This window comes from Lolium rigidum, chromosome 1 (assembly GCF_022539505.1).
Source record: "Lolium rigidum isolate FL_2022 chromosome 1, APGP_CSIRO_Lrig_0.1, whole genome shotgun sequence".
In the NCBI taxonomy this organism is placed as follows: domain Eukaryota; kingdom Viridiplantae; phylum Streptophyta; class Magnoliopsida; order Poales; family Poaceae; genus Lolium; species Lolium rigidum.
Genome location: NC_061508.1, coordinates 63609447 through 63678376, shown reverse-complemented (window position 1 = coordinate 63678376; position 68930 = coordinate 63609447). Strand labels below are relative to the sequence as shown.

General features: G+C 47.9%; 3 protein-coding genes and 2 pseudogenes across 3 annotated transcripts; 1 reads left to right on the top strand and 4 right to left on the bottom strand.

Moving 5' to 3' along the window:
* Positions 1-8637: 8637 nt before the first annotated feature.
* On the bottom strand, positions 8638-12827 carry LOC124708920 (annotated as a pseudogene).
* Positions 12828-15152: 2325 nt separating this feature from the next.
* Positions 15153-16219, bottom strand: LOC124708909 (annotated as a pseudogene).
* On the bottom strand, positions 16212-19291 carry LOC124685430 (uncharacterized protein At5g39570-like). Its single transcript, XM_047219781.1, has 3 exons — positions 18409-19291; positions 17276-17347; positions 16212-16480 (listed from the first exon to the last, which is right to left on the bottom strand). The coding sequence occupies exons 1-3, from the start codon at positions 19273-19275 to the stop codon at positions 16409-16411; spliced, it is 1011 nt and encodes a 336-aa protein (XP_047075737.1). The 5' UTR covers positions 19276-19291; the 3' UTR covers positions 16212-16408.
* Positions 19292-21646: 2355 nt separating this feature from the next.
* Positions 21647-39727, bottom strand: LOC124708899 (probable serine/threonine-protein kinase SIS8). Its single transcript, XM_047240541.1, has 14 exons — positions 39330-39727; positions 38350-38689; positions 37158-37595; positions 36710-36813; positions 35270-36603; positions 34956-34996; positions 33521-33589; positions 32921-33021; positions 24826-24904; positions 24627-24725; positions 24468-24536; positions 23485-23534; positions 23222-23398; positions 21647-22038 (listed from the first exon to the last, which is right to left on the bottom strand). Exons 1-14 carry the CDS (start codon positions 39725-39727, stop codon positions 21924-21926), a joined length of 3414 nt encoding a protein of 1137 aa, XP_047096497.1. The 3' UTR covers positions 21647-21923.
* Positions 39728-46754: 7027 nt separating this feature from the next.
* On the top strand, positions 46755-67364 carry LOC124685429 (probable fructokinase-6, chloroplastic). Its single transcript, XM_047219780.1, has 7 exons — positions 46755-46890; positions 47761-47975; positions 48486-48698; positions 48817-49014; positions 49100-49237; positions 49779-49895; positions 67050-67364. The coding sequence occupies exons 1-7, from the start codon at positions 46755-46757 to the stop codon at positions 67182-67184; spliced, it is 1152 nt and encodes a 383-aa protein (XP_047075736.1). The 3' UTR covers positions 67185-67364.
* Positions 67365-68930: the final 1566 nt, after the last annotated feature.

Genomic DNA, 68930 nt, shown 5'->3' with positions numbered 1-68930 from the left:
TAACGAAGAAGAAACTTCGCCATGAATACTATGAGTAGAGCCTAAGGACATATTTGTCCATATGCAACAGCGGAGCGTGTCTCTCTCCCATAAAGTGAATGCTAGGATCCATTTTATTCAAACAAAACAAAAAACAAAAACAAACCGACGCTCCAAGCAAAGTACATAAGATGTGACTGGAATAAAAATATAGTTTCAGGGGAGGAACCTCGATAATGTTGTCGATGAAGAAGGGGATGCCTTGGGCATCCCCAAGCTTAGACGCTTGAGTCTTCTTAGAATATGCAGGGGTGAACCACCGGGGCATCCCCAAGCTTAGAGCTTTCACTCTCCTTGATCATATTGCATCATACTCCTCTCTTGATCCTTGAAAACTTCCTCCACACCAAACTCGAAACAACTCATTAGAGGGTTAGTGCATAATAAAAATTCACATGTTCAGAGGTGACACAATCATTCTTAACACTTCTGGACATTGCATAAAGCTACTGGACATTAATGGATCAAAGAAATTCATCCAACATAGCAAAAGAGGCAATGCGAAATAAAAGACAGAATCTGTCAAAACAGAACAGTCCGTAAAGATGGATTTTATTAGGCCACCAGACTTGCTCAAACGAAAATTCTCAAATTGAATGAAAGTTGCGTACATATCTGAGGATCATGCTCGTAAATTGGCGTAATTTTCTGAGCTACCTACAGGGAGATAGACCCAGATTCGTGACAGCAAAGAAATCTGGAACTGCGCAGTAATCCAAATCTAGTACTTACTTTTCTATCAAAGACTTTACTTGGCACAACAAAACATAAAACTAAGATAAGGAGAGGTTGCTACAGTAGTAAACAACTTCCAAGACACAAATATAAAATAAAAATACTGGAGTAAAAACATGGGTTGTCTCCCATAAGCGCTTTTTAACGCCTTTCAGCCTAGGCGCGTAAAGTGTATCTCAAGTGTTATCGCGAGATGGTGTGTCTACAGCGGGGTTTGGAGTTTTCTCAACCATGCATAGTATATTGGATACATAAGTTTCAGCGTCTCCCTTCTCATTAGTCTTGGGCTTGCTACTCTCATCAAACAAATTTTCAGGAACAAGCTAAGCATAGTTATGTTCTAATGCATCATTCATAGCTAGGAGTTTACATGGTATGGGTGCTTTGATCTCCCCTCCATCATTAATATTATTAGTGTATCTTATTCTATCCATGTCCATCTTTTCAAGGAGACCAACAAAATTAGTATGAGAACCAAGCATATTAAATTTAGCAAAGACCTTTCTAGCTTCTCTTGCTAGACCACCAAATTCTCTAAGAAGGGTTTCTAAAACAAAATCTTTCTTTTCCCCTTCTTCCATATCACCAAGTGTAAGAAACATGTGTTGGATTATAGGATTTAGATTAACAAATTTAGTTTCCAACGAGCGAACTAAAGCAAGCAGCAACAATTTCATAAGTAGGAGCAAGCTCTACCAAGTGTCTATCTTCAAAATCTTCAACGGTACTAACATGGGTGAAAAATTCTTCTATATTGTTCCTCCCAATTATAGACCCTTGTCCTACCGGTATGTTCTTTGCGGTAAAATTAAAAGGAAACATGATGAAATAAGTAAAGTAAATGCAAGTAAACTAATTTTTTTGTGTTTTTGATATAGAGTGCAAGACAAGTAAATAAAGTAAAACTAGCAACTAATTTTTTTAGTGTTTTGATATAATGCAGCAAACAAAGTAGTAAATAAAATAAAGCAAGACAAAAAACAAAGTAAAGAGATTGAGAAGTGGAGACTCCCTTGCAGCGTGTCTTGATCTCCCCGGCAACGGCGCCGTAAAAAGAGCTTGATGGCGTGTATTTCACACGTTCGTTGGGCAACCCCAAGAGGAAGGTATGATGCGCACAGCAGCAAGTTTTCCCTCGTAAAGAAACCAAGGTTTATCGAACCAGGAGGAGCCAAGAAGCACGTTGAAGGTTGATGGCGGCGGGATGTAGTGCGGCGCAACACCGGAGATTCCGGCGCCAACGTGGAACCCGCACAACACAACCAAAATACTTTGCCCCAACGAAACAAGTGAGGTTGTCAATCTCACCGGCTTGCTCGTAACAAAGGATTAACCGTATTGTGTGGAAGATGATTGTTTGCAGAGAAAATAGTAAAACAAGTATTGCAACAGATTTGTATTTCAGTATTAAAGAATGGACCGGGGTCCACAGCTCACTAGAGGTGTCTCTCCCATAAGATAAAAGCATGTTGGGTGAACAAATTACAGTCGGGCAATTGACAAATAGAGAGAGCATAACAATGCACATACATGACATGATAAGTATAGTGAGATTTAATTGGGCATTACGACAAAGTACATAGACCGCCATCCAACCGCATCTATGCCTAAAAAGTCCACCTTCAGAGTTATCATCCGAACCCCTCCAGTATTAAGTTGCTAAACAACAGACAATTGCATTAAGTATGGTGCGTAATGTAATCAACAACTACATCCTCTGGACATAGCGCCAATGTTTTATCCCTAGTGGCAACAAGCACAACACAACCTTAGAACTTTCGTCACATCGTCCCGTGTGTCAATGCGCATGAACCCACTATCGAGCATAAATACTCCCTCTTGGAGTTAAAAGTAAAAACTTGGCCAGAGCCTCTACTAGAAACGGAGAGCATGCAAGATCATAAACAACACATATGTAATAACTTGATAATTAACATGACATGGTATTCTCTATCCATCGGATCCCGACAAACACAACATATAGAATTACAGATAGATGATCTTGATCATGTTAGGCAGCTCACAAGATCCAACAATGAAGCACAATGAGGAGGAGACAACCATCTAGCTACTGCTATGGACCCATAGTCCAGGGGTGAACTACTCACTCATCACTCCGGAGGCGACCATGGCGGTGTAGAGTCCTCCGGGAGATGAATCCCCTCTCCGGCAGGGTGCCGGAGGAGATCTCCGAATCCCCCGAGATGGGATCGGCGGCGGCGGCGTCTCGCAAGGTTTTCCGTATCGTGGTTTTTCGCATCGTGGGTTTCGCGACGGAGGCTTTAAGTAGGCGGAAGGGCAGTAGTCGGGGCCGACGAGGGGCCACACCATAGGCGGCGCGGGCCCCCCTGGGCCGCGCCGCCACGTGGTGTCGCCACCTCGTGGCCCCACTTCGTATGTTCTTCGGTCTTCTCGGAAGCTCCGTGGAAAAATAGGCCCCCGGGTCTTTGTTTCGTCCAATTCCGAGAATATTTCGTTACTAGGATTTCTAAAACCAAAAACAGCAGAAAACAGAACCGGCACTTCGGCATCTTGTTAATAGGTTAGTTCCAGAAAATGCACGAATATGACATAAAGTGTGCATAAAACATGTAGGTATCATCAATAATATGGCATAGAACATAAGAAATTATCGATACGTCGGAGACGTATCAAACGTCCGAACCCCAAATCTTAACCACAAATCTTAACTGATTAAGATCCCATGATTACTTGCATAAATCAAGAAGGGATCAAATCAAAATAGAATAAAATTGGCGCAAATATTAACCCAATACTCATCCTACCTACAGATAGGCACTAATAGTTACTCGGAAACCAGCAAAAATAGGGTTGAAAAAGGAAAGGGGAACAACAAGGGAGCGAACCGTAGTTACCTCGTTCCAAGGGTCGTCCATGCAGGTGTCGTAGGGGTTCGCCGGACAAATGTACGACACCTTCTCGTAGGGGTCCCATTCCGGCGGGATCTGACCGCCACCGGCAGCAGCCTCCGATGCACCGGCGGTAGCCGCCAATGCACCGGCGGCGGTGACGACCGTAGAGGGGACGGCGTCGAAGACGGAGGCGTCGTGCTTAGAGGGGACGACGTCGAGGACGGAGGACGGATTCGCAGTCTCCTTGTCCATCGCCAGCACATGAGAGGGAGACGGTTTTTTTGCTTTGGAGAAGATGATGGGACGTGAGAGGCGGCGTTGCGTGAGGGAGTGACGGTGACAGTGAGATAGTGTGAGGAGACGAACAGGGAGAGGCATCTATAAAGGCGATGGGTCCTAAATGCGACCCGCGTCGTACGTGTGCACGGTTGCACGCCTACACGTTTTCGACTTCTGCACCGCGACACGCGTCCACGATTGCACGTCTTCAACTTCTGCACCGCGACCCGTGTCCTACGCATCAACAATTGCACGTCTTCCACTTTAGCACCGCAACACGCTTCCTCCAGTCTAACCCTCGAAATTTAGATATACTCAGGTATACCCTCGAGTCTTATACTAGCATTTTTTGTGTGCTCAATTTTGCACTTGAGTGCTAATACTGACTAGTGCAATATACTCAGTTTTACCATCAAGTGGCTGGTCAACTGAGAGTCAACAAATGGGATTAAGCTAGTTAAATGAGTCATTTAATGTGCAAAAATTTCCAAAAAGGATAAAACCATAGTGGCACTTACTCATGGAGTCTTCTTACGCGATCTGCCACGTTGGGAACCATAACAATCATAGATAAATCAAGTTTTACCACAAGTTGCCACTTCTCAAATCACCTAGTAGCTATGAAAGTGCATGGCTTTCCACAATAAGCCATTCCCAAAACAGCTTTCCCCAAAACATACTTTGTCTGAATAAGGCCACAATTTTCACACTCATGTATATTTGTATTGCAAATAGTTTGAGGTAGGCTAAGATGGGTTTCATTGTACAAAACACGCATTTTCCATTTTTGAAATCTCATATTTGAATCCCTTAGTCTGTTTACTACTCACGTGCCCTTGGTTTCTTGATACTACTCAGTTTTGCCCTCTCCCTTCACAAATTCTCACAGACGTCCAACCTTGCCCTGATTGGTCTAGCCCTTGTCACGCGGATCGTGCCCGCTGACCGTTGATCGTATGATCTAACGGGCAGGATAACCCCCCTCTCTCTCTAATCAGGGCCACCATCCTCTCTCTCTGTCGGCGACTAGCTTCCACCCTCTATGTATGCTAAATACCCAGTTTGCCACCGGATTCAGCAAGTTTGGTTTTCTGTATTATTTTTCACGTGCTAAAAATTATAAACTCTTTTAGGCATTACTTTTCACGCAAAAAATGATAAACCATCACCGATTTCTTGTAGCCATTACTTTTCACGCAAAAACTAGATTTCGGTGAATGCATTATTTGTCACCCCTCTAACAATTATCACCTCTCTTTAGAATTCCTTTTATTTTAGGGAATATAGTTTGGGATATATTTTTGGTAATTTGAAACGGCCCAAAAGTGGTATAATTTGAAACGGTCCGGAGTAATTTGAGGATGGGTGACCGATCGGGAAGTAGTTCCCGGGTGCGCACGAGTGAGGACAAAGTGCGCAGGAAAGACATGTGTTGGTCTGTGGGGCTAGTCTAGAGATCCTAGAGAGCTGTCAGGGGTAACAGGCCCGGCCAGGGGTGGTCGGGGTGTTACATTTGGTACCAGAGCCGACCTTCGCGGTTACACGGGCGTGTGCGGGTCAGGAGTTCGGGCATGTGGCGCATGGCTGGTGTGGCCCGTCATGGCACACAGTATGGCACATGTGCCGGCACTGGACGCACAGACGTGTGCCAAGAGGGGACGTTCCTGGCTTGGGGCTGATCGACGAGGGCTGTCGATCTTATAAGGGGGGATGAGTGTGATATCCTGGCCCAGGGCTTAATAGGATTGATAGGATACTCATAGCAACAAGTTGCAACTTCTTTTCCGGAAGCTCATCAGCAAAGAACTCCGAGGTTAAGCGTGCTTGGTCCGGAGTAATTTGAGGATGGGTGACACCGGGAAGTAGTTCCCGGGTACTCACGAGTGAGGACAAAGTGCGCATGAAAGACATGTGTTGGTCTGTGGGGCTAGTCTAGAGATCATAGAGAGCTGCCAGGGGTAACAGGCCCGGCCAGGGGTGGTCTAAACTAAACTAAGACACTTATTTTGGACGGAGGTAATATAACTGTTGACTAATGAGTCATAAAATTACATCTGATTATGAGTCATAAGATGCATTCCTATAGCTTTGGGGTTTAATGTAGATGAACGGCCATAACTGTATAATTTTCACAAATTTGTTAGCTACACTGTTCTGAAAAATTCTGCCGGGACAGATAACTCAGGTATATGCCTGTCTATTGTAAAACCATATCAGTATGCAAGTGAAGTAGTGGGCGATGATTTTTCACATCACAGATGTGCTGTATAGAGTGAATCAGTACTGTCAAATAATCAAAACAAAAAACATAGAGTCAATTATTGTTGTCGATACTGAGATAAAACAACACATACAGTGCATCAGTATCATCAAACTCATACTTATGCACACACACATGAACATGTTTACAGTTTACTGCTAGACCATGAGATTTATTTCGAATTCATCCATCATCCACTCCATATGTTGATGAAAATTACTAGCATTATATCAAAGTTCAGACGCCTCATAAACTGACGAAAGGATGAGGGTGTTCTCGCGAACATGGCGACGCGGGCCAGGCTAGCGCCGCCGCCGGCCTGATCTCTCCCTTCCGGCGTCCTCTTCATCCGCCGGCTCCAGATCCGGCATCCCCTCCGCGGCATCGTCAACCCCGAGGTTCAGCGCTGCTTCTCGGGGTCGCGGCGTCCCCTTCCTTCCATGCCCGCGGCTCCCATGGGCATGCCCGCGGCGGCGGCCACCAAGGCCTCGCCGCCCACCGCTGCTTCCGCCGTCGGGCTCGCCTCAGCTGCCCTTGCCTCCCGCCGGTCCGACCCGGCCATCCGCGGGCAGGTCACGAAGCGGCCGCTCCTTCCCAAGGCCAAGATGGTGGCCGTCGAAGCCTCGCCGCCCGTCGGCCCCGCTCCTCTCGTCGGCGCCCCCTCCGGCCAGCTTCCGGTGGCCCTGGAGCTGCTCTCCGTGGCTACAAGCTCCCAGCCTACCTCGGCCACTTTCGCCCCGCCAGAAGAAGATGCTCCGCCGCCTCCCTACCCGGGCGTCTTTGGCGTCAACGAGCTCGCCCCCGAGGCCGCACCTGTGCTGGGCTGCTGCGGCATTGTAGGTGATGGCTTGCGGGGAACCTCTCAAGCTCCAAGGGGTGCGAGGCGCTGGTCCGCTCCGGCCAGGTTGGTAGCGGGTCCGTGGAGGTTGCGCCTACATCCCTCCCGGGGACATCTGCGCCTGCAGCCGCACGCCGCGCCCTGGTTCGGGACCTCCGATGCAGCCGCCATGGAGGAGGTGGAGGGGGAGCTTGCCTCCTCGATGCCGCAGTCTCGCCGACGGGCGTGAGGCGGGAGATGGGGTGTTGCCCCTTCGCTGCCGCGTGGCCTGCATCTTGGGTGTCCGCTGCAGACAACGATGATGAGGATGGTGAAGAGGAACTGGTTCCCCGTACGCCACCGGCCACCAAGTTCTTCGATGTTGCTGCTGCCCTTGTTGACAAGGTTGTTGGCAAGGAAACGGAGTGTGTGGTTGGCGAGCGCGATGGTTGGCAGGAGGTGATGCCACGGCGTGGCCCGCGTCGTCCGGCTCGCGCAGTCCCGCCAATTGCTCGTCGTCCTGTTCCTCGCTTGGCTCAAGGGTAGATGTTGCAGGTGCCTAGCTCTTGGTCACCGTGCTGCGGTTTGCTCGTGACCCCTTCGAGTGCTCTCGATGCCTTGAGAACGGTCATCGGGCACGTGACTGCCATAACGCTTGGCGTCCTCTCAGCTTGTTGGCAGGCCGTGCCGCGTCTTCGCCCCGCCAAGCGGATGCTCCTTGCAGGGCCCAGGTTGAGGTCTCGCTCCCGTCCGATGTGCCTTGTCGTCGGTCTTGGGCGTCGGTTGTTTCTGCTCCTGTTGGTTCTTTGGCGAATATGCAATCTGCTTTGGAGAAGCAAGCCGAGTTGCTTCACGAGGTTGTCCGTCCTCTTCACGAGGTTGTTGACTCCTTGCATGGATGGATGCTAGCGATTGGAGGCTTTCTGGAGCGGGCGGAAGCTATGTTAGGTAGACTTTCCCGGACGTCTGCCGATCCTTTGGTTCTACCTGATGTTGGCAAAGTGGGCGCAAGCATAGCGGGCCTTCATGGTTGTTTCTCTCCTCGTGCTAGTGCCAGCTCGACGATCACAGCTCCGGTCATGCACATCATGCCTGAGCTCTTGGAGTTATGTGGTGGTGTGCATATGCCTCCTTCTATCGAGAAAGTGATGCCCGACTTGCACGAGTTCTCGGATGTGCCTTCTTCGCCGTGCCAGGCACTTGGCTTTGAGAAGTGTGGTGGTGTTGGCGATGAAGTCTCTGTGATTCCTGTTGATGATGGGGTCACTAAGTCTGGACTATTGCCGACGGTGCCCAGAGCTGTTGTTGCTAGAGAGGTTTGTGATTTTCTCGCCACCTTAGCAGTTGTCTTCCCTGGATCCGCGGTTGGTTGACGGGTGCCCCCAATATCGTGGCATATCTATTTCGACGTGTTGTAGGAGTGCCGTGTTGAAGTGTATGTTGGTGTTGTGTTGGCTATAGTGGGTGCGACTCTGTTGTTCGGGTCACTATTAGGCTTGGTTGTGGGTGGGTGTGTTATTTGTGGGGGCTTGGCCCTATTGTTGTAGGTTTTCGCTCGGTTTTCTCCTAAAAACTGAGCACTCTCTTCTTAATTAATAGGTGGGGCAAAGCTTTTGCCTCCATTAAAAAAAAAAGAAAATTACTAGCATTATATTGTAAAAACTGGACAGGCGTGGCAATATGAACCATCATCATATACTCCCTCCCCTTTTAATTGACTCTAATTAAATCAGAGTCAATTAAAAGGGAACGGATAAGTAGTACATAACATTGAACTATTGTGGAATGCCACAAATAATTCTAGCACTGGCGCAATTGGGTACTACCCTCATTGTTTCGAGTACATACTCTTACAACATTCAAACACATTATGGTATCTTACATACAATGGGAATATGGGATGTCACTTTCTTCTTATAGAAATCAGGCATTAATCAAAGTGGCTCACCGGAAATCCAACGGCTGAACATAACAAGGCCTCTTTTTGGTTGGTACTCCGGCGCACTGTGTCCACCACCCTATATTTAAACTAAGCAGTGTTAGGCTAGCATCTACTTGCAAATGTATATTCCATTAGATATACATCGCTTATAGTTTCAACTATAAAGCGAGAAGTGCCCAACTTAATGGTTTCTATAGACATATGTTACCTTTACTGTAGCGAACGTTAGGTTGTTTGTGTGTGTTAGGGTGAATCTGCATATACATTATAATTCAATGTAAGAGGAATTATTCACACCAGTTTGGTACTCAAATGATAACATAGAAACAAACAATTGAACTAAAAATAAACATGTCTATTGAAAAATCCTTACCCAGCGGATTGTCCCTCAAAATGCCAAGCACTCCATTCATCCGAAATGGGTAAGTTGAGTGATCGCACCCAAGATTGGGTCCCCAAAAGTGGTATCACGGCATCATGGTCTCCGCTGCACAAGGTCAATAGATGAGAGCTTGGAAAATTAAATATGAAAGCATGATAAGTAGAGATCGATATAAGAGCATATCTTGATCAACTGCTTTATACATGCATTCCAATCAAATTATGTAAATCTATCACTTGCATGGGTAATATAGAGCATCTCCAACCACAAAGTAAATATGTGTTATAGCACAAATCGTTTGACATTGATAGTATTTACCTATATACCAAGACACGATAACCTTTCGATGTCATATTATAGTGATACTTTATGCTACTCTTGATGTTTGGAAAATAAGGTAGATCCTTTTCGTCCCAACATGTCCATTCATCCTTGCTCCCCTAAGTTAATGGCATTCAGATGTACAAGAGAAATATTAAACATTATCTTTGAATAGACATAGATGGTATGAAAAAATCTTCTCGTGGAAAAAACTCTGTAGCTTACCTTCTTGATCCCAAGGGATTCCCTAGTGATGTTGTTGTTTGACCAATAATATGACAGGTATTTACCATAACTCTACAGATAGAAAAATAAATCAAAGGTGGTCCACAAAAGACTCTTGATGATGCTGGAAAAACTTATTTGTATACCAGACTTCTCGACATACTAGGCATTCTATATTTTTCACACACCAATTGTTTCGATGTGTAGGGTGTATTATATCTAATTAAGAAAAAAATTGAACAAAAAATACTGCATTAATATGTGGTGTATATGATATAAAATCACAATCATCGTTGAGAATTTTGGAAAACACATATTAGCAAACTAGTTATTAGTCAAAGAATTATCGTAACAAAATGCTGAAATAGTAGGTAGGAAGAAAATTACAATAGAAAAAGAAAAGAGAATGCTATTAATTTCTCATAGAAAAACAAAGACATCCGGATAATAATTTGCTTGAACCATCTTTCCTGCTGAATGACCATCTTATTATCGCACGAGGACTTCAGTTTTTTGCGAAATGAACTTACTTGACAATCCATTGAAGGTCGAGGTGGTGGATGTCTAAGTACTCCCAATTCCTCCTTTACGGTGTTTCTTTCTGTGGTCATGTGAATTGGTCTAGAAGACTCATCATGGCACTTTTTATACAAAATGTGTTTCCCTTCAATTTGATCATACAGCTATCGGGAAACATCAATCAGTTGCTTCAGTAGCAGTATGACATATGAAGATGTGAACCAGATTCATAAAAACTACATAAATACTTAAGCGAATCGCTGGGAAATGGCATTTTTAACCGGGAGCGGTATCAATCATTTTCCACCGAATTTTACACTCAAATGAGAAGGAGGATAGTCTATCCTTACGTGGCTGAACCTTTCCATATCCTGAGAGCAAAGCACGTTCTTGGGGTTGGTAAGATCGTCCCCTCGACAGTTCTCCATTATCGACTTAACAAGGCTCACATGCAAGCAAATGTACAAGAATAAGGAATTAACTAACCTCATATGGGCAGTTAACTGTATGCCAATAGGATATTAAGTAAGAGATGGAGTTGTGTTTACGTAATCACCTCATATAGTTGATCTGAAATTACTCAAACTCCATGTAGATATGGCACTCTCGAGTCACGATCAATGGCTTCACCTGTAGCCGGATTACCTACCAGGTAACATATTTTGACCATAACACAAACAACGTTCAGATTTATGTTTTAGTAGTTGTAGCAGCAATGGGTACAGCTGGATGGATAATGTGTGAATATTTTGCACCTTCAGATTAACGGTGGGAGTCATTCCAGCTTCAATGTCTAGAAAAAAGTGTGTTGAAGTGTGAATAGACTACTACTATCATCCTATTATGTCCACACCTTTAACGAGTTAATTAATGTAGAAATGACACGACTCCACCTTCTGAGATCTTCTGTGCGAGGAATGGCGCGATCCTTCCGCTGCGCGAGGCTCCTCCGACATAAAAAGGATTTGGGAGGTAATCCGCTATGTTACATGGTACGGGGATACGGATACGGGGATACGGATACGGTGATACGGGAAAACGGCATTTTCTGAAAATAGACTTACGGGGATACGGCGAGTATATGTATAAATGCATGAAAAAAATCAATAATGCATTACAAACTAAATAAGAATAAAGTGGAATAGAAATCTGAAATAAATGTGCTAAGTAGTCAGCATATTTCTCTTGAAGCACCATATAATGTCCTCCAACTCGAAGAGGATGATTCAAGAAAAAAAGAGCTTGGAGCCATGGATTGGAGCTTGCCTGCGTACAGATTCTCAAGGATTTACAAACGACGAAGCCATGGATTGGAGCGAGCCATGGATTGGAGCTTCTCTGAAGTATCCCTGCGTGTCCCCAGCTGTGTTCTTATTTTTTTTCATTACTTCAATTCAGAAAAAATGGGATACTTCACGATACGTGTATCCCAGCGTATCCCCGCGTATCCCCGTCCGGGTGCAGTATCCTGCACCGATACGGCACCTCTGTGCCGTATCCCTGCAACGTAGGTAATCCGGATGCTCGGTGAACCACTGTTCCACAAGACGAACGTGAGGAAAATCAACTGGCTATATCCTATGGTGTGTAAAAAATAAGTTAGGCGTACCTTGGTGAGAAACGTTTTGACCTGCAGTGCAGCAGAGGCTTCCCCAACATCATATCCTTTAATGTTCCGGGAGAAGGAAAACCCGGCGCCCACCGGTGAATCAACACAGAGAATACTAGCGGCCCTGGTCCAAGAGTAAGGATGGTACTGGAGGCGTGGCACAGTCGACCCGTCGTAGGGCTCGATGATGAATTTCAACGGGCCTGCCGACACAAATTTCATTACGTGATCCAGCAAGACAGAACAGAGGTTCACACCACTAAAAGTAGATGCAATGTGGCTGCTAAGAAAGCTAGCGCGAGGGATTTAATGTTTGTTGCAATTGGTTTGTAGTACGGAGTATATGTTAGTTGTACTTCAAACATATGCAAGGTTAGTTTTTGGAGCCAAACATGTAATAATGCGTGTAAATTCGAAGAATTACTGACCAAACTGTAACAGCAATGCTTGTTGCGCGGTGCAGCGGCCACCTCCGGGGAGCCAAAGTACAAGGGGATCGCGCCTCGGGTCGCCCTCCGACTCGATGAAGTAGTAGAACAGCTCCGCGCCGTTCTCCTCGTCCACGGTCGCATACCTGCCAACAAAGAGTGTGCAAGGAGGAGCTTGTGAGCGACGGCCGATGGGTCTGTCACTAAACATATCGAAAATGGTGTACCAAGCAAACATACCCGGTCTCAAGGCGGAACGGGAGTGTGCCGTCAAAACCTGGAAGTCTGTCGACCAATGTCGGAGCTGCATCGGCTGAGAGGCTTGCCAGAGCAGAGAAGAAGCACAGGAGGACGAAGACTAGGCGCAGGGGCCGACACACCTGCATTTGTGCCTCCATGCTTAATTTCCCGATGAGAAACTCGAGCCAAGATACGCGGCACCTTTTATATGTGGCAGCTGGACAAGATCTTTTTAAGTAAATACGTGGCAACTGGACTAATACGTTGCCGCTGGACGAAAATTCTCCACATCCATGATCTTAAGGCACATCCATGATCTTAAGGCGATAGTGATCACATTCAAGGCAGTGCCTCGGTCCAGCCCCTCTTTCTTTCTCATTCTCTCTTCCTATCAAACCTAGCTGTCATAATGTAATAATGCAATGTCCAAATAATTCTCCCTGGCTCCTAGTAATTTAACTGCACACCCTATTTGAATTTTAGCTCAGCGAATCTAATCGACTGAGGGCATCCACTGCTGTACAAATTAGCTGTGGTGTGGTTTAAATGTGTTTGACAGTTTGAGCATGTATTTCAAACGGTATTGAAGCTGAGGGTTGTAAACTGTACTCCATGAAAAGTTCAAACGGAAAAATATGGACTCCTTCCAATCTACAACCTCCGTTCGGAAATAAGCAAACTCAGATATATCTACACACCGAAATCCGTATCTAGACAAAGCCAAGTCACTTATTTCCAAACAGAGTACTATACATCAAACAAATCATCTTAAGCACACAAATAGGAGATAATTCAAACATATAAACCATCCACACCGCCCACTTTTGTTTGGAGTTACACAAATTCATAATAACCAGAACAGTGATCCAGAGTATCCGGAAGGGGAGCTTCCAAAAAAGGAGGAATTCTGGTGGTTTAGGGGATCGGGAGAAATCCCTGTCGGCATGTTCCACGCCGACGCGGTGACGCCTGCGGGTGACGCCTTTCCTTCATGAAGGGCGTCGGGGGTACCCCTACCCTATCCTCTCCACATACCGGGGGAAACCCTAGGACGAGTCCGGGCAGCAGCGGCGACATCATCGCCTCCTTGTTGAAGGTGTTGCTTGGTATGCGGCGACTCGATGTGCTAGGAAGCGATGGGACTTCTCCGGAGGGCGCAGCGATTGCGGGCTATCTTTGTTTCCGTCGATCTATCAGTGTCGGCATTAGTTTCTTTTACATTTTCTCTCTTCTTTCTTTTGGGCTTGATGTGTTGTTTGCCCCAGCGGTGGTTGCTATCTTGTATCGGTTGGTTGCTATATTAATATAGCGGGGCCAAAGCCTATTTCGAGGAGTATCGGGAAGGGAACAAGACAAGCTTTATTCGTGTAGTAGCTAGATGTGGAGCTGACCGCAGATCAAGGCCATGCTGAATGCTTAGTCATCGTAGTTGTGGCGTCGATGGTGGTGGTGACGTTTCTTGTTTTCATCATCAGAATCATCGTCATCCTGTGAAGAGGCAGCAGGAAATATTTAGGGTTGGCAAGAAAAAACTCATTTTAACATGTCAGAGATTGCTCCTATAGGAAGTATAATGTTTGTCAGCTATTACTCTAGGTTTAGGAGCAAATAATGTGAGCCCTATAATAGGAGAATAGAGGGACAATATAGAGCTATTACGCTAGTTTTCACCACACTTTCTTCAACTTAAAATGTACAGACATGGTATGCAAATGCATGTGCTGATGGCAGCTTATCAAATGTACAATAAAAGTATATAACCGTAGACTAATATGAGTCCTAAAATTACATCCGAATATAGTCAAAAGATGCATTCCTATAGCTTGGGGTTTTAATGTAGATGAACAGCCATAACTGTAATTTTCACAAATTTGTTAGCTACACCGTTCTGACAAATTCTGCTGAGACAGATAACTAAGGTATGCGCCAGACTATTGTAAAACCATATCAGTATGCAAGTGAAGTAGCGAGTGATGAATTTGCACATCAGAGTGGATCAGTGCTGTCAACTAATCAAAACAAACAACATATAGAGTCGACTATTGTTGTCGCTGCTGAGATAAAAGAACACATACAGGTGGATCAGTATCATCAAACTCATATTTATGTACAGACATGAACATGTTCAGTGCGTATTGGGAACAACAGAAAAATTCCCCTTGCACTAAGCACCAATTAACATTTCAACTGATCAGCTGAGTAAAACATGTTTTCTGTTAGAACAACCTAGTATTCAGGTAGAGTTTTCACCATCTAAATGACTAAATCAAGCAACTCGTTTTTCCTTTACCACATATAGAGCAGAAATTCTGAATTTTGCAACTTAAAGCCCTACCGAATTGTGTGAGCTGTTATCAGCTAACAATCATATAGGCTGTATCTAACACCTCCCCGCAAACTGGAAGACCTAACGCAGTCGACGGTAATAAGCATCCAACCTCTCCTCGACCATTCACTATGTCACAAATAGGAGGCATGACGATCTACCGAGAAAGAAGCAACCGCACACTAAACAAGTTAATCACTACTCTCCAAGCAATCTGGTCATAGCCATATGAACCACGAGTCTCCTCTCCATAGGGCTTTGGCTTCCGGTACCCACTGGAGCCATACTCACTTTCAACCTCAACTTCAACCTTCTTCCCATATCCATACCCGGAACCACCATAGCTATCCTCCTCGGTCTTCATCACACCATACCCACCACCAGACTCCCGCTCCCCTTGTGGCCTGCTACCGTACCCAGATCCGTAGCTCTCCTCCGCCTGTGGCTTCCTTCCATACCCAGAACCATACTCCGATTCCGTAGGTCTGCTCCTCCACCTGCTGCTTGGACCCGTATCTAGATCCAAACCCTGATCGGTAGCTCTCCTCGACCTGCAGCTTCCTGCCGTAGCCAGAACCATAGATATCCTTTTCCTGCAGATCATTCCCGGAACAAGAGCCATAGGTCTCCTCCTCCTGCTAGGGCCTCCTGTCGTACCCAGATCCATAGGTGTCCACCGTGAAGCGCTGGGCCATACCCAAAACCGTAGGAGCGCTCCTCCTCCTCCTCCTCCTCCTCCTGCTATTGCCGGGAGCAGAATCCATAGGAGTGCTCGTCCTGCTGCTGGGGGCGGAAGCCGTAGGCAGGCTGGTTTTTGGATCCACCACCGCCATATGAGTGCTGCTCCTCCTGCTGGGGGTGCAAGTCGTAGGAAATTTTTGAAGAGATATAGCCTCTTCGAATTGATGACAAACCTTATGAAAGGATCCTAGACTAAAAGTACACACAAACAAAATGGAGAAACTCACGCGGATTCACAAAAAAATTGACCTAACCCCCACTGCTGTGGTGCACAGCCCAGCCTCAGTCTGCTCGTTATGAGGGTTCAGGACAACCACCAGAAACAAATGAAACGAAAGCAACAGCATAATAATATCCACTGCACGTCTCAAGATTCTATAGGAGAGAAACAACAAATTACAGCAGTTGGAAGAACAGCAAAATCAAGCAAAGATGCAGAATCCAGACACAGCAATCAACAAGAGTGTACACATACGTGAACATATCATCTTACGCATACAGATAGAAGAACACTCAAACGTGTAAACCACCCACATAGCACGCTTTAGTTTGGAGTTACAAATTCAGAAAAGAGATAAATATTCGGTACCCGGAAGGGAAACCAGGCCATTTTTATTCGTGTAGTGGCTAGATGTGGTGATAACGAACACATTTGAAGGCCAGGATGGATGCTTAGTCATCGTAGTTGTGGCGGCGATTGTGGTAATGTTTCTTCTTTTCATCATCAGAGTCGTTGTCTTCATCCTGTAGATATTAAGGGTTGGTAAGAATTTTTTTATTTTATTTTAAACAATCAAAGATAACTTCTACAGGAAGATTAATAATGCATGTCTGGTTCAAGAAATGCATTAAAATTTAATCTTGCCTGACAAAAGAAAAAGAGCAAACAGGTGGTAAAAGCAAAACTGCAAACGGTACCAAAAGAATATAGGAAATATACTCCCATCTCTGTTGGTTTTGGCACAAATTGTTTAGCTCACATTTACAAATATTGTAAATAAGAAAATACGTAGATGGAAGATTATCAAATTTACAACATAGAAGTTGTAGACGGCCATAAGTAAGCATTCATATAGCTGGGTGTTTTATCTACTACCTCCATCTAAAAATTGGTGTTTCACTTTTGTCTAGATAAGAACATGTCTAGATGCATTTTAGCTAGAGATACATCTGTATCTCGATAAAGTTGAGACACCTATTATTAGACGGAGGGAGTAGATGAACAACCACTACTGTACTTTTACAAAATTTGTCTTCAGGAAGAGAAAACTACTGCATATGCCTACTACTCACTCTGTTCGGAAATAAGTGACTCAGATTTGGATGTATCTAGACGCATTTAAGTGTGTATCCAGTCAAAGTTGAGTCACTTATTTCCAAACGGAGGTTATATGTTGCAACAATATCAGCACCTAAGTAACAAAAAAATTGCACAACAAAGAAATGCCACAGAGTCGAAGTATTGTCAAATAACCACAAGTAATGCCAGATATGTCAATGCTGAAACAAAACAGTAAATGATCAGAGCCAGGAACTTACGTGCTTCTTGCGACCGTATTCGTCTCCCCCGCCATAACGTTTCTTCTTTTCATCATCAGAGTCGTCGTCATCCTGTAAAGCAGCAGCAGGAAATATTAGGGTTGATAAGAAGGATCTAATATTAACATTTCAGAGATAGCTTCAATAGGAAGCACTATGTTAGTTAGCTACAAAGAAATGCACAAAAATTACTCTTGTCCAACCAGAAAAAAACAGCCAACAGGTAGTACAAGCAAAAAAAAAATGCGAGCAGTAGAAGAGAATGGAGTAAACAGATTAACAGAGTACTCGCATGGTAGGTTTTGGCAGACTTTCTTCAACTTATATTCTTAGACATGGTATTTACTCGCATATGTGCACATGGCATATTATTAAGTGCACAATATAACAATTACAAACAAATATGAGTCACATGATTTGCTTTCTTATAGCAGGGGGCTTAATGTGTATGAACGACCATTACTATAATTTTCACAAATCTGTTTAGCTACACTGTTCTGACAAATTCTATTGGGACAGGTAACCATTGTATATGCCCAACTATTTCAAAACCATATCAGAATCTAAGTGAGATAGCGAGAGCAATGAATTTGCACGCGCAGAAAGGCCGTATAGAGTGCATTCGAACAATCGAAACAAAATAACGCATACGATCAATAAGTTTCATAAATATTCGAACGAAACAGAACATGCGATCAGCTACTTCCTAGTGCACCACGAAGTAGTAATTAACATTCCCATTTAGCGGCTGAACAGAATATGCTTATGTTATACTAACAACAAACTAGTATTAAGACAACAAGTTTTCAGCATCTAAATCTACTATATCAGCTACTTCCTTTTTCCCTTTATTATGACATATAAAGCATGATTCCTAAAGTTGGCATTGGCATTGTTAACTTAAAGCCGTAACAAATTATATGAGTTCTTATCATCTAACAATGATATAGTTGCATGGCAAAAAATGGTTGTATCTACCACATCCCGCCTACTGGAAGACCTAATGCGACTGAGTTCACAAGTAACGAACACTCAAAGATCTACCTAGTAACAAGCAATCAAAACACTGAACAAGTTAACGAGTACAATACGCATATACAGAAAACAGTAAACGATCAGAGACAGGAGCTTACGCGCTTCTTGCGGCCATATTCGTCTCCCCCGCCGTAGCTGGGCTTCTCATACCCAGCGCTCTGGCCATAGCCATATGAGCCCTGAGTCTCCTCGCCGTAGGGCTTGGGCTTCCGGTACCCACCGGAGCCATACTCACCTTCGACCTCATCTTCAACCCTCCTCCCACCGTACCCGGATCCGTAGGTCTCCTCCGGCTGTGGCTTCCTCCCGTACCCAGAACCGTACTCCGAGCCGTAGGCCTGCTCCTCCACCTGCGGCTTGGACCCGTAGCCAGATCCGTAGCCCTCCTCGGCCTGCGGCCTCCTGCCGTAGCCAGAGCCGTAGCTGTCCTCCTCCTGCTGCGGCTTCCTGCCGTACCCAGATCCGTAGGTGTCCTCCTCGGAGCGGCGGGGCGGGTCGGATCCGTATCCGCCGCCACCGCCGCCGTAGGAGTGCTGCTGCTCCTCCTCCTGGGGGCGGAAGCCGTAGGCGGGCTGGGCCTGGGGCCTGGATCCGTAGCCGGACTCGTCGCCGTAGGAGTGCTGCTGCTGCTCCTCCTCCTGGGGGCGGAAGCCGTAGGCGGGCTGGGGCCTGGATCCGCCGTAGCCGGATCCGCCGCCGCCGTAGGACGGCTGCTCGTGCTGGGGGCGGAAGCCTGGGGCGGGCTGGGCCTTGTGGTGGTGGCCGTAGGGGGAGGGCTCCTCGGCGGCGTAGTGGGGCGCGTCGTAGGAGGTGGAGGGGGCGGAGCAGGGGTAGCAGGTCTCGTCGGAGGGCGGGAGCGGGCGGCCGAAGGTGACGAAGAGGTCGTAGCCGCCGCCGTAGGGCGTGGGGTCGAACTCGTCGAAGTCGTCGTGCTCGTCGGCCGCGGAGCTGCCCCAGTTCGCCATGGACGGGATCGGTCGGTGCAGGCAGGGATCGGGAGAGGGGAAAGGGTCGCGAGCGCAGGAGTGGTGTGTGAGTTTGGAGTCCAAGAGGCCGGGCGTGGTTATTATGCTGGGAGCGATTGATTAGCGCGTCGGCGACGTGTGGGGATGAACGCGCGAGATGTGTGGGAGTCACGGGGTGCACGTGGTTGCGGGATGCGCGGCCGGACGGACGGTGCCACGGTGGGAATGGGTGACCGAGACACCGGAGGTGGTGGGGCCTGGTTGCAGGCGCACAGCCGACAAGGGACGCAGGATGCTCAACGAGTGCTTTTCCTCCCGGTATGGGCAGGGCATCTCCCACGGGGGGACGACCATTTGTGTCCGTCGGGGACAAAACGTATCGTGCCTATGTGCTTGGATGTATCCGTGGATATCGCATGGACGTCGCGAAAGAATCGCCGTAATCCGTAGATCAGTATCTAAAAAAGCAACTAATATAACACGCGAGATACGTAAATTGATGCACCAACAGATGCTGCAACCGGCGCGGTAAGATGGAGCGCGCGGCAAACGCTATCTCGCGCACTATATCTACGCGCCCGGCGCGCGGCATAAATCGGGCGCAGAAACAACTACCATTTTTTACAACTCCAAAATTTAGAGCTTCTGTTGGAGGTGGATATAGCCGCACGCGCGAAACAGGAATGAAGCGTGTTGTAAAGTGCTTTTACAGCGTCAAAGTTTAGCGCGACTGTTAGGCATCTCCAACGCTCTATTTCGAAAATTTTCGTTTAGAAAATATGGATGCATCTATGAGGCGAACACAAAAGTTATTGTATCGACCCAACGGTGTGCATGGCCTTGGACTCCCTCGGGAAGTGGAAAACCAGGTGTACAACGAGTGTGAGGTAGTAGACCTCCACCCCAACGTCGCGCTTGCAGGTGCTAGGCGAGGGAGCGAGGAGGTCAAGAAGGGGCAAAACCGCGCCGATGGCGGCACGGTTCTGCTCCATAAGCCCAAAGAGCGCACCAGCCGCGTACTCACGCGCCTTCGGAGGAGCTGAGTCGTCGTCTGACTAAAGCACCTCGACAAGCACCCACACATACGATCGCACCGTGTTCGCCGGTTGAGGAGAGGTTGACAAGCGCGGCGGCCACGACGGCATGCGTGTTGGATGGTCGGGGGATCAGCAGCATACGTCAGAGCACCGCGAGCAGCCGCGCCGTGGGAGGGCGCTCTCCCGCGTGCCTTCCCGAAGCATATGAAAAGCTCACACGCCCATCGCCGTTGTGCGAGTAGAGCAACCATGGATCCACCGTCACCGCCTTCGCGCTCTCGTCAGCCTACGCATCCCCATGTAGAGGAAGATGGGAGGAGAGAGGAGAGATGGGAGAGGGTGACATGTGGGTTCAGGCGCACGGACAACGCATTCCAATCGTATTATTGGTCCGCAAATGCATCGGTCCAACAAATAAAACTACCCTTCTGGAGGCATTTTTTCTCCACGAGGAACGTGTCCGTTTGGGTCGAACCCTAAAGATGCACTTAGGCCAGCAGAGATGAACACACATTTCCACGGTTCTAGGATGTACACCCTCCGTTCACTAATATAAGACGTTTTTGACAGTTTTAAAGTAGACTAGATGCAAAACAAAAGGAGTAAACTTACACATCAAATTGATTGGATACAAACAAAAGTGAGTAAATTGATTAGATACAATGAGTGAACCTATAAAATGACTTAAACGCCTTGTAAAACTGTACGGTGGGAGTTACAGTTAAGCAAGTTCGGTTAGCGTACCAATCTTACTGCGTCCACAATATGCCTAGTTACAGCAGCAGATCTCTCTGTCCCTGCCGTGAGTCATGACGAAGACAACTAGGAGCAACCCAACTGCCTGAGCACGACTGTTATTGCAAATATGAGCATGTACGAAAAATAGAGAAATGTAGGAACTTGTTGGAGTGCACCTTTGGCACCTACTTTCAGTGGTAAATGCATATAGTTCATGAGTAGCAAAGAATCAATTAGCACTCTACTCTATACGATGTTTTTGTACACTTGTTACAGCAACAAATGAGAAAAAGAAAGAAAATAGAAGAGTCAAAACTGCCGCTGTAAAGAGTTGTGATTTTTTTACTACAAGCAACAGGTTCTTTTTTCGCAGTCTAACCGCCAATTCTGACAAATTTGCCATGGTGTGATATACACAAGGCCCTGCCAGGGTACCTCTTGTTGCGCAAGGTGAGTATCAATAGGATCTTCTGTTGAATAACATTAATCAGCCAGCTTTGGGTGGAGGGCATAAGGCATGACCACACCAACACTGATATCTGAGATCAGATGGTTTTGCCCAACATCACTGTTTTGCAAGATTTGCTCTCCTTTTGCCTTCACTTTCCCTTGATGGATATGTTTATCTGTACTCCCTTTCACCCCACAAATGGACTGACGCAGTAATGCTGTGAAGGTCTCTGCCAGTTTCAATGGAAATTTACAGCTGTAATTGGAGGGCAAAACGGACGAAATTTCACCTTTTCCATCACCGAATTTGTTGCTATACAAAAAATTGTGTAGTTACAGATGGGCAGCTGCTGGAAGGCAGGAGAGACCAATGCATTCGTTTTTGTTTGTGTTGTCAGCTGATATTCATCTCCATTTTTTTCCTTACTCATCCGTTTGCTGTACTCTCTGTCTTCTTGGTTGGTTGGCAGACAAATTTTTCAATACCCGTTTTAAGGCAACCATGATCTCTGCAAATGATGGACGTACCTTTGGGTCTCTACAATCAGACAAAATAAGAATATATAATTGAGACCATATGCTTATATGTAAAAAAGTTCGAGATATATATAAGACTGATAAAAAGGCAGAGAACATAAGAATCACAAGTTGGAGACATATGACTGATAGACAGAAGAAAAGGTAATAAGCAGCATGGCTAATCTACACTCAAAACAGTAACATGTACTATACCTCCGTTCCAATGAATAAGGCGTATAAATTTAGTCAAAAGACAAAGCTTACTAAGATTAACCAAAGATATAGAAGAAAATATCAATATCTACAATATTACATAGATATTTTTGAAAATATATTTTATGGTGGATCTATTAACAATTTAACATTGATAATAACATTGGTCAAACTTAGAAGATATTGAATATTGACTAAATTTACACGCCTTATTCACGGAAACGGATGGAATGCCACTTTCTTGAAATCATGGCTATGGTCATCTGCCATTTTAGTATATACTATCAGATAACAATGTAGTATAGTAATAACTAATTTATATACCAAGTATGGCGTAGAGTGGGGTAATCTATGAATTCAATGTGAATTTCAGAGTGGCTTCCTTTGCTTGCACCATTTTACAGGTGCAAATATTATAGGAACTACTAACAATATATCATGCAAGCAGAAAGAGAAATATGTTATCTGAACAACTTTACAAGATTTTGACTTCTGAAAAGGAAACTAGCAAATTACAACAAACTTGAAAATTCAATTATCCCAGTTAATGTGTAATCTAAAACTTTAATGTGTATGAAACAACAGAAAGAGAAACATAATGTTTGCAGGCGACTACACTCTTTTTCTAGTGTAAAAAAGAAGACAAGCTTTTCGTTAGGTATGATAAGTGCGCTTTTAGAAAAAATACTGAAGTTCGAATTAGTGGGTGAAGCATTCAAACTGAATCGTAAATACATCTCTCACCAGTAGCTCAGTTTTTTTAGTTTGGATGTTCAAGTATGGGTTTTCACATATGGTTGTATAGTTCCCATGCAACATGCATCGTGAGAAATATGCATTGCACAATGCATGGTTGCTAATGTAACTATGACGCGACTAGCAAAATACACAAGACCTTGAAAAGACTAGCATGTTGCAGCAAAATAATATTCTATTAGATAATGATGTATATGTTCATTAAAAAACATAGCAAGTTAGAGCATACTAACGTCTGCCAGCATTTCTCTATTATCTCTGCTACGGTGGGATCCACACCGGCTGGAATGTCAAGACGTCGTTGCTGAAAACCAACAGCTCCAACAACTTGCATGGGATTCATACCTTCCCATGGCTGTAACAAAGTACAAAGTTCCCATAATATAACCCCATAACTGAAAACGTCACACCTGCAATGTATTGAAGGGTAAACAAATCATTTGTCAAATAAAGTAAGGTAAAAGCACACAAATGAGAGATCAACATAAGAACTTACTTCTCATCCGATGGTTCATTTCGAAGTACTTCTGGTGCCATCCACTCAGCCTGCAATCGATGCAGGTGGTCAGTAACCTGTAGAAGTATTTAACCTAAAACCATCTATGAGATCAGCAAACTTCTATGCTTAAGAGTACCGAGATGTGAGAATAGAAAAGTTCTAGATCAAAAATTGATTGCTAGCTTGACCATAGTACAGTAAACACAGAGTCAGGGGCCAGTTAAAGCAGCTGTGCCTGAGCATCTATGAGAAAAATGCCATATCAAGGCTGTCTGTTCTTGTTCATATAGTGATATTTCATTATCTGACCATTCTTCCAACCCGTGTCAGTCCCAGACCTACAGGAATGCAAATATAGCCGTAGAGTAACTAGTAACTATGCGTAACCAAATGATGAATCGATAAACAAAATCAACTAGACAGGAACCAACTTGTGCTTTAGCTTTTATTCAGGTTCTTTTGTGTAATATAAAGAAAGCCCTAATGTAACATCTTTACCTTTTGTAAGCCTCTCCCTAAATCTGTGGTGTACCAAACCCATTCAATGCAATCTAGAGGTCTTTTGCCTCACAAATATATTGAAGTTTAAAGAAGATTCATATCATAATAAATCGAAGCAAGAGTCCCAAATATGCTTCTGGGCCTGGCCAACAAGTCAACCTTCTCTTAAGCCCTCAAGCTATACTTGCGCTAATCACTAAAATTGAGTCTAATAGCATTAATTTTTCCTATAATTACGTTTGCTAACCAACTTTCTTCTATTTCCACAGCTATCCCCAGCAGGTTATAAAATATAAGTCCGGTGCAGCAAAGGTCAGCAAGCACAAACTGAGCACATATCACGGTGAAATAAATAAGTTCACACAAAAAGCAGAACCAACACATAATCTGTATATCTATTCCTGCTTTTCCCACAAAAAGGTTTCTTATTCTCATACAGGTAAAAAAGTTTGATTGAAGATAATCAGAAGCAAGCTTACTGTTCCAGCTGTGGATCTTGAGGAAAGGAAGGTATCATGCTTTATACGTGATAAACCAAAATCACAAACCTAAACAATAAAAAGATGAAAATGGTTAGACAGGCAGAAATGCCACAAAGAATCAAAAACCTCTCACTGTTGGCTGGACCTGCTTATTACCTTGACTACCCAATTCTTGTCAACAAGTAGGTTTGGAGACTTCAGATCTCGATGAACTACAACAGGGGTGCAGTTGTGCAAATAATTCATACCACGGGCCTAGGAAAATAAGATCCAAGCACCAACTTAGAAAAGATTGTCAAATTCAGCCCAATGTTCTTCACATGAGTGAACTAGGATAACAAAGACCCATGCATACCACATCAAGTGCCATCCTTATACGTTTTTTTTCATCCAATTGGTTGTTGGGGCGACGGATCAACCGGAACAAACTACCTCTGCATTGTCAGTATCACAGTTAGCAATAATGGTAGTCAACAAGTCCAGAAATCTAGAGATCAAATAGTAAGATCATGACAACCAAAACCTGAAGAAAGCTTAAAGATACTCCCTTAAGAGTCATGATAAAGTCCTTTTGGAAACGGACATGGTATTGTGTCGGGGGATTACCCCCGGTAGGTCAAGAGTGTGCCAAGCTTGGCTAAGTAAGATAGCCAGAAACCGGTTTACACAGGTAATCCCGACATGGTCGTTTCTAACTAAAGATACCAGAGAACCGGCATAAGATACTGGCATAAACTAAACCAGATTATGATGGCATAGTTTAACAGTGTTGGTTGAAACAATCCGGTATACCAGGAGGGGTATACCGGAGTAAAGGCAACCGGTGATATCTAAGCCGGAGATATGCCCAAGAGGAGAAATTGAGATACAAAGGGTAAGAAGCCGGTCCTCACGGATAAAGATACCGGAGAACCGGCATAAGATACCGAAGAACCGGCTTAAGATACCGGAGAACCGGCATAGGCTCAACGATAGCATGTCGGCGCTGCAATCAAAGATTCCCTTAAGGTCCAAAGGACAAGATGAGCGAAGCAGTTCAGCTTTAATCAAAGCCCTGACGTCAAAATAGAAGATGACGAAAAAGATACCGGAGGAGGTCATCAGCCCATGATTAAAGACAGAAGCGTCATCCCTGAAGCCAAAGTAGCTTTATAAAGTAGCTTAGGTCAGCAAAGATACCCCTAGGGTTCCTTCTCTTGTAAGCCTCCTCTCCCCTATATAAGGAGAGGAGGGGCACCCCTGCGCGGGACGATCAACACTAGGATAGAGGTGCTCACCTTGTACTCCGTACCATCTTCAACCTCTGGCCATTTTGGCCAAGTTCATCAATACAAGATCTTGAGTTCATCGCTCTTTCTCCCTTAACCTTCCCCCTCACCCGGATCCCCTTGCGTACATCCGGCCCCAACTTAAGCCATCCCATGGCATCTGTCTTGACACCACCACGACATATTGAGGGGTGGGAAAAACGGTCTCACAGTTTAACTGGTTTTTACTACTTCCTCCGATCCATAGTAAGTCTCGGAGCTTTAATTAAAAAAAATCACACTAAACTGGATCGATATTTATTATGGATCAGAGGGAGTTGTCCATTTTTTTGCACTAAACTGGAAGTTGGGATTGATTTTGTGAAGGAGATGAACTAGCTCCCTCTAGCCAGTTTCCACGGTTTGTACGGTGTGAGATTTTGCACAGCCCTAATGGTATTCAAGATGACACTTTGACCATCAGTTTGGTGCTACTGAATATTTCTTTATAGATGATAAAACCTTAAAATGTGACTGATGCAGATTGTAAAAAAAAAACTAAATTGTGACTCAGAGCGAGTATATGTGTACCTAATATGCCAACATCTTTTTGTTGTCTCAGTCTGGTCCTGCAACATACATCAGTTCTCAAATATTCTTCCACATTCACTTCTGTATTTTCTGTTACATACAACCTCTGTATTTGTTGTTACCTACTGCGAATTAGCTGCTCCTATGAGCAGGGATCCCTATTTTTCTAAGAACATGTGTTTGAAACCAACACGTGGAAGTATTATGGTACAATCTGTCTGTTCTGTAGAGAACAAGTGAAAGAACGTAATAGCGCACGATACAGTACTTGGCTTCTCCACAATACAGATGAATGTAATCATGAATTTTGGTGGGTGTTTAAGGCATTGCATGTACTGATGGAGGAGCTTGGTGCCAAAAGATGCATTGGGAGCTATGTACAAAGAGAAACAAAGAAGCTGGACGCAAGAGAGGGAGAGAAATATGACAACATGTGTTATGGTCGGTCTGACCTATACACGCAAGAAGCCCACTAGTGGCTAGTTGTGGGCTTAGCCCAAGTAAATTAGGGGCTTAGCCCAAGTAAATTAGGGTTTAGAGGAGGCCGTCCTCCTATATAAACACATGTACCCTTCGTGATTAATGAGACAAATATTCAGTATCATACTGTCTCGTCTCCTGAAGGGAGACGGGAAACCCCTTGCGCCCAGCCGCACCCAACCCTAGCCGCCGCCTCCTTCCTCCGCGCCGGCGCCCAGCCGCCGGCGCCGAGCCCTCCAGCCTCTCCGCCCTCACTTCCACCCTTACAACCTCCGCCCTAGACCCGATAGAACCCTAGCCCCTACCACTTTGGTATCAGATTGCCTAGGTCTAATGAGCTCCAACAGCCTCCCCGTCGACCCCATCACCGCCACGACCGCCGCCGCCACCAACACCACCCCCGCCACCTCCGCCGCCATGACAGGCGCCCACGCGCCGCCGGGGGCCGCCGCCGCCGCTGCCATCCAGGCCGCCGCCGCCGCCCCCACGGGCCTCGACCTCCTGCCCGCTACACTGGCGGACCTCGCCGACAGTCTCCGCGCCATCCGCTTCGAGCTCGCGGAGATCAAAGCCGGCCGGCACCCGCCGCCCCCACCGGCCGCCGTCCCGGCCCCGTCCGCCACCCCGACACCCCCGCCTCCGTCGCCGCGCAAGGGCCGCCCCGCGTGGTGGCCGCCATCGCCCTCGCCAATCCCCACATGGACCGACGCGTCGCCCGTCTACAATCGGGGACCGCGGCGCGGACGACGGTTCACGCAGCCCGCCCACACCTTTGGCGGTCCCGGCGGGTTTGCTGCCCCTTCGCCGAGAGCACGTCCTTCACCCCGGGCTGCCGGGAGGGCACCTACGGGGTCACGCCTCGGCGCAGCAGCCGCCCCGCTTCACCAAGCCGGAGTTCGCCACCTACGACGGCGCCACCGACCCCCGAACCGGCCGAACCGGTGCGAGCAGCTTCTTTCGGGGGCAGCGGACGCCGCCGCCGACCGCACATGGATCGCCTCCTATCACCTACGGGCGCCGCGCGAGCTTGGTACTACGCCCTCGAGCGAGACGAGGGCGGGATGCCGTCCCGGGAGCGCTTCCGCGACCCGTGCCTCCGCCGGTTTGGGCGGACCCTCCGCGAAGCCACCTCGCCGAGCCGGGACGCCTCGCCTTCACCACCACGGTCCAGGACTTCGCCGACCGCTTTCGGGCGCTCGCGTGCCATGCCCCGGCGTCTCGGCGCGGCAGCCGCGCCGATCTCTTCGTCGGCGGCCTCCCCGACTACATCCGCGTCGACGTCGAGATGCGCGAGCTCGCGGACCCGCGGACGGCCATGTACTACGCACGGGCCTACGAGCAGCGCGCCATCGCCATGCAGCAGGTCTACGCGCAACGTGGCAGCGCTCGTCCCGCGCTCCGACCCGCCCTGACGCCCACCGGCCCGCCGCGCCCCGCGCCGGCCGCTGCGCCCGCGGGCCCTCCTACGCCGACTCGCCCCTTCAAGCGGCTGACGTCTGCGAAGCAGCTCGAGCGGCGCCGCAAGGGGCTGTGCTTCAACTGCGACGAGCAGTACGCGCCGGGCCACACGTGCGCCCGCCTCTTCTACCTGGAGACCGTCGATGACGCCGACGTGGAGGTCCTCACCGCCGAGCTCGCGGCCGCCACCGTCACTGAGGCCGGTGTCACGACCTATGCGCCGGTCGACGCGTCCGCCTTCGTCGTCTCTCTTCATGCTATGGCGGGCATCAAGACGGCAAAGACGATGCTGCTCCCGGTGACGATCAATGGGGAGCGTCTCACGGCGCTGGTGGACACGGGCTCGACGCACAACTTCCTGTCCAACACCGCCATGCGCCGCCTCGCTCTCCGGCTCGGCGGGATCGGAGAAGTACAGCGTCACCGTCGCCAACGGGGACCGTCTTACGTGCCGGGCGTGGCGCGACGAGTTCCCGTGCTCGTAGGCGACGAGCCGTTCTCCATCGACCGCGTCGGCATCGACTTGGGCTGCTACGACTTCATCCTCGGCCTCGACTTCCTGAGCACCTTAGGCCCCATCCTGTGGGACCTCGACGTGTTGTCCCTCATATTCTGGCGCGAGGGCGGCCGCCGTGTTCACTGGACGGGCTTGGGCAGCACTGGCGCATCCCCGCAGCTCCACCTGATGGCCGCCGCGCTTGACGAGGCGCATCCGCTCCTGGCCGACTTACTGCAGCAGCACGGCGACCTCTTCGGCTTCGGCGCCGTCCTTCACCAGGGCGAGGGGCCACTCGCTTTCTTCAGCCGCACCTTCGCCGCGCGCCACCACAAGCTCGCCGCATATGAGCGCGAGCTGATCGGGCTGGTCCAGGCGGTGCGCCACCGGCGGGCGTATCTTTGGGGCCGGACGTTCCGTGTGCGCACGAACCACTACGCACTCGAAGTTCTTGCCGGATCGGCGCCTCTCCACAGGTCGCGAAGCATCAGTGGATCAGCAAGCTCTTCGGCTTCGACTTCACCGTCGAGTACCGCCCCGGCCGCCTCAACACAGTCGCCGACGCCCTGTCCCGCCGCGACATCGACGACGCTGCGGACACGCCCACGGTTGGTGCGGCCCTCTGCATCCACTCCGGGCCATCTTTCGCCTTCATCGACGAGGTTCGCCGCGCTACTGCCGAGGCCGCGGATGCGCAGCAGCTACGCCAACGCCTGGCCGACGGCGAGCTGGCCGCGCCCTGGCGCCTGGACGAGGGACTACTCCATGGGCGCCGCATCTTCGTGCCGGATCATGGAGACTCGCGCCACCGTGCCTTCTCCTTGGCGCATTCTCGCAGTCACGAGGGCGTCCAGAGACCCCGCACCGTCTCCGCGCTGATTTTTACATTCCGGGGGATGGCGCCCGGTGCGAGACCGGTGCGGGCGTGTGTCACATGCCGGCGGAACAAGACGAGACGCTCCGTCCGGCGGGCTTACCGCAGCCGGCCGGACGTGCCGTCCCGGTGTGGGCGGACATCTCCATGGACTTCATCGAGGGGCTACCGAAGGTTGGCGGCAAGTCCGTCATCCTCACGGTGGTCGACCGCTTCTCCAAGTACGCGCACTTCATCGCCCTCGGCCATCCCTATACGGCGGCGTCCGTGGCACGCGCCTTCTTCGACGGCATCGTTCGCCTCCACGGGTTTCCGTCCTCCATCGTCGCGTGATCGTGATCCCGTGTTCATGGGTCACGTCCGGAGGGACCTCTTTGGGTTGGCGGGCGTGAAGCTCCGCATGAGCACGGCGTTTCATCCTCAGACGGACGGCCAGTCCGAGGTCGTCAACAAGATCATCGCCATGTACCTGCGTTGCATCACCGGGGATCGTCCACGAGCTTGGGTGGACTGGCTGGCGTGGACCGAGTACTACTACAACACGTCCTACCACTCCGCGCTGCACGCCACTCCCTTTAAGGTGGTCTACGGGAGGCCACCGCCGGCGATGCTTCCCTATGCGCCTAGCACGGCACGTACTGAGACGGCGGATGACCTGCTGCGTACCCGCGACGAGATACTGGTTGAGGCGCGCCAGCGACTTCTTCAGGCTCAGCAGCTGGCCAGGAGGTACTATGATGCACACCATCGCGAGGCGGAGTTTGCGGTGGGCGACCGGGTCCGGCTACGCCTTCTTCACCGGACGACCCAGTCCTTGGACCCGCGCTCCAGGCGCAAGTTGGGACCTCGTTACGCCGGTCCCTTCCATGTGCTGGAGCGCATCGGCACGCTCGCCTACCGTTTTGAGCTGCCAGCGGGCTCGCGCCTCCACGACGTCTTCAACGTTGGCCTCCTGAAGGCCTACCGTGGCGACCCTCCGTCTGCACCACCAGCTCTTCCACCTACTTCGGATGGGCGTCTCGAGCCTGCCCCGGCGAGCGCGGCTAGCGTGATGAAGGCCCGACGAGCCGACGTGGTGTTTGGCACGTCTTGGTGCATTGGACGAGGCATGCCGGAGGACGAGGCAACTTGGGAGAAGCTTGAAGATCTCCGCCAGCCAGCTTCGAAGTTCGGCTCGAGGACGAGCCGTTTGAGAAGGCGGGGAGAGATGTTATGGTCGGTCCGACCTATACACGCAAGAAGCCCACTAGTGGCTAGTTGTGGGCTTAGCCCAAGTAAATTAGGGGCTTAGCCCAAGTAAATTAGGGTTTAGAGGAGGCCGTCCTCCTATATAAACACATGTACCCTTCGTGATTAATGAGACAAATATTCGGCATCATACTCGTCTCGTCTCCCCGAAGGGAGACGGGAGACCCCTTGCGCCCAGCCGCACCCAACCCTAGCCGCCGCCTCCTTCCTCCGCGACGGCGCCCAGCCGCCGGCGCCGAGCCCTCCAGCCTCTCCGCCCTCACTTCCACCCTTACAACCTCCGTCCTAGACCCGGTAGAACCCTAGCCCCTACCAACATGATCTGCCAAATTTCAAATTAACAAACAATATGTATAATCTAGATCCAAAGAGGTAGCAAGAGTGTTTCTTTGTGCTCCAACTGTATATAAACCAGACCTGGGATTAGTTACCGCCTATCTGTATGTGAGATTCTTTTACCAATACAAACCAAACCAGAGAACAAATACAAAAACTTCATACATTATTGCAGAAGTATTGGGCAACTGTGTGCTATCTCTGAGGCACCCAGGTGCACACTCTTACTTATTTGCTGTCGACTACATTTGAGCCAAGACTTAAATAAATACAAGTGGATTCTTACTAGGCTATGGACTCGAACTTGGATTTTCATTGGTCTAAAATACACGCTCTCCAACAAAGTCTCTCAAGAGTTTCCGTTAGGAGATTATTTGCTACTCCATCCATCTATGAGCTTGTCTCAAGTCAAACCAAGTTTACAGAGAAAATATATTAGTCCCACTGATCCATAATAAGTGTCGGGGTTTAATTCAAGTTTAAGCTAATTTGATCTAAAACCCCAATACTTATTATGGATCGGAGGGAGTAACATGGATCAATAGATGAGTGAGTAGTCTTCTGCATTGATCGTGTATTTCCAACTAGTTGTTTTGTTCCTTCAAAAGCTTATACAAAAGATCGAGTAGCTATAATTTTTTCACAAGGTTGATTCGTAGAACTAAAACCGAGTACATGATGTGCGATTTTAGTACTACTAGGCACAAGGAGGAGGAGGAGGTTAGCCTGGATGGGCAGGTGGTGCCTCAGAAGGACACCTTTCGATACTTGGGGTCAATCCTGCACAAGGATGGGGATATTGATGAAGATGTGAACCACCGGATCAAAGCCGGATGGATGAAGTGGCGCCAAGCTTCTGGCATTCTTTGTGATAAGAGAGTGCCACAAAAGCTAAAAGGCAAGTTCTATAGGATGGCGGTTCGACCCGCAATGTTGTATGGAGCTGAGTGTTGGCCGACTAAAAGGCGGCATGTTCAACAGTTAGGTGTGGCGGAGATGCGCATGTTGAGATGGATGTGTGGCCACACGAGGAAGGACCGAGTCTGGAATGATGATATACGAGATAGAGTTGGGGTAGCACCGATTGTGGAGAAGCTTGTCCAACACCATCTAAGATGGTTTGGGCATATTCAGCGCAGGCCTCCAGAAGCTCCGGTGCATAGTGGACGGCTAAAGCGTGCTGATAATGTCAAACTTGACATCGGAGGAGTCCGTAAAGAGAGATGAAGGACTGGGGTATCACCAAAGAACTAGCCATGGAAAGAGCCGCGTGGAAGCTTGCTATCCATGTGCCAGAACCATGAGTTGATTACGAGATCTTATGGGTTTCACCTCTAGCCTACCCCAACTTGTTTCGGAATAAAGACTTTGTTGTTGTTGATTCGTATCAAAAAAATTACACAGTGCAACAGTTTCTTCTAAGAAATTCTGGGAACAGCGCACACAAACCACCTGGTATATTCTGTTAGCCATCTTTGGGCCAAATAAACCATCTTTTAGTTCCTTATGGTACATGAGATAATAGTCTGTGAACTAATCAGTAACCACTCATCCATTTAGCAAAACAATAAAGAATGAAAGATTAGAGACAAGATACTGGATTAAGAAAATATCAAGTTCTGGGAAAAGTTGATGTGCAAGTATAACTATCCTTGGTATTGATAAATTTAGAAATGTTTGCATAAAAAGAAAAAAAATGCATCAAGGGAGTAAACCATACCTTGGAAGAAATTCAGTCAAGATAGAAAGGTTAGGTATACGAGTGACAGCACCCATAAAAAGAACAACATTGGGATGCCGCAATCTCTTCATTATTCGCACCTGTACACCAAAGAATGTCAAAAACATGTTAAGTTTAGTATATCTCCATGTGTGTTTTACTGCTGTTTTACTCATAAAAGTAGAAGATAGCAGGAAAACAAGTGAGAGCAATGAGAGCCCTATTTTCAAACAAAATCGTGAAAGTTATATGGCTTCTATTGAACGGAAATTGTATTTGGGGTTGGAGCTCAATGGACAGGTCTTAAATAATTATCAGTAGCATGAACATGATATATTGAATATGATACTGTTGCCACAGGCTACATATGTATAATCAGATCTTATCAACTCAGCCATATGTATTTCAGATGTACTATACAAGAAATTAACATCAGCCAAATGAAAGAAATGTGAAGGTTTAAATCTTTATGACCGTCTCACGGACACAATAATAATTTGTACATTCTCATTACAAAAGTAGCACACCAGTACTAAATCTATAAAAAAAAAATCCATTATGTACTCTTTGGACATTTGAGATGCAGAAAATTTAATATACCTCAGCTTTTAATTCTTCCAGAATATCACTTGAAATATCTTGCTGCAGAAATTTCTTGACTGCAACTTCCTAGAAGAGGAACATATCAGTACGATGCAAAAAGGAACATTACCAAAATGGTAGCCAAAAACATTTTAATGATCCAAAGAAAAAGAAGAGTTAAACCGGGAAGGATATTCATGTTAATTAAATCAATTAATTTTGTGCCATGTTATTTTTTTTTACTTTCACTAATTAATTCCCAAGCATCTGACAGTTCAAGTGGGCAACATGGTAACTGATTAAGGAACAGGAACTAGAGCAAAATCTTAATTGATCCATGATTATTGTTTGGCAAAAGGTAGAACAGACTCTTATCAGCACGCTGAAAACAACTATTGAAAACGGGCTGTTTGGATTGGCTTATTTCTGGCTTTTGGATTTTGGCTTACAAGCCACAAAAGTACCTAAATAAGACTTTTGGCTTTTGACTGGATATTACCTGATACTATAAGCCAAAAGCCAGAATCAAAAGAACCTATTTAGGTGCTTTTGTGGCTTATAAACCGCCAAAAGCCAGAAATAAGCCTAACCAAACACCCCTACAAAGCAGAGAGGATCAAAAGCAGAAGTGAAACAAAAGCAACAGCAGACAGGAAAACAGGCCATGCCGAGCAAGAAAAACAGGTAGTTGTGCTTAAGCACGATAGCCCAAGCTTGCATAGACATGAGGTAGCTTTCACTTGTCTTGGAAGTCCAGAGCTGCAACTGATCATACATTTGCCGAATGATATTGGCCAGGGGCAGTGATTGGTTACCAAAAATCAGCATTTTCAATGCCTTCAAAGGTGAAGGGCACAGCCAGCAAAACAAACCGGAAAGAAGATTCACATAGCGTTGCTGCTAGCTTGTGCACCATGTTCTCAAAGTAACACCGATGGTGGGCGAGCGTGAAGCCAAGTGGTTCAAAGACATTTATTGTTGGACTCTGGGCACTATCATAGTGAAGCATGATGTGGTAGATATATCCAGCTGCACACCCAAGTCTTGTTGGCCATGTTATCACAGTGTTGATGGGGGCCTTGAAAGGAAACCAGAGAACAGCCTGTGTCTCAGCGGAATGGCATGTACCGAAATACAATCACTGCACGAGGCATCCATGATTACATTATCAGAGAATATGATTTGGTGCCTGAATTACACTCAGGTGTCTAGGTGCAACGTGTGAGAAGAGTTGGGTGTTGAAGTGAAGAAGATGATTCGCCGTTGCTAAATTCTACGGTCGAAAAGTTAGACTTCATGTTGATAGTTAGCAATACTTTACTATGATATAGGAACCTCACTTTTTTCTTGATTGCAGTTAACCCCATTAGACAATAATTCAATAAGTGTAAACACATTATTCCAACTTGGTGATAATTTTGAAACACGTTGACCAACTTAAATGAAAACTTACTGTTCCATGCCATTCCCCTCTATACACTTCTCCAAAAGATCCTGATGCACAAAAGAAAAGGCTGTTAGTTGAAAAAAGTACATATTAGAATACAACATTCCACTTTATGTTGTTTCATGGGAAAGCCATGTCTTAAAGTACGAAAGAGAAAGTAGAAAAAAAGAAATAGTACAATCCAACATTATTTTTTTATTGTTCAAAGACTACAACATTATTTCAGGGTATGTTTTACTTCATTTCATGGGAAAACCATGTCTCGTGAATAATTTAGCAGAGTAAAAAATAAAAATAATTTACGGATCGAGATATTATACCTAGCCCAACACGTTCTCCCAGAGTAATTTCTTCCCACTGGATCTCGAACTCTGAGACATCATCCATAGCTATATCAGATCTTACACTTTCCGTGCCAATTGACTTGTCAGAAATCCTTTCAGCTTCGTGAGGCACATCAACCAAAGCATCTCCATGCTCAAGGGAATTTTCTTGCCCATGATCAATTTCCAGCTGATCTTTATTCCAGAAGTCATGTCCTCTATGGACTGGTCCATTTGCCTGACAACCAGGCTCCAAGTATTCGTATTGCTTAACAGCAGCGGATGTAGCAACAACTGCAGCAGCAGTGGCAGCAGCAGCAACAGGCACATCTAGTCTAATATCACTGTTAGATTTAGCTGCAGCAACAACCATTGAGGACGCAACCACTGCAGCAGTTGCAACAGCAGCAGCTGTAACAGGCATTTGCTTTATAAGTTGGAATGGATATTCTCGGGCAAGCGCAGATGGTTCATACAGAGGCAAAGAGGGATTAGTATTACCATGGAAATTCGGGGGTTGATAAACACCCATTCCCTGGACAGGTTTAAGATCCAGAGGCATCCGATAAGGAACAGCCTTTGTTTGGCGTTCATGTACAGGATGAGGTGGCAACGAAGGACCATGATCACTTTCATCATGTGATGTGGACTCAAGCTCATTCATCCTCTTTATCATTTCACCTTTTGTTTGAAACAGAGATGTGTCATACACAATTAGGTCTTTTGGCTGTTCCTTAGATTCTTCTGAAAACAAATCAGCAGGTGGCACAACTCCATTTTCTAGTAATACAGCATGAATTTTCTCAGCTAACTGGGGGTTATCTTTTGCAGCACTAATCATATACTCTGAGACATCTTTCACCTTTGTCCTCCGTACAGCTGGAGAGCTGCCCACCGCAGAGGACGAAGGTGAACTTGACTTATTTGCTGCAATCGGCTTTTCTCTGTTCTTCACAGCCCCAGTAGGGTCAGGGTCAGTACTTCTAGATTCATGGGCAACAGGAAAACTTTCACTTGCATGTGAGCCAACTGATAGTTCCCCGTATGAACTTGATTGCAAAGATCCTTGGTTACGACTCTGGCCAGTTAATGCCCCATATGGGTCCGAGTGCCCAGCATTGGTAGGTGTGGATCCTTTTGACTCATTTCCAAAAGAACCGTACACAGGAGTTGAAGCTTCACTAACAGAAGACCCCAACTGAGTGTTGTCGTCATCTTTGTCACCGTGGTGATTATCTGCAAAGAAACTTTCTTCAAATTCTTTACCCAAGTCTGCACCGTCTGAAGGAATAAGAGTACCGGGATCTGACATGAGATCGACAATGTACTCCCTGAAAAATATAAAGTATAAATCTTACGATTAATTAAAATGAACTTTCATTTTTCTCATTTCTAAAGTGGTGTATCAGAAAAAATGTGTCGAGAATTGATAAGTACCTTCCATCATTCAATTTCACAATGTTCAAGGCTCCATCGTCTGATCCAGTGTACTGCCTTCCTTTAACTAGTCGACAAGGAACAACAAGGTTGTCGGCCAACACCTGCGTTCATGTTTGCAAGTAATGGGTGTTAACATACTATACACAACTAAAGGACAATTCTTACATGGTTGATGCTTATGCTCTATGCTTATTATGTCAGGAATTCAGCATAAGGACTAGTAGGCCTACAGTAAGAATATAGCCAGGTTTTGAGCTACTGCCAGAACCAGAAGTGAGAATGAGCTCATGTCAATGTATGTACTGAACTTATAAGTGAGAACAATAAATCAGGCATTCCATTGGAGAAATAAATGGACCTTAGTATTTCGTATTGTAGATCCCATCAGTTAAAGTTCGCAATTAATAAAAGATAGATGTCTGATCACGATTGATAAGTTACTGACCTTAAAGAGCAGGGCACGGTGACGAGCCAGACCAATTGTGAGCCGGCCAAGAGGCATGACCGCACTTGTTATACTAGCTCTCAGCGAGCTGCTCATACTCTGGTACTTCAACAGCACATTTTCTGGGTCAAAAACTGGTCCACCCATGTGGTTTGCCACTAGAATAGCTAGTCTCTGAATCAAAACACGGCCAACATAATGTGAAGTTTGTGCGCGAAAGTCCGCAGCTATGACAAGTGCCTTCTGACCAAGTTCCGCCAGCTCAGAGTCTTGCGCTCTGTTGACCAATACAGCTTCTGTTTTAGCTCCATGCGAAAAAGGTTGCTCCTGCAGTTCCACCAGGGAGGGTATGGTTGGCACTGGTGGCTTTCCCCCAATGGCCCAAACGTCATAGAACCCATCCAAGATCTTGTCATCGTAGCTAAGGGCATTGAAACTCTGTGAAGCACGAAGAAATCTACCATATAAGGCAAGTAAGGAAATTGTAAGATTCACAAACATGCAGGGCAATATTCACCAAAGAGTCTATACTCTCTACTTATGGAAAATATCTGTCATGGATATTTCAGGACTATTGGTTAGGTGTTCACGCATCAGTCATTATTTCATTTGGATTTGCTACCGTGTGTAATTAGAATCCTTATCTCAGTGGACTGAGCTTAGCTGCCACAATTGCCTCAGGATGTTCTTCTTCTTTTTTACAATTGGATGCAGATCCCAGGGCTTACAGTGTAAATTGAGAATTAAGAGCTTCTCGGTTGACTGAGTCCTAGTCACCATCAAACCCAAGTCATCCGCGAACCCAGATGTGATATTCCTCAGAAACATCATTGCGCAGTAAGCAGTAAGCAGTGAAAGAAACGAGCATAGGCCATACATACAGCTAAGTTTCATAACTACACTAGCGCCTATTACTATCGTCCCTCTGATGGTTATAAATTGACCAGTTATTGAAATAATAGTATGATCATGAGCATGTCCTAGTACACGCATATTTCAGCATAGAAATGTGTGAGGAAATCTCGTTTCCACAAACCGAATATGGATGTGCTTGAGCAACCTAACCGACATGTTATGTCGTGGAAGCACGAGCGAGGCCCCATGGCAGTCGCAATGCGAACCAGGTATGAGAAATAAGCAAAATACTCCGATAAGAGATGGGCGGATGGAGAAGGTAGCACAGGCTATATACCCAGTATCGGAATGCGATGACCTCTGCCGCGGGGCTCTGTAGCGGGCATGAGCCGAGGCTGATCTGCTTGGCCACCTCGATCTGCACCGCCTCGGGGTCCTCCCGCGCGCTCATCTCCAGCGCGAGCTGCATGTGGTACTCCTCCAGCTCCACCTCCTGCTTCTCCTGCTTCTCGATCTCCCGCTGCCTGCCCTCGTTCCGCGAGTCCCGCAGCGCCGCCTCCTCGTCCTCCGCCCGCCGCTCCTCGAGCGAGGACGCCAGCGCCACCTCCTCCGCTTCCACCGCCGCCGCCGCAGCCGCCGGAAGAGGCGGCGGGCGCCCAGCTACGGAGCTGAGCCAGCTGGAGATTCCGGAGGCGTGCTTCGCGGGCTCGTGGTGGGACCCTGGTCCTCCGCCGCCTCCGCCGCCCTTTCGGGAGGAGGGCGGCGGCGCGGGCGACGAGGCGCCGTCGCCGGCGGAGTCGCCGATGTGGAGCTTCCGGAGGAAGTTCTTCATCCCGCCTCCCGCCGCCGACGCCGCCGCTCGCCGACGCTATCTGTGGTGGTGGTGGTGGTGGGGCGGCGGATCCAGCATGGCTGGCTAGCCCGGATGCGAGCAGAGGAGACGAAAACGAAATAGCTAGTGCTATTGCTAGGAGGAGGAGGCGGGTATTGACCTGCCTGCGAGCGCCCCGATGGAGCCGCATTAAGTTAACCCTGTTTATTAACTTACTACCCGGCTGCTCGCTCCGCTGCAACTTGCCGGTTGCTTGCTCCCGGCCGCGCTGTGCTCTCTCTCCTCCCCTTCAGACGATCTCTGCTGCGGCCTGCGGCCCGGGGTGCTCTTAGCATAATTGATAACTCCATGTTGGTGTTGTTGATTAAGAATCATCGTCGTTGGGCCTGATTGGTGGGCAATCTACTAATCTGCGCAATTAATAAACAAAGTTTTTCCTCGTTCGTACCAAGGAAAGTTCTCGTGCGGTGCGGGCGCGGGCGCACGGCTGGCTTCTACGACCGCGCCATGTCTCGATGACGCGTGGGGCCGCCGTGAATCCAGCGGGCATGACGTGGCCGTGACTGCTCGGAGATGGAAACTTGCACGAGAGGACATGCAGATGCAGGGAAGAAAGCGACTGCAGCGGCGCGCGTGGAGCCGGTTCACGATGGACAACTTGCTGCGAGCAGGGAGGCAACTTGGGCAGCGTCCCCCAGATCCTCGTAAACCCCGCGCGCGCGCGCGCACGAGGAGCACCAGCACCGCGCGGGCCCACGCGGCGGTGAGCGGACCGAGGACCCACGCGCGACACGGGATCGGGAGTGGGTGGGGTCAATGACTCTCGCTCCACCCGGGGCGCTGCCTGCACGCTGTGCCACTGGGTAAGGTGGCGGGGCCCCATGGAGCAGCCACTAGGCTGGTGGACCCAGGTTCGCCTTGTGGAATTTGATGAGGCCGTGTCGCGCTTGTTCCCTAGCGGAGAACCTTCTCCAGCTGGGTTTTCCAGGGGATGGGGAGCGTGAACTCGGCCCTTGCGCGCTCTGCCATGTTGCCACTCAGTCAGGTGACTATGCTTTTGGAGTTCGATAAATCCTTCCATTCTACTTTCCCACTACTACATACTCCCTCTGTCCAGAATTATCACGTACTCGTACTATTCTTCTGGATTTGGTCAAAGTCAAATTTTGTAAAGTTTGACAGATTATAGAGAGAAACACATCAGCATTTGCGGCCGTGGATACCACATGTAATCTGAAAATATACTTTATGATCATTCCAATCATTTTTGTTATGTACTGTGAATATTGAGGTCCTTTCACTGAATGTTTGGTCAAAGTTTACCGAATTCGACTTTGACTAAATTCAGAATGCAGGGTAATTATTGACGTGTGGACTATTCCATTGCAACGAATATGGCCTATATTATTTTAAAAAAATCAAACTATCTAAAGTTTGATCAAGTTTTTACAGAAAATTATTAACATGTAATAATATACAAAATCAATATCATTAAATAAATCATGAAATATATTTCATATGATATCCATGGTATACCATAACTGTTGATAGGTTTTCCTAAAAGTTTGATCAAATTTTACTTTATTTGAAAAAAAAAACGTATTCATTTGAACGGAGGGAGTATTTTGTAACCAAGGTTTATAAAAAATAAGTGATGGCACATCATACTCGCAAGCATCTTCCCTACATTTTCTCTTTCGCTTGCATACCCAAAGGTCTGAGCTATGTTCAAGGGCAGGTGTCTGACAGGCCAGCAACCTCCAAATATTTTTAGAGTGAAATACGTAGCTATGTCCTATCACTGTTCGAGTGGTGTCAGCCTAGTACTACATGTACAACAGTGCATATCTCAGCCCCAATTCTGTCACCGACGAGCGGCTTTATGCTCGCCGGAGCAACATGTATTAAGGGCATCTCCAGCGGCACGACGTAAATGGTCGCTGAGCGACCGTTTTCGTCCGCCGTGACTGGAAATGCTTCTGGGCCCTGCTCCAGTGGGGCGACGCAAAGTGACCGGCCCGTCCGCGGAGACGCAAACCTTGCCCAAATATGCGTCTCCGCGGACACTGCGCGGACGCGCCGAGCGTCCTCCATTTTTTACCCGGTCCCGCAAGTCAGCGAGAGCGAAATCGACCGCTTGGACTTGTTTCTTTTTGCCCCCTCGTTGCTTCCCTAGTGCAACGCCCCCACCCAACCCCCGCCGCCGCCGTCCGCTGCAGCGCCGCAGTACTCGCCGTCGGCACCGTTGTCGCCGCGTGGGAGAGCAGGATCGTACTCGGGGTTGGCCATATTGGTGAAGACTGTCCGTAATCCAAACTCCGAGAAGACGAGGAGGTTTGCCAAGATGCAAGAGGCTTGCAGGAAAGATGTGGAGCGTGGATTTGGTGTGCTCCAAGCTCGGTGGGCAATTGTCCGTCACCCGGCAAGAACATGGTCGCCGAAGACCATGCATGAGGTGATGACATGCTGCGTGATCATGCACAACATGATCGTTGAGAACGAGCGTCCTGATGGCCGCAATGAGAACCACTGGGATTTCCAAGGTGAGTTGGTTGCGCCAGTTTCTGGAGCTTCATCTTGGACGGACTATCTACATATGAATGTAGAAGTCACAAACGACACCGTCTCCAAACAGCTGCAGACGGATCTGATTGAGCATCAATGGACCATGGCTGGCCATGAAGATCATGCCTAGAGGAGTACTATCTTATTTTCATGTAGACTTTTTAAAATTTAAATGTAATAACTATGACTTTGTTGAATTCCTTATTTTGTTGTTTCGAAACTTCATATTTGATGCAAACGCGGAAATGCGTTGCGCCGCTGGAACCACCCCAAGGTGCAAACGGACGCGCGGACAAAAACGGTCTGTCTCGCGTCCGTCGCGCGACGCAAACGGACATTTCGGACGTCCGAAATGCGTCGCGCCGCTGGAGATGCCCTAAGTGCTTGATCGGGTCCTGCCACGGCCACTACGCTTCCCAAGCTCCACTCTGGACGCGTCTGGCCCGAGATTCTCATGACTCTAGCAACTCCGTTTCTAGCTTCCACAAGATTATAGCTCGGCAAAACCCTAGACGAGTTACTCATCCAAGCACTCGGGTCAGAGATTTTCATATACTCCCTCCATCCAACAAAGAATGTTTCAACTTTATATAAACTTAGATGCATTAGTTAGTTAGTACTACTGTAAAAGAACATGTATATTCAGACTATAAGCCGATCACTTGCATATGCAGCGTTGCAACATGCAAAAAAAAAAAAATGTAACATGTACCTCCAAAACTTGATGGAACATAACCGACCCGATTCGGAAAGTGCAACATTAATTCGGCGAAATGTGCAACCCGACCTTGATTTCAGCTAGCCACTCTTTTATGTAAAATACAATGTACTATAGTTAATGCCAAGTTGTACTTTCCTAAATCGAGTGGGACTTGAGAGGAAGAAAAATTCAAAACGGTGACAAAAGTTTTGCCCCATCTCAAAACCCCAATAAGCTAAGAACTGGTAGCTATTCTATTCTTTAATATGTTTCTGTCATCCTCGTGTGGATCTCTGTGTCTGCCGACCTCTTAACGTGTGTAACCACATTGCTTTCAGATTATTCATATCCTGCAAAATGTGGCTAAGAATCCATGCATTCAGCCTTACCAATGCTTTCTGCATTCCAAAAAAAAAAAAGGCGTGTATGTTCCATCATCAGTCACAACCTAACTATCGGATTTGAGCATAGTATAGTCAGCTTCCGTCATTTTCAGAAATTTCTAGGTGCGGGAATAAAATACTCCGTAGAAACTTTAAACGAAAATAACGTCATGAGGTGCGTATGCAATAAAACTACAGCTGAGTACTCCTAGTTGGAGCCTTCTAACATTCTATGGTGGGAAGGGTCCAAACCATGCGGCCAAGTAGCACATTCAGTCATGGACTGTTCACTGCAGATGAATATAAACCTGCATAATCCATGGAACAAGTTGTTCACTAGGAAATCCACGACGCTGGGCATGCTAAAGTCGCAACGTAGTCCATGGAAAAGTATATATGACTGAGCAAGAGGGGCACAAATGGGACATACGTGTTGTTGTCGAGTCATCTACTCGTCTAGTAGACGGCCAGCACCAAAGTTTGCACGTTGGTCTAGTCTGCACGTACTCATCCATGGCCATAGATGAGCTGGAAAAGCGCGCGTACATGACGGATGTGAAAGCTAGGATGACTGTACTATCAGCTTATCAGTCTACCTACTTCCAGTTGCTTTTAACGGGACATATTGTGCGGCCAATAATACAGGATGGCAAGTTTCTGCGAATTTTTCCCTTGGCGTCCCTGTTTACCACTAGCTTTGCTCAGAGCGCTGTCATCCCAGCTTGCTGGTAGGCTGGGTGCGGTTTGCCCAAAAGGAGACTTTGAGCTGCAGCGCTGGACATCTTATCGAGTAGATTTCAGTTCTGCCCGAGACACTAACCCATGTGCAGGTTTTCAGGCGTGCTTCAGCCGTACAGGAGTACAGGACACTTGTATTTGAGAAAAATAGGTAGTAGGAAAATCTTGGGCCCGCTTGTTTTCATAACGAATCGCATTTTCCAAAAGGGAGTTTATTTTTTAACAAATGGAATGTATTAATATTATGAAGATAACAATTGGACCTAGCCTCTCCAACAACGCAATACTCTAATAACACTAGAAGCCAAAAAAAAAGCTAAAAATGACAAGTCGTGCTGAAGTGTTTTAGTCCTTGTAGCAGCAACACAAACACCACCAAGACAACACTAGAATTCCAAGTTCTCCACAAGCAACGCCTCCAAGAAGGAAAGAGTGCACAAGCGCAATTGTCGTCTGATCAAAGATCATTGGTTTTCATCCTGAAAAAGTCTCTTCTCTGAAAACAATGTCGCCATTGCGAGACACAACCAATTAAGACCTGACCATAGATTTTTACCCTGAAAGGTAAGATGTTGAACTTCTCCTGTGTGACGCCCCCACTTGTATGCTACTGCAATGAATCCCGATCCACAAAGCAAGTTTCTCATCACCACAAAGACTTGAACCACCATTATTAGTCCTCAGATCTCGGCTTCCATGTCATTATCCGCCTCTGACTTAACAACACAACGAAAACACATGTCACATGATGGCAACACACAGCAGAGCTTCGCGCCGCTCCCCCTGAAAGCAAACGGTAGGAAAAACATGGGTGTGCATGACCGAATCTCATCCGATCTAGCAATCTCCATGCATGACTAACCCTAGGAAGTTCGCCGTCGGAGCCTTCTGTAACTCGACACTCCGGCCCGATCAAGGAGGAAAGGCATCAAGCAGGTCTTCGTCATGGCGCGAGAGTAACCTAGGACCGCCGCTTTTATTCAGGTTGAGCCCCCACGCAACAGCCATACTCGGTCGCCCGACCTACAGGAAAATTCTCGCGGATCAATGGTGGTAAGTATACTGGACTTTCGCCGCCGTAGATCGGTGTGGGATCCCAAGATCCCCCACCCAAATCCCATCAAGGTCGTCCACTTCCGGAGAGGAGGAGGTCGCTACCATGCTCGAAGTCGTTCCCTAGCTCCCTAGGCGATGCAGGTAGAGTCGCCTTTGTTGCCACACCCAGGAGGCAACATGGTGCAAGATCGGGGCCCTTACGAGCCAACTGCCACACATCGCCTCGATCTAGTCGCCACTGCCACGCACCACCACAACTAAAGGAGGGGGAGCATAATCTGCCGCCTCCCCTCCTGGCCGCAAAAACTAGTATCCCCATCGCCGCCACATCGTGCGAGCTTTGCCCGGCGACAGAGCTAGGAGGGAGGTTATGGGAGGGGCGAGGGGATCGGCAAGGGGAGCCCGGTGTGGGGTGGCGCTGCCACACCGGGGTGCGGGAGTTGGATGTGACTGGAAGTTCCAATGAACGTCATATCCCCAGCCTCCGGTATCCATTCTCCACCAGCGGACATCCATCGCCACCTTCATCGTGCCAAACCTTTGCGACCACCTTGTGTACCTCCTCGACCCCTGCTTCTTCCATTGTCGCCCATGGGGCGTCCCCAAAGGGCCATCCTCCACTATCACCATCCTCCAAGGCGCACCAAATGTGGTGCCCACTAAGAGCATCTCCATTGGTCCTCCCGTAAGTTTGTCCGGCAATAACGTAGGCAACATGCATTTCGGAGCTCCGGTAGCAGATGGGTTCAAATATTTGTGTAATGTTCACATCGGGGTCCCCAATTTAGAGGCACGTGAGAGGGAGATACATGAGAGAAGGTAGGAGAGAGAAGGAGTGGGCATGTTGACCATTTGACTACAAGTGGTCCAAAGAGAGAATTCAACGTGGCATGCATGCCGGCAGCCCCAAATAGGTCATAAGAGCCGAGAGCGAGTTGGAATTGCCAGACAAAGTTTTGGGACGGCAGCTGCCGATAATGATTTGTGGGCGCAGGTGGAAGAGCATTTTCGACCGGGCACCCAATTAGGAACATTAGGGAGGCATTTGGGGCGTTGGTGGATATGCTCTGATGCCCGAGATGGTATCAAAGCGACAGTGCCATTGCTCGTGTAGCTTTTCATGTACTAGCTTTGTCCTGTCCGACTCCTTGCTTCATCCCTGGTGCCATTGTGTGTGCCGCAAGGACATGCAACATGATACATGATCCTCCCTGGTGCCATCGGGTCGCTACATGTAGGCCAGTCGAGCGGTTCTACTTTCCAAAGTAGGATGAGAACAACATCAAGAGGCAACACGACACGGGGAAGATGAAAGGGAAAAAAAGAAAAAAAGGGAAATACGAAGCAAATGAACAATATTCCATATGTCAATGAGAACACAAAAAATAAAGACTAGAGAAGTGAAGACATTGGTCGAGGTGAAGTCAATTTTTGGGCCGACAAAAAAAAAATACAAGGGCGCAACTCACAGATGTAGCTAGGGTTCTAAACTAATATGATAATTTCTGCAGTGAATTTGTTTATAGAGTCTGATGGATAAGGATGCCGATTCCAAAATAGCGGTCGGATATACTATAGCAAATAGCACATGGATGCGCATTATCTAAAAATTTATTAGGATTATCCTAATGTTTTAAACTAGATAATCTGAATTTCGGGGCTAGAAACTAATGCCAGTATCATAGAGTTAGCAGGTGTTAACTTATTGATTTCATTGGTGAGAATATATAGCTCTAAATTTCTTCCACAGTTAGAGTGATGTTTCAACTATTTAGTTTATCTTGTCAACGTTTTGGTTTTAGCCTAAATCATGTCTTTATTTTAGTTAAATCCCTATTGCTAGAACTATAGTTTTCTGTCATGAGAGTATTTATATAGTTATTTTTGTTTTCGATTAGTCCGTACGTTTTCGATTTGAATTCGATGTTCTGTATATCTATATTTGAATCCGCAACCCACAAATATTCGTTATAGTTTGAATTTGAGGAACAGACATAGTAAACGATATGATACGACCAAAATCAGATTTGATCTGGTCTATTTATGATTTACCCTAGATGTAGTTTTTCAGCGTTGATTTACACCCCAAGAAACGATTGTCGTAAAATGGTTGCATTCCTAGCCCGGTATCCAACGGTAACTTTTGGAGGAATTGTAGCATTTTCACCATTTACCGCGAGCGAGCTGCGTTGTTAATCGCGCGCCGTCCGTTGGGCATCGGACGGCAAGGATGCCCTCCCTTGTCTCGCGGAAACACCCTCTGTCCCCTTCTCCAAGCTGGCCTGGCCACCCCAGTCGGCAGTCGCCAGCGCAGCAGCAAAAACCAAATCAATCCCCCCGGGAGGCAGAGCCGCTCGCTCGCCTCGCCTCCTCCGCCGCTCTCCTCCGGCGCTCCGCCCGCCGCGCGCGACACGCTCGATCGCCCGTCGCCGGTCGGTGCCGCCCGCTCCCACGAGGCCGCGCCCGCCATGGCTCTCCGCGCGGCGTCGCCGCCCTGCGCCGCGGGCCGCTGCCTCCCCTCCTCCGCGACGCCCCGCGTCTGCGGCAGGCGCGCCTTCCGATCCCTCGCCTCCGCCGCGCCCGCGCCGCAGCGGGCATCCGCAGGTATCCTACTCTGCTGGATGCACGCGCTATAGCTTCTATATATGCTTTCCGTTACCAGCGTATGGTACCCATACGGTTACAGGTAGTTGTTGCTGCCTGCCAATGATTGGGGTCAATATTCAGGCGGATTTCATGCCCGTTGATGTGTAGTTCAAATGCAGGTTTAGGTCTGTCCGACACATGCTTTTCCCCCCTTGTGAAATGGACTCTCCGGACACAGACTTTAATTGTGCGATTGAAGCAGTTCGGTTGGTCTCAGTGAACCTGGAGTAGGGTACTAGGCTACTAGCGTTATCGTGTCAACCGTCCGAGAGGCAAAGAGATGCACAACTGGGTATGCCTACCTAACCTGCGAGGCATGGATGGCTGAATCCTTCATTTTGTTTTGTCCTATATTTGGAAGTTGTTGTGTTGAGGAAAACAGTGTCGCTGGCATGGTCGGGAAGCATGCGCCGTGATCTGTGTCAGGTGTTGTATGCATGATGGAAAAGAAATTTCTGGAGAGGGAAGACTGGAAAGTAGGCCGGTTTGTTTAATGTAAATGATTTGTACAGTCCGAATGGGTTTGACATGTATATTCTGTTAGGCAAGTCCTTCCCAATGAATGCTGATGGTCCTGTAGTTTTCTCAAACTTAAAACCAAGATCTGTTGGCTTGTAGTTATAATTCAGGAGGTCTCTGTGGACTGAAGTGGGTTCCAAGTGCAATGATCGTGGTTGGTTGCTCAGATTTAACTTTTTCTTTATTTTGATTTGATTGGTTTCCTAGATAATGTTTTTTTTTGATAAATTGTGCTGTTTTTAATATATGCTGCTGTCAAGGCCATATAATTTGATATCATTCCTCTTTGATTATATTTTCAACCAATAGTTCGTACCAAAGCAATAAACAGTGATGGCGCCCCTGGAACGAGCGATTCTCCACAGGTGGTGTGTTTTGGGGAATTACTGATCGACTTCGTCCCAACTGTCAGTGGCGTATCATTGGCAGATGCACCTGCCTTCAAGAAGGCTCCAGGGGGTGCACCTGCCAACGTTGCAGTTGGAATAGCTCGTCTTGGTGGGTCATCAGCATTCATTGGGAAGGTAATTTATATTTTTCTTCTTCCTATTTCTGCAGGCTGTAATACAAGAGTAAGAATCAAGCGCGTGTAAATACACTTTAGCTGAAACCTGGAAAAGGAAAGTACATGCAGATCAGTCTGTGCCAATTTACCGTACATTTTGGTAGTACACACCTTGAACCTTGCCTATGAGTACAACATCACCTCACCTCTCTACTCTACGGAGATTGAGAGATCGATGAAAGTGCCACAAGTGCCAAGAAGCCGGTTCCATGTTTGCATATATCGATGCTTGATCCGAGATAACTGCAAGTTTGGTGATCCTCAAGGAAGATTTCCATGTTTAGGATCTTTCAGGAAGATGATTTGTATTAATTGTTTGGTAAATGAGATGATTTTTATATCTAGAGACCTAAAGTGTGGTGTGCTCAATATCATTAATTCCATATTGTATGCAGCATGCACTTCACAATGCATTCCTTTGTGTACATGTTTTTTCTCAGGTCCTGTATTTAACAGTGAACACGTGCAGGTTGGTGATGATGAATTTGGATACATGCTATCTGATATGCTGAAGGAGAATAACGTGAACAATCAAGGATTGCTGTTCGATACTCATGCTAGAACAGCTTTGGCATTTGTGACACTTCGAAGTGACGGTGAACGCGAATTTATGTTTTACCGCAATCCAAGTGCAGACATGCTGCTTGAAGAAAAAGAGCTTGACCTTGACCTTATCAGGAAGGTAGGAATATTGCATGGTGTTATGGCAGCGATGCTTCTCTACTACCATGGTGTTATTTAATCATGTAATATGTTTGTCACAAAGCTGAACTTAAACTTTATCATGGCAACTATGCTAGGCAAAAATCTTCCATCATGGATCAATAAGTCTGATAACCGAGCCATGTAAAACTGCACATATTGCAGCTTCAAAAGCTGCTAAAGATGCTGGGGTTCTAATTTCATATGATCCGAATTTGAGGCTCCCATTGTGGTCATCAGCTGATGATGCTAGAGATGGTATCCTGAGCATATGGGACACTGCTGATCTTATCAAGGTAACAACTAACAAGCAGCAGCCTGCAAGTTATTTTTGTTCGCCAAAGGCTTACTGTCTTGATTATTCACCTGCTTTGAGAATAGGTCAGTGCAGAGGAGATTTCCTTTTTGACGAATGGGGAGGATCCATATGATGATTCTGTTGTTGAGAAACTTATCCATCCGAACACAAAGTTGCTTCTTGTCACTGAAGGTCCAGATGGCTGTAGATATTATTCTAAGGTAATGTTTATCTGTGACCTGCATATAAGTCCGTCAGTTGTTGCAAGTCTGCAATAACCTGTACTTGTGTTGGTAAGTGATTGCTGAAATGCAGACGGACTTTTTGTAGCATCTCCTCGACCATACTTGACTATTGTAGAAGTCATGCAGCATTTAAAAATATTTCTGAAGTACAGAAATACGTGATGTAGAGCATAAGATGGATTTCGCTCTTGACTCTTGTAGCAGAAGGGAGGAGGAAAACCCGAGTTGTGTAGCCTAGTAGTGCTAGCATGATAGCCAATTGTCCTTTGGAGACTTTTCTTGTCCTCAAGTAGTGTAACAATTTACCTGTTGTGAGCATGTTCAGACCTGTAGGGTGGAGATGACAACGTCCTTCACTTTTTCATGCAGTCACTTACTGGTCTTGTGTAACTTTTTTTTTTCTGAAAAGGAGGATGACCTCCTGCCTCTGCATTGGTTTGATGCACACAGCCATACTGGTCTTGTGTAACTAAGTCTATATAACTTTATGAAATATTGTTCTCTTGTGAAACAACAGGAGTTTAGTGGGAAAGTTGGTGGATTAAAGGTAACTGCTGTTGACACCACTGGTGCTGGGGATGCCTTTGTTGCTGGAATATTATCTAAGCTAGCTGTGGATTTTTCAATCCTTCAGGTATGACTAGTACTGGCAGAAATGGAAGTATATTCCTTTTGTTTTCTTTTTCAGCCTGTAGAGTAGTAGAGTGCGCTCAATGAAGCACACACAACTCTTCCTGAATATCATTGTAGATGGAAGTATGCAATGATTTCCAAATGAAGAAGTGATATATAGTTTTGATATCTGCACAGTATCCAAACTTGTAGTTTTGATTACCTTATCGAGAAGGGGATTCACAATATGCTAAATGTTATGGACTCCTTTTGTGGGAAGTTATACAAGCGGTTTGGGCCGAAGTTCTAGAAGGACATTTGCATTGGCGTACTGAGGTAGCAATAGGGGTGCAGCATGAGGAGTGCGACTGGTGCTGCAGTTTGAGTCTAGGAAGGCAGACATGTTAGGAACACCAATGTAGGGAACACTTTCGAGTTAGTGACGGACGAAGAGTTGAGCTCGAAAAGAATGAGTAATTCAGAAAGAGTTCAGTTTGTGAGTTCTTGAAGTCTGAGCCCAACTCTGTCCAGTTTGGGTCTTAGGTAATGCTAAGAAAAGAATTAGCTTTACATTCCAAGTACTCGAGTTCAGAGACTCATCATGACTGAGGACAAGCCTCAGCAAATGCATGTGGGCGAGCTCAGGTTATTGTTTTATCCTCTGCATCCAAGCCCTACAACCCGCCATCTTCTTTGTTGTCCACATAAACCGCTAGCACTGATAGCCTAGTCGTCCATATTAGTGAGGGCCGAGCAGCTGCAGGCAACCACAAAGCTGACATTCTTAAATGTTTTTGTTGAAGGCTTTGCAATCCTGAAACCAAGAATGTGCACTCCTACTAATTGAATGATGAATGAATATATTTCAATAGCTGATACATTTATGTACACAAAACTTTCTGTTCAAATTAGCTGTCACATTTTTCTAGAAAATTTCCTTGTTGAGGATTTTAAACAACCGGTGTTGTCTCGAGAAACTGTCCAAAACATCCGACGGACAAATTACTCATATGTGGCATAAATGAAAATTGGAATTCCTTAATGGAAATAACGTGAATATGATAAACTTTCATTATAAAATTAATTGTCTGGTAGAACCAACAGCTCTACCGGGCCTAGGACGTAGTTTGTAGGGGAAGGAGGAAGCGGTGTGCGGACGAGGCGGCGGACGCCGGCGGCTGGGCGCCGTCGTGCGCGCGGAGAAGAGGAAGGCGGCGGCTAGGTTTGGAAGACCGACTCCTCAGGGAGTCGGCAATAATGAATCTGATTATTGCTTGCTTGTTTTGCATCGTTACATCTGATATATAAAGAGCTAAACCCTAAACCGATAATGGGCTAAGCCCCTAGTTGGGCCCATGGTTGGGCCCCTCCTAACATAACTAATACCGGTCATAACATCTCTCCCCGCTCGTGCAAACAGCTCGTCCTCGAGCCGGTAGTCGGGAGTAGTGCCGGCTGAACTCCTCGCGCTTCTCCCAAGTAGCCTCCTCCTCCGAAGGCCTTCCCACCGCACCGGCAAGTACCAAATGCCGCGACGGAGCCGAGCACGTAACACCTTCGCCGGACTCGAAGAAGACGACCATCGGCGATCGGCGGTAATGCCGTGGTGAGCCGCCGGCGGCTCCCCGCGCAAGGCTTCAGCAGACCCACATGAAAGACATCATGGATGCGGGAACCCTCCGGCGGTACCGAAGGCGATATGCAAGTGTGCCCACGCGCTCCAAGATGACGAAGGGGCCAGCGTAGCGAGGTCCAAGCTTGCGCCTTGCATGCGGGTCGAGGGACTGGGTGGATCGATGAAGAAGGCGCAGCCACACCCAGTCGCCCACCGCATAGGTCACCTCGCGATGATGACCGTCGTAGTAGTGCTTGTCGAGCTCGCCGAGCCCGAACGAGACGTTGCCGCACCTCGGCCAAGCATCTCGTCGCGGTTGCGGAGAAGCTCCCCCGCAGCCTCCGTCCGAGCGGTTGCGGGATCGACCGGCAAGATAGGCGGTGGAGGCCGACCATAGACCACCTCAAATGGCGTGGCACGCAGGGCGGAGTGGTAGGAGGTGTTGTAGCAATATTCCGCCCAAGCGAGCCAATCCACCCATGCGCGAGGACGATCACTTGTAACACAGCGTAAGTACATGGCGATCACTTTGTTAACCACCTCGGACTGGCCGTCCGTCTGAGGATGGAATGCCGTGCTGAAACGGAGCTTCACGCCCGCCATCTGGAAAAGGTCACGCCAGACGTGCCCCGTGAACACCGGATCCCGATCACTGACGATCGACGTGGGAAAACCGTGGAGGCGGACGATGCCGTCGAAGAAAGCACGAGCAACGGATGCGGCGGTGTACGGGTGCCCAAGCGCGATGAAGTGTGCATACTTGGAGAAGCGGTCGACCACCGTGAGGATGACGGACTTGCCGCCCACCTTGGGAGGCCCTCAATGAAGTCCATGGAGATGTCGGCCCGGACACTGGAGGGCACCTCCAACGGCCGCAACGATCCTCGCCGGTCGCAGCGCGTCTCCGTCTTGTTGCGCTGGCATATCTCGCAAGAGCGCACCCAATCCTAGACCAAGGCCCGATCCCCAGGGATGTAGAAGTCGGCGCGGAGACGGTGAAGGGTCTTCTGGACACCCTCATGACCAGACGAGTGGGCCAGCAGGAGCACCTGCTGTCGAAGATCGTCGTGGTCGGGCACAAAGATCCGGCGCCCATGCAAGAGTAGCCCTTCCGCCAAACGCCATGGTGCCTCCAACTCGCCTGCCTCCGGTTCTGTCGCCGTAGAAGCCGGGCGTCGGCGCCGCCGCGCAGGCTCGGCGGATGGTGTCGAAGAGGGCGAAGGAGGGGCCCGAACGGATGCACAATGCCATCCCCTCGGTGCGCGCCGTCCTCGTCGACGGCGTCGCGGCGAGAGAGAGCGTCGGCGACGGTGTTGAGGCGCCCCGCCGGTACTCGACGGTGAAATCAAAGCCGAACAGCCTTGCCGATCCACCGGTGTCTGCGGAACGGCCGAGAGCCTCTCGATCCAACAAGTACTTGAGGCCGTAATGGTCCGTGCGAATCCGGAACGAGCGCCCCAAAGGTAGGGACGCCAATGGCGCACGCGCCCGCACCAAGCCAATGAGCTCCTCGCTCATACGCCGCAAGCTTGAGATGGCGCGCGGCGAAGGGCCTCGCCGAAGTAGGCAAGCGGCCCATCGCCCGGTGAAGCACGGCATCGAACCCCACGCCGGAGGCGTCGCGGCCGACGATGAACAGCCGCGCGAAGTCCGGCATCCGGAGAACGGGGCCCGTCGTGAGGGCCCCCTTCGTGGCCTCGAACGCGGCGGTGGCCTCGTCATCCCGAGCGAAGGCGTCGCGGCGCGTAAGCCGTGTGAGAGGTGTCGCGATGATGCCGAAGTCCCGGATGAATTTCCGTGATATCCGGCGAGACCCAGGAAGCCGCGGAGAGCGCGCGGCGAACGAGGAGGCGGCCACGCAGCGACGGCCGCCACCTTGTCGGCGTCCATGGCTACCCCCTCGGCGGAGATGGCGTGGCCGAGATAGGCGACCGATGTCGTCCCGAACGAGCACTTCGAGCGCTTAAGGTGAAGATGATGCGCTCGAAGCTCGTTGAAGACGATGGCGACGTGTTGTAGGTGCTCCGCCCACGAGGCGCTGTAGATCAAAATATCGTCAAAGAAAACGAGCACAAACCGACGTAAATAGGGGCGGAGTACATCGTTCATCAGGGCCCGGAATGTTGCCGGCGCGTTGGTGAGGCCGAAGGGCATCGCCACGAACTCGAAGTGGCCATGATGGGTCCGAACGCCGTCTTGGCGATGTCGTCCGGTGCATGCGCACTCGGTGGTAGCCCGACCGTAAGTCGAGCTTGGTGAAGAAGCGAGCCCCATGGAGCTCATCGAAGAGCTCGTCGACCACCGGGATGGGGAACTTGTCCTTCGGCCGTGAGCGCGTTGAGGGCGCGGTAGTCGATGCGTAAGCACCATGTACCATCCGTTTTGCGGACGAGAAGCACCGGCGCCGAGAATGGCGACGTAGAGATCCGGATGACGCCCGCGGCGAGCATGAGGGCGCACTGTCGCTCGAGCTCGTCCTTCTGCAGCTGGGGGTAGCGGTAAGGCCGCACGGCCACCGGCGCCGTGTCCGGGGCGAGGTGGATACGGTGATCGTACACCCGAGGAGGCGGCAGGCCTTGCGGCTCGTCGAAAAGGTCGCCGTGCTGCTGCAGGAGGTGGGCCAACAGAGGGTGCTCGGAAGCGATGTCGGCCGTGGTGAGCTGGAGCTGCGGGGCCGGGGCGGCGCCCCCAATGCCCGTCCAACAGACGCGGCGGCCCCGGCGCCGTAAAGTCATCGTCAAGGCGGCGAAGTCCCATAGTATGGGACCGAGGGGCCGCAAGAAGTCCACGCCGAGGATGAAGTCGAGCGGCCCAAGTCGATGCCGGCGCACGCGATGGTGAAGTGCTCGTTGCCGATGGAGAGCGGCACCTGTCGCGCCACGCCATGGCGGCCGAAGGCGGTCGCCGTTGGCCACGCGTGACGCGGAGGTGATCGCCGCCGGTCGGCTGGAGGCCCAAACGACGCATGGTGGCCTCCGGCAGGGAGTTATGTGTGGAGCCGGTGTCGAGGAGGGCCACCAGTTGCTCGCCGTGTATCTTCACTGGCAGGAGCATCGTCTGCTCGTTGCGGATGCCTGCCAACGCATGGAGCGAGACCACGCACGCCGTGGCCGGTTGATGTCTACGGGTGCTTCTATTCTTGTAGACAGTGTTGGGCCTCCAAGAGCAGAGGTTTGTAGAACAGCAGCAAGTTTTCTCTTAAGTGGATCACCCAAGGTTTATCGAACTCAGGGAGGAAGAGGTCAAAGATATCCCTCTCAAGCAACCCCGCAATCACGATACAAGAAGTCTCTTGTGTCCCCAACACACCTAATACACTTGTCGGATGTATAGGTGCACTAGTTCGGCGAAGAGATAGTAAAACACAGGTAGTATAGATGGTGGTAATATTGCAGTAAAGTAAAGATGCAAGTAAAACAAGAAACAAGCGGCGCCGTGAAAATAGCTTGTCGGCGTAGGAAGCAATTCTTTGTGGTGGAAACAAGGCCTAGGGATCATACTTTCACTAGTGGACACTCTCAACATTGATCACATAATAAATAAGTTATCTTTCCTCTGTGCTACATATACTCTTGTTGGATGATGAACACCACTAATTGTGTAGGATTACACGAACCCTCAATGCCGGAGTTAACAAGCTCCACAACATTCGATATTCATGTTTAAGTAACCTTAGAGCATAATAGATCTTTGCAAAATAGACCAAGTACTAACATAGCATGCACACTGTCACCATCACACTATGAAGGAGGCATAGATCACATCAATACTATCATAGCGATAATCAACTCCATAACCTACAAGAGATTATGATCATAATCTACAACAAGAACTACACAATGCACACACTGTCACCATTACATCATGCAGGAGGAATAGACTACTTTAATAACATCACATGAGTAGCACATAGACTAGTAGCGATACAAAGCACATTGCAATCATAAAGGGATATAAATAAGCACTTCACTATGCCATTTATAACAGTGAATAAGTATTCTGCGAAATATAGCCTAAGAGACCCACACGGTTCACACACTGTCACCTTTACACACGTGGGACAAGGAGTCTCCGGAGATCACATAAGTAAAACCCACTTGACTAGCATAATGACATCTAGATTACAAGCATCATCATATGAATCTCAATGGAGCCTCGATGGAGAACTACTCCCTCCTCATGGGAGACAGCAGCGGTGATGAAGATGGCGGTGGTGTCGATGGAGAAGCCTTCCGGGGGCACTTCCCCGTCCCGGCGGCGTGCCGGAACAGAGACTCCTGTCCCCCAGATCTTGGCTTCGCGATGGCGGCGGCTCTGGAACTTTTCTCGTACCGTGGCTTATTCCTCTAGAGGTTTTAGGTCAGGGACCTTATATAGGCGAAAGGGCAGCCTCGGAGGGCCTCGGTGGGGCCGGACACCGTGCCGGCGCCCTCGAGCCGCGCCGCCTTAGTGTGTGGGGCCCTCGTGGCCCCCTCCGGTGGCCCTCGGTGTTCCGGAAGCTTCGGGTGAAAATAGGGTACCGGGCGTTGATTTCGTCCGATTCCGAGAATATTTCCTTGCTAGGATTTCGAAACCAAAAACAACAGAAAACGGAACCGGCACTTCGGCATCTCGTCAATAGGTTAGTTCCGGAAAACGCATAAATATGACATAAAGTATGCATAAAACATGTAGATATCATCAATAATGTGGCATGGAACATAAGAAATTATAGATACGTTGGAGACGTATCAGCATCCCCAAGCTTAGTTCCTACTCGCCCTCGAGTAGGTAAACGATAACAATGATAATTTCTTAAGTGACATACCATCATAACCTTGATCATACTATTGTAAGCATATTTAATGAATGCAGCGATCAAAACAATGGTAATGACATGAGTAAACAAATGAATCATAAAGCAAAGACTTTTCATGAATAGTACTTCAAGACAAGCATCAATAAGTCTTGCATAGGAGTTAACTCATAAGGCAATAATTCAAAGTAAAAGGTATTGAAGTAACATAAAGGAAGATTAAGTTTCAGCGGTTGCTTTCAACTTGTAACATGTATATCTCATGGATATTGTCAATGTAAAGTAATATAACAAGTGCAATATGCAAGTATGTAGGAATCAATGCACAGTTCACACAAGTGTTTGCTTCTTGAGGTGGAGAGAGATAGGTGAACTGACTCAACATAAAAGTAAATGAAAGGTCCTTCAAAGAGGAAAGCATCGATTGCTATATTTGTGCTAGAGCTTTTATTTTGAAAACATGAAACAATTTTGTCAACGGTAGTAATAAAGCATATGTATTATGTAAATTATATCTTACAAGTTGCAAGCCTCATGCATAGTATACTAATAGTGCCCGCACCTTGTCCTAATTAGCTTGGACTACCTGGATCATCGCAATACACATGTTTTAACCAAGTGTCACAAAGGGGTACCTCCATGCCGCCTGTACAAAGGTCTAAGGAGAAAGCTCGCATTTTGGATTTCTCGCTTTTGATTATTCTCAACTTAGACATCCATACCGGGACAACATGGACAACGGATAATGGACTCCTCTTTAATGCATAAGCATGTGGCAACAATTAGTGTTCTCATATGAGAATGAGGATATATGTCCAAAACTGAAACTTCCACCATGATTCATGGCTTTAGTTAGCGGCCCAATGTTCTTCTCTAACAATATGCATGCTCTAACCATTAAGGTGGTAGATCTCTCTTACTTCAGACAAGACAGACATGCATAGCAACTCACATGATATTCAACAAAGAGTTGATGGCGTCCCCGAAGCATGGTTATCGCACAACAAGCAACTTAATAAGAGATAAAGTGCATAAGTACATATTCAATACCACAATAGTTTTTAAGGCTATTTTGTCCCATGAGCTATATATTGCAAAGGCGAATGATGGAAATTTAAAGGTAGCACTCAAGCAATTTACTTTGGAATGGCGGAGAAATACCATGTAGTAGGTAGGTATGGTGGACACAAATGGCATAGTGGTTGGCTCAAGGATTTTGGATGCATGAGAAGTATTCCCTCTCGATACAAGGTTTAGGCTAGCAAGGTTATTTGAAACAAACACAAGGATGAACCGGTGCGACAAAACTCACATAAAAGACATATTGTAAACATTATAAGACTCTACACCGTCTTCCTTGTTGTTCAAAACTCAATACTAGAAATTATCTAGACTTTAGAGAGACCAAATATGCAAACCAAATTTTAGCGAGCTCTATGTATTTCTTCATTAATAGGTGCAAAGTATATGATGCAAGAGCTTAAACATGAGCACAAAAATTGCCAAGTATCACATTATCCAAGACATTTTACCAATTACTACATGTAGTATTTCCCGTTTCCAACCATATAACAATTAAAGAAGCAGTTTCAACCTTCGCCATGAACATTAAAAGCTAAGAACACATGTGTTCATATGAACCAGCGGAGCATGTCTCTCTTCCACACAAGCATTTATTCAAACAAAAACAGAAACAAAAACAAACAGACGCTCCAAGTAAAGTACATAAGATGTGATGGAATAAAAATATAGTTTCACTAGAAGTGACCTGATAAGTTGTCGATGAAGAAGGGGATGCCTTGGGCATCCCCAAGCTTAGATGCTTGAGTCTTCTTAAAATATGCGGGGATGAACCACCGGGGCATCCCCAAGCTTAGACCTTTCACTCTTCTCGATCACATTATATCACCCCCTTCTATTGACCCTTGAAAACTTCCTCCACACCAAACTTCAAGCAAACTCATTAGAGGGTTAGTGCATAATCAAAATTCACATGTTCGAGAGGTGACACAATCATTCTTAACACTTCCGGACATTGCACAAAACTTCGAAAGCTAATGGAACAAAGTAACTCATTCAACTTAACAAAAGCGGCAATGCGAAATAAAAGGCAGAATCTGTCAAAAACAGAACAGTCCGTGAAGACGAACCTGAAAGGGGCACTTAACTTGCTCAAACGGAAAAACTCAAAACTAATGAAAGTTGCGTACATATCTGAGGATCACACACGTAAGTTTGCAGATTTTTTTGATTTTTTTACAGAGACTTCTGCTCAAATTCGTGACAGACATCAATGCTGTTTCTGCGCAGCAATCCAAATCTAGCATCAACTTTACTATAGAGACTTTACTTGGCACAAAAACATGATAAAGAGAGGTTGCTACAGTAGTAAACAACTTCCAAGACTCAACAAAACAAAAATTGCTGTAGTAAAATAAACACATGGGTTATCTCCCAAGAAGTTCTTTCTTTATAGCCATTAAGATGGGCTCAGCAGTTTTAATGATGCACTCGCAAGAAATAGTATTTGAAGCAAAAGAGAGCATCAAGAGGCAAATTCAAAACAAATTTAAGTCACCCGGGTTCCGATGTGGCGCGTCGCTAAGAGGGTTACGCCCCAACGAGGTTCCTTTGGGTTTCATCTCCATAAGAGTGGCTGGGTTTTTTACGTTGGCTCGCCTCGCCTATCACAACCCTCCTCCTTTACCCGGGCTTGGGACCGGCTATGTTGAGACAAGGGTCGGGTCGCCGCATCCTTAGTGGCGCGCTGCACCGACGCCCCGGTGTAGTGAAAAATGAGCAAGGGTCTCCGCATTAGACTCGACGAGTGCGGAGGGTAAGGAAGTTAGCCGAGCCTAGGAGGATACGCTTAGGTAGCTGGAACGTAGGGTCCCTGACGGGTAAGTTACGGGAGTTAGTTGATACAGCGGTGAGGAGGCGTGTTGATGTCCTATGTGTCCAAGAGACCAAATGGAAGGGACGAGAAGGCGAAGGAGGTGGATGATACCGGTTTCAAGTTGTGGTACACGGGGACAACTTCAAACAAAAATGGAGTAGGCATCTTGGTCAATAAGAGCCTCGGGGATGGAGTTGTGGATGTCAAGAGGCAAGGGGACCGAATGATCCTTGTCAAGCCTGGTTGTTGGGGACTTAGTCCTCAATGTTATCGGCGCGTATGCCCCACAAGTAGGCCACAATGAGAGCACCAAGAGGGAGTTCGGGAAGGCCTGGAGGACTTGGTTAGGAGTGGTACCTATTGGTGAGAAGCTCTTCATAGGAGGAGACCTCAATGGCCATGTGGGTACATCTAACACAGGTTTTGAAAGGGTGCATGGGGGCTTTGGCCATGGCATCAGGAACCAAGAAGGAGAAGATGTCCCGAGCTTCGCTCTAGCCTATGACATGGTCGTAGCTAACACCCTCTTTAGGAAGAGAGAATCCCATCTAGTGACGTTCGGTAGTGGCCTACACTCTAGCCGGATTGATTTTGTCCTCTCTAGAAGAGAAGACGAGACGCGTCCGCATTGATTGTAAGGTGATACTCGGAGAGAGTGTTGTCCCTCAACATAAGCCGGTGGTTGCCGACTTTCGCTTTAGGATCCGTGTCCGGCGGGGTAAGCGCGCCAAAGTCGCTAGAACAAAGTGGTGGAAGCTCAAGGGTGAGGCATCCCGAGCTTTCGGGGAGAGGGTTATTAAGGAGGGCCCTTGGGAGGAAGGAGGCGATGCAAACATGATATGGACGAGTATGGCGACCCGCTTGCGGAAGGTCGCCGTAGAGGAGTTTGGGGTGACTAAGGGAAGTAGAAGGGAAGTTAAGGATACCTGGTGGTGGAACGATGAGGTCCGAAGGTTATTAGGGAGAAAAAGGACTGTTTCGGATGCCTATATCCGGACAGGAGTGCGGCTAACATGGAGAAGTACAAGGTGGCGAAGAAGGCTGCAAAGCGGGCGGTGAGTGAAGCAAGGGGTCGGGCGTATGAGGACCTGTACCAACGTTTAAACACGAAGGAAGGCGAAAGGGACATCTATAAGATGGCCAAGTTTAGGGAGAGGAAGACGAGGGATGTCAACGAAGTCAAATGCATCAAGGACGGAGATGATCAGCTTCTTGTGAAGGATGAGGCGATCAAGCGTAGATGGCGGGAGTACTTTGACAACCTTTACAATGGAGAGGCCGAGAGCTCTACCATTGAGCTAGACGACTCCTTTGATGATACCGAGCATGTGCTTTGTGCGACGTATCCGGGAGTCCGAGGTTAAGGAGGCGTTAAGGAGGATGAAAGGCGGCAAGGCGATGGGTCCCGATGGTATCCCCATCGAGGCGTGGAGAGGCCTTGGGGACGTAGCGATAGTATGGCTAACTAAGCTTTTCAACCTCATTTTTCGGTCAAACAAGATGCCCGAAGAATGGAGGCGGAGTATTTTAGTACCAATCTTCAAGAACAAGGGGGATGTTCAAAGTTGTACTAACTACCGTGGAATCAAGCTGATGAGCCATACTATGAAGCTATGGGAGAGAGTCATTGAGCACCGCTTAAGAAGGTTGACAAACGTGACCAAAAACCAATTTGGTTTCATGCACGGGAGGTCTACCATGGAAGCCATCTTCTTGGTACGACAGACTGATGGAGAGATACGGGGAGCAAAAGAAGGACCTTCATATGGTGTTCATTGATTTGGAGAAGGCCTATGATAAGATACCCCGGAATGTCATGTGGTGGGCCTTGGAGAAACACAAAGTCCCAATAAAGTACATTACCCTCATCAAGGATATGTATGATAATGTTGTGACAAGTGTTCGAACAAGCGATGGCGACACTGATGACTTTCCAATTAGAATAGGGCTACACCAAGGGTCAGCTTTGAGCCCTTATCTTTTTGATTTGGTGATGGATGAGGTCACAAGGGATATACAAGGAGACATCCCATGGTGTATGCTCTTTGCGGATGATGTGGTGCTAGTCGATGATAGCCGAACGGGGGTTAATAGAAAGTTAGAGTTGTGGAGGCGAACTCTCGAATCGAAAGGTTTTAGGCTTAGTAGAACTAAAGCCGAATACATGAGGTGCGGTTTCAGTTCTACTAGGCACGAGGAGGGAGAGGTTAGCCTTGATGGGCGGGTGGTACCGGAGAGAGACACTTTTCGATATTTGGGGTCCATGTTGCGAGAAGGATGGCGATATCGATGAAGATGTGGGCCACCGAATCAAGGCTGGTTGGATGAAGTGGCGCCAAGCTTCGGGCGTACTCGTGACAAGAGAGTGCCACAAAAGCTAAAAGGCGGGTTTTATAGGACAGCTATCCGACTCGCGATGTTGTATGGCGCCGAGTGTTGGCCAACGAAGAGACGACATATCCAACAGCTAAGTGTAGCAGAGATGCGCATGTTGAGATGGATATGTGGCCACACAAGAAAGGATCGGGTACGGAATGACGATATACGGGAGAGAGTTGGGGTAGCACCGATTGAAGAGAAGCTGGTCCAACATCGTCACAGATGGTTTGGACATATCCAACGGAGGCCTCCGTAAGCGCCAGGTGCATAGCGGACGGATAAAGAGTGATGAGAATGTTAAGAGGGGTCGTGGTAGACCAAACTTGACATGGGAGGAGTCCGTTAAGAGAGACCCGAAGGTTTGGAATATCGACAAAGATTTAGCCATGGATAGGGGTGCGTGGAAGTTAGCTATCCACGTTCCGGAACCATGACTTGGTTTCGAGATCTTATGGGTTTCAACTCTAGCCTACCCCAACTTGTTTGGGACTGAAAGGCTTGGTTGTTGTTGTTGTTGTTGTTATGCTTCCTATGCATAGGAATCTTGTAAATAAACAAGTTCATGAAGAACAAAGTGGTAAGCATAGAAAAGCAACACAAGCGCAATTTCAAGATTCTCAACATAAAGAGGGGAAACTTAATATTATTAAGATGCATATAACCATGTTTCCCTCTCTCATAATAACTTTCAGTAGCATCATGAACAAATTCAACAATATAACTATCACATGAAACATTCTTGTCATGAGCCACATGCATAAAATTATTACTCTCCACATAAGCATAATCAATTTTATTAGTTGTAGTGGGAGCAAATTCAACAAAGTAGCTATCATTATTATTCTCATCAAGTGTAGGAGGCATAGTATAATCATAATAAAATTTACTCTCCATAGTAGGCGGCACCAAAAGACCACTATCATTATAATCATCATAAATAGGAGGCAAAGTATCATCAAAGAAAATTTTCTCCTCAATGCTTGGGGGACTAAAAATATCATGCTCATCAAAACCAGCTTCCCCAAGCTTAGAATTTTCCATATCATTAACAACAATGGTGTTCAAAGCGTTCATACTAATATCATTGCTACTAGCATGCCAATAAGATTCCATAGGTTTTTTAATTTTCGCAACAAACAATCCATGTCTTAACTCAGGAAATAGAATAAGAAGCTCATTGTTACTTTCCATTATGCCTAACTAGTGTAAACAAGAAACCAAAAGATGCAATTGCGGGATCTAAAGGAAATAGCTTCGAGTACTTACAACGGCGCCGGAAAATAGCTTAGTAGCCGAGATCCGGAGTGTGAGTACCTTTTACCTTTCCTCCCGAGCAACGGCGCCTGAAAAATAGCTTGATGTCTACGGGTGCTTCTATTCTTGTAGACGGTGTTGGGCCTCCAAGAGCGAGAGGTTTGTAGAACAGCAGCAAGTTTTCCCTTAAGTGGATCACCCAAGGTTTATCGAACTCAGGGAGGAAGAGGTCAAAGATATCCCTCTCAAGCAACCACCGCAATCACGATACAAGAAGTCTCTTGTGTCCCCAACACACCTAATACACTTGTCGGATGTATAGGTGCACTAGTTCGGCGAAGAGATAGTAAAACACAGGTGGTATAGATGGTGGTAATATTGCGAGAAAGTAAAGATGCGGTAAAACGAGTAAACAAGCGGCGCCGAGAAAATAGCTTGTCGGCGTAGGAAGCAATTCTTTGTGGTGGAAACAAGGTCTAGGGATCATACTTTCACTAGTGGACACTCTCAACATTGATCACATAATAAATAAGTTATCTTTCCTTTGTGCTACATATACTCTTGTTGGATGATGAACACCACTGATTGTGTAGGATTACACGAACCCTCAATGCCGGAGTTAACAAGCTCCACAACATTCGATATTCATGTTTAAGTAACCTTAGAGCATAATAGATCTTTGCAAAATAGACCAAGTACTAACATAGCATGCACACTGGTCACCATCACACTATGAAGGAGGCATAGATCACATCAATACTATCATAGCGATAATCAACTCCATAACCTACAAGAGATTATGATCATAATCTACGACAAGAACTACACAATGCACACACTGTCACCATTACATCATGCAGGAGGAATATACTACTTTAATAACATCACATGAGTAGCACATAGACTAGTAGCGATACAAAGCACATTGCAATCATAAAGGGATATAAATAAGCACTTCACTATGCCATTCATAACGGTGAATAAGTATTCCGTGAAATATAGCCTAAGAGACCCACACGGTGCACACACTTGTCACCTTTACACACGTGGGACAAGGAGTCTCCGGAGATCACGTAAGTAAAACCCACTTGACTAGCATAATGACATCTAGATTACAAGCATCATCATATGAATCTCAATCATGTAAGGCAGCTCATGAGATTATTGTATTGAAGTACATAGGAGAGAGATTAACCACATAGCTACCGGTACAGCCCTCGAGCCTCGATGGAGAACTACTCCTCCTCATGGGAGACAAGCAGCGGTGATGAAGATGGCGGTGGTGTCGATGGAGAAGCCTTCGGGGGCACTTCCCCGTCCGGCGGCGTGCCGGAACAGAGACTCCTGTCCCCCAGATCTTGGCTTCGCGATGGCGGCGGCTCTGGAACTTTTCTCGTACCGTGGCTTATTCCTCTCGGGGTTTTAGGTCAGGGAGCTTATATAGGCGAAAGGGGAGCCTCGGAGGGGCCCTGGTGGGGCCAGACACCAGGCCGGCGCGCCCCCCCTCAGGCCGCGCCGCCTTAGTGTGTGGGGCCCCTGTGGCCCCCCTCTGGTGGCCCTCGGGTGTTCTGGAAGCTTCAGGTGAAAATAGGGTACTGGGCGTTGATTTCGTCCGATTCCGAGAATATTTCCTTACTAGGATTTCTGAAACCAAAAACAGCAGAAAATAGGAGCCGGCACTTCGGCATCTCGTCAATAGGTTAGTTCCGGAAAACGCATAAATATGACATAAAGTATGCATAAAACATGTAGATATCATCAATAATGTGGCATGGAACATAAGAAATTATAGATACGTTGGAGACGTATCACCGGTGCGGTGTCGAGGGCGGTGTCCGTCGCTGTGTCGACGCCTGTGTCCGCGTCGCCGTCGTCTACCGTCTCCAAGTAGAAGAGGCGCGGGCAGATGTGACCCGCGCGTAGGGCTCGTCGCGAGTTAAAGCACGGAGCCGAGGCGACGGCTCTCCAACCGCTCCGCCGGGGCGAGGCGCCGAAAGGTACGCTGCGTCGCTGCGGGAGCGGCCGGTGCTGGCCGCGTGGCCGGCGCTGCGGCCGGCGGGGGGCGGGCGGGTGGCCGGGGACCGCGACTCGGGGGAGGCGGCTGCAGCGCCTGGGCCCGACGCTCGTACGCCCGAGCGTAGTGCATCGCCGTCTGCAGGTCGTGGGGGGCCTGGAGTTCCACGTCCACTCGTATGTGATCCGGGAGTCCGCCGACGAAGAGCTCCGCGCGGCTGTTGCCCCGTGACACCCGGAACGTGGCGAGCGAGTGCCCGAAGCGATCGGCGAAGTCCCGCACCGTGGACGTGAAGGGAGGCGCCCGGCTCCGCGAGGCGGCTCCCACGGATCGGCGGACCGAAGCGAAGGAGGCATAGCTCCCGAAAACGGTCCCGAGGAGGCATGCCGCCCTCGTCTTGCTCGAGGGAGTAGTACCACGTTCGGGCGGCGCCCGGAGGTGATAGGAGGCAAGCCAGGTGCGCTCCGATGCCAGGGTGCGCTGCCCGCGGAAGAACTGCTCGCACTGGCTAAGCCAGTTCAGGGGGTCCTCCGACCCATCGTAGGTGGCGAAGTCGACCTTGGTGTAGCGGGGCGGTGGCTGTGTCACCCCGCCGGGGCCGTGCGCGTCGGGGCGCGCCTCATGGGGGCGTGCATACCCCCCGGGGGCGGTGCCCGGGAGGGACGGCATCGGCGGGTCGGTAACGGTGGTGGAGACCGGCTGAGTCGACGATGCGGCGAGCCACGCCGGCAGCGGAGACGGCGACGGGGGAAAGCGGATCTGGTGGATGGGGACGCCCCCCGTTGCTGCGGCGCTTGGGCTGGCGGGGGCGGACGGTGGCCACTGCGGCCAGGGCTGGGCCGGCGCCGGCGGAGGCTGCAGCGGGACGCCCGTGAAGGACGGAACCCATGGTGCGGGCGCCGGCACGGAGAAGATGGCCGGCTGCGGCGGCGTCGGGGGCCCCTGGGAGCCGATCAAGAAGAGGCGGATGCCTTGAACCGCGGTGACGAGGTCGTTGACGACCCCGCTCATGTGCTCGGGCGTGTAGAGGACGGGCGCCGGCGCGGCGGAGCCCGCCGTCGTGGTGGCCGCTGGAGAACCCGCCGTGGTGGCGGCGGCCGATGGAACGGGCGGAGGCGCGGACGATGTGGTGGTGGGCGGCGGAGACGACATGATCGCAGCCGAGCTAGCTGATACCAAATTGGTAGAACCAACAGCTCTACCGGGCCTAGGACGTAGTTTGTAGGGGAAGGAGGAAGCGGTGTGCGGACGAGGCGGCGGACGCCGGCGGCTGGGCGCCGTCGTGCGCGCGGAGAAGAGGAAGGCGGCGGCTAGGTTTGGAAGACCGACTCCTCAGGGAGTCGGCAATAATGAATCTGATTATTGCTTGCTTGTTTTGCATCGTTACATCTGATATATAAAGAGCTAAACCCTAAACTGATAATGGGCTAAGCCCCTAGTTGGGCCCATGGTTGGGCCCCCTCCTAACATAACTAATACCGGTCATAACATTGTCATACCACAAATATCTGGAATAACAGCGTCAATTTGATCTTCCAATAAAATAGTTCGCTCTAAAATAGCATTAAAATCATTAATACTGTGCTATTGATTTTCCTGGTACATAATCCCTCCATTTCCAATTATAAGGCACACTCTATGCAACTTGTTCTAAAACATAAAGCGAGCACTCCACATTAAAGATGCTTTCTGTTGTTTGCTCTCATTTATATCTCCAATGTGTGTGTGGTTAAAATGCATAATAACTACCATTCCTTACTGGCTGAGCTATCAACAATATGGACAGCATGATCATTTCTCTAATACTATTCTCTTGGATTTTTTGGTTTCATTAACCCCTTGCTTGGCCAACACGTTATTTCGTAGACACACTTATTTGCAAGTATTTGTAATCTTGTATCATGCGTGGACATGATAGGTTAATAAATGAAGCTACAACACACATGACCATCTCCGCGAAGTCTAGGAAAGAATGTGCCCTATTCCATGCATCCACCGTAAATGTGTAAATCTGAAGTTTTGGGAACTATTCAGCAGCACCCCATATGTATCACAGTCTAAATAATACAAAAAACAAGTATAATTCATGTTCTTGTGATGGCACTAATTTTCAAGCTAACCTACTACTATTACCTCTCTGCAACTCTGCAACTGCAACACCAGTCGGAAAGGTGGCTGTGTGATTGATTGCTCTGCTTACTTTGCTGTTGCTGGCCTGAACAGGATGAAGCTCGGCTGAGAGAAGCCCTGAAGTTTGCAAACATCTGTGGAGCTCTCACCGTGACAGAAAGAGGAGCGATTCCCGCGATGCCCACCCCGCAGCAAGTGGCTGACGCCCTGGCCAACGTTGTTGCTTAAGTAAGCCAGGCACGGGGCGCTCACCTTGTTTGTCGTGTAAATTGGCGTGGCCTGTGGAGCACCATGTTGCTAGAATAGGTTTAATCTCTGCCGTGCGAATTGGTTTACACTGCTTGGGGCCTTGCTGGCCTGACACAGGTTACCGGCCAACCAAATAAGATGCAAGATGCGATTTGCGGTTGCAAACTTTGGGGTTGTTGAGCCCGAGAGCTGCTACTTGGCTACTTGCTGTGGTTGTAAAATTTTACAGCAGTTATCTGAAGGTTGGGAGTTGGGAGAACGTGTAATGAAGGTGGTTGTTTTCCAAAGTGGGCTCAGTTTTGCTCAAATGGGATACTGAGCCGGACAGCTACTACTTGCTGACTTGCTATGGTTGTATACTTGTATATGCTTTTACCGCATTTATCTTAAGGTTTTTTTTTACCTGCATTTATCTGAAGGTTGGGAGGAGGTGTACTGAAGCCGGTTCTCTTCGCTAGTGGGTTCAGTTTTCCCAACATACTCGTACGTGGGTTCAGTTTTCCCAACAACATCTTCTCCAAATGGGCTCGAATTTTGCAAGTGGTCTGCTCCTTTTCTCTTGAATAACAAGGGGTACCCTGAGCTCAGCCGTGGTATTTATCGTGTATCTCAAGTTGAGCTGACACATGGTTGCCGACGTGGTTCCCCGTCACATGTGCGTCTACAGCTACACAGCTCGAGTCTGCGACAAGGATAAGGTACGTACAAGATATTATTCCTCCTTGTTTACACCTTGTCTGTACGCGCGGAAGCATTTGAAGGGACTGAATCTGAACACGTCGCTCTTCCCAGCAGACGCCGTTCGTGAAGTTGAGGGCTACCTTCATGGTAATCAAAGCTTGGATTAGACGTGAACCCACCGCACTGACGCCGAAGAATGTTGGCCGAGATCGCGCGATCTTGTCTGCCTGGCCTAGACGACATAGGCAACAAGTACCAACGCCTAGGTACATCCACGTCCGCCCCGCGTCACCTATTCGATCGTCTTGTTCAGTTGCTCCGCGCCGTGCGTGTCCAGCAGCGAGCAAAGATGATATACGAGGCATTCCCATCGCCACAAATCGTGGTCACGAGATGAACGATCGGGTCGATAGATACACGGAAAGCAGGAGCAGGCAAGGGGGCAAGCCAACGCAGCCCAGTTTTCCAGGGGATCACGCGCACGCGCGCATGATTTCCGACATGAGAATCGGCAATCCGCATGAACCCAAGTCCAAAGGCGTTTTTTAAAAACGAGGGTTTTTTTTTTGCTCGGCCCCATTCCAAATTTCCAACAACCCAATCTCACCCCCAAATCTCGCAAATATATGCGTAGCCGGCCGACCTCCTCTGCCCCGATAATCGATCACACGCCGTTCCACACTAGCTCGACATGTACCCATCACCCAAATGGTTTTTATCGTTCCTGCAACTATGACCAACGCGGATCTTAGATTTGCCATTTGACTATGGAAAGCTCAATCTTGCCATTGCTCAGTTACAACACTCCTCTGTTTTGTCATCTCATCATCTCCATTGTTAGTCTATAATCAGTTTTACCATTTGAAGAGTGGATGCAGACGAAAATGCATTTACTATGTCAAAGGGGCAAGCATTCAACATTTGGAAATACCAACAAAGAGCCGGAAGGCACGTCTCCACAAATTTTTACACTTGGTATACAAACTATTTTTGTTCGTATCCACAATAACTCAACGTGTACCCATTACCCAAATCACACTAGAA

Bases quoted from the DNA above. Each gene is read 5' to 3' on its own strand.
- LOC124708899 (XM_047240541.1), bottom strand. From the start codon at position 39,727: ATGGGGCCCCGCCACCTTACCCAGTGGCACAGCGTGCAGGCAGCGCCC. The intron at 24,726-24,825 runs GTATGCATGGGT...TTATTTTCCTAG, and splicing joins TAAGGATGGCACTTGATGTG to GCCCGTGGTATGAATTATTT. The intron at 22,039-23,221 runs GTTAGTATGCTC...GTCTGATTGTAG, and splicing joins ATAGAGAAATGCTGGCAGAC to AGACCCAAAGGTACGTCCAT.
- LOC124685430 (XM_047219781.1), bottom strand. From the start codon at position 19,275: ATGGCGAACTGGGGCAGCTCCGCGGCCGACGAGCACGACGACTTCGAC. The intron at 17,348-18,408 runs GTAAGCTCCTGT...GCTGCTTTACAG, and splicing joins AATATGGCCGCAAGAAGCGC to GATGACGACGACTCTGATGA. The intron at 16,481-17,275 runs GTAAGTTCCTGG...TAATATCTACAG, and splicing joins AATACGGTCGCAAGAAGCAC to GATGAAGACAACGACTCTGA.
- LOC124685429 (XM_047219780.1), top strand. From the start codon at position 46,755: ATGGCTCTCCGCGCGGCGTCGCCGCCCTGCGCCGCGGGCCGCTGCCTC. The intron at 47,976-48,485 runs GTAATTTATATT...GAACACGTGCAG, and splicing joins CATCAGCATTCATTGGGAAG to GTTGGTGATGATGAATTTGG. The intron at 49,238-49,778 runs GTAATGTTTATC...GTGAAACAACAG, and splicing joins GCTGTAGATATTATTCTAAG to GAGTTTAGTGGGAAAGTTGG.